Source organism: Triticum aestivum, chromosome 1D (assembly GCF_018294505.1).
Source record: "Triticum aestivum cultivar Chinese Spring chromosome 1D, IWGSC CS RefSeq v2.1, whole genome shotgun sequence".
NCBI classification, from domain to species: domain Eukaryota; kingdom Viridiplantae; phylum Streptophyta; class Magnoliopsida; order Poales; family Poaceae; genus Triticum; species Triticum aestivum.
In genome coordinates this window covers 205,657,872-205,729,960 of record NC_057796.1, presented here as the reverse complement: position 1 = coordinate 205,729,960, position 72,089 = coordinate 205,657,872, and the positions used below count along the sequence as shown (strand labels likewise).

The window sequence follows — 72,089 nt, the reverse complement described above, 5'->3', positions numbered from 1 at the left end:
AATGCCACAGTTAAAAGCAAATTACATGTTTAACGAATTTTATTGTTAATATAATCTCTATGTTAATATTAATCAATGCCACCGTTTGAGAAATGCTACTGTCTTGCTTTCTTTCCCATTTAGATAAGGTAGATGCTTCTTTTTGTTGGCTTCTGTGTCATCCACCGTTATTGACCACTAATTGTTTCCTTTGCACCTCTGTGTAAACAGGGTTATCTACTTCACCTCGTTGCCATTGTGACCTTTTGTTGCACTGCACAAAACACTTTTGTTTTAAGAGTGTTTTGTGCAGTTCAACCAAAATGTCACACCGACAACGTTGCTTGATTGCTTGATCTTAGTGGAACTGCACAAGAGGAGATCTTACTTCCTATCCGTTAAGGCGAATTTGGTTCAGATCTTCTTCTTGTGAGTTGTTTGAATTCCGCATCATGAGAGGTCAGTACTAGCCTTCTTTCACATGATTCTGCAGTGTGCTTTCATATGTTGTGCTACTTGTACGATAATGTTGCTTGATTTTAGTGAACTGCACAAATGGAGACAAGACTTCCAATCTGTATGTGCACCGTAATATCCCATTGAGGTAAGATAAGGATATTTCACAACTGCTGGCCTGTATTTTGCCACTTTCATCAGAAAATTAAGTTTAGTACTATACTTGTGCTCCCTAATTGACATGCCAAATCTTACATTGAAGGCGAAGCTTGTCTGTTATTGAACCAAGTGATGAAGGGGAAGAACAAGCGGAAGAAAAACAAAAATCAACTCCCGGTGCTGTAATGAAGCACTGGAACTGTGATGACACAAGTAATGATATAGTTTTGCATCTTAATTTATTGCTATGGCTGGAACGAGCAATTGTTTTGCCACTGATTTGATGCCACTCTTAATGTAATATGTAATTATCTCTACTTGTGCAAACAGGGATCTTCTTTGAAGATACCATATATTTTAGTGGAACTGCACAAGAAGATGTTGGAAACATTAAACTAATCGAGGAGTATATAGTAAGCATGGCCACCACCGTAGATAGCAACAGATGGTTCCGGAGAAGTGCTTCATCTGTATGCTCTACACAATAAGCCTCCTGACAAAGGTTGGTACTCGCCCACTGATTTCATCCATATGATTGAGCTTTGTCATCTCTATTGGTGTTGTGCTACTGTTTAGATACTGTCATGAAAAAGTGGTATTGTCCTTGAGAAGTGCTTCATCTGTGCTGTTTTAAATATTTCCTTTCCTTTTTTTCGAGCAAACAGGGATGCTAGCATTTAGTAGTCCTCTTGTCTTTGCACAACAGGATCATCTTCCTCTGAAGAAGAATATGGAGTACGTGAAGTGACTAGTTCCGATTATGCCAGGATGAAGAAGCCCTGTCTATCTTCTCATCAGAAGGAGCAGTTGAAGGATGGTTACATTACTCCCCACAAGACCAAACTAACTTCAGCTCAGAAGGACTGACAAATCTCCATTTTTTTGCTGTGATGCGCGAGTACAATGTTGTTCTAGGATTCTTTCTGGTGAGTTCCATTTTTCTAAAAGTGTGCTCTACATGGACCATGTATGTGCCTGTTGAAACTGTCAATTCATAGTACAGTTTGCTTTATACTAATCACTTTTTTGTATTTGTGCAAACAGGGGTGCTCAGCTTGATTTCAATGGGAACTGCACAAAATGTTCATGAATACATCGAATCATTCATTTCCACCACAAGAAAGGAGGTGCCGATAAGTTCAAGGCGTTGCAACATATAAGGGCGAAATCATACAAGCTACGCGCGAATTTGGTTGATTTTGGTGGAACTGCACAAAAAGAACAGCTGGTTTATTTAGCACGAGGTGCCATGTCAATGTCCGAACTGATGGCAAACCCTGCCCATTCCACAATCGTAGGCATTTGATATTTTGGAATGGGACAACCTTGTCAAATTTTGCTCATTGATTTTAGCAAGACATGCGTTTGATATTTTCGAATGGGACGCCCTTTGCTGTCAGCAGCGTCGATCAATTTTTTCTTTATTCTTTAGTTGTGAAGTAAATATTGCCTCTGACATGTGAGTCGCTGAGATGCATAATCATCGATTGTTTTGAATGTTCTCTATGAATTGCCAGGCCTGTGTGTTTGATTGCAATGTACAGAAACGCTAAAAAGCTGCTCAAACTCTTTGTACTCCTTCTGTTCCTTTTTACTTCGCACATTGTGAAAGTGCATACTTTTTTGTATAAGATTGGTCAAAGTAGAGATACTTTGACTGCAGACAAAACTTGTATGCACGACTAGAAAGGACCGGAGGGAGTACATGTGAAACTGCTGCAAACGAGGTGATCACCCTGGGAATAATGCTAGTACGTATTGTTTTGCATGTTCATCCAATGCCAGTGATACAGGAATTCGAACTAATCGAAATAAATTCATTCATACACGGTCGGATTTCATATAAACATGCCGGATTTCATTACATTTCATACATTCTTCAACTAAAAAGGGGTGCGCTGGAGGTATAATTAATTAACCGAAGCTACCCACCTGTGTCCCGCTGAGCCGAACAGAAGCTTCAGTGACTTAACTGCAGGTGCAGTTGCGTAACTGACATGTGGCCTGTTGGGCCCACGTGTCAGTCAGCCAACTGCACCAGCAGTTAAGTAGAAGCAGCGTTCTTCTCCAGCGCAGCTCTCCGACTCCACGTCGCCGCCAAGAAGCTAACCGGCCGTCAATGGTCAACCCGCCTAGCTTGGCTTCAACCGGAGGGTAGCAGCGGTGGCCTTACTTGGACCCGAGCGGCGGCGACCTACCGTGTTCTACTCTTCCTCGTTTTCTGTGTGGCGCGGCCTCGTTGGCAGCGGGGCGGGGCCTCGGCGGAGCCGGCGATGTCCTCTGTCTCGTTGCCGGCGGGCGGCGCCTCAGCGGAGCGGTGGAAATCCTCCCCCACGTTGCCGGCAGGGTGGGGCCTCACTGAGCCGGCGATGTCCTCTGCCTCGTTGTTGGCGGGGCGGGGCCTCGGCGGAGCCGGCGGTGTCCTCTGCCTCGTTGTTGGCGCCGCAGGGCCTCGGCGGAGCAGGGCCTCGTCGACGCCAGCGGAGCGGGGACTCGTCGGAGCCGGCATTGTCCTCTGCCTCATCCTCGGTCTCGCCAAACAGCGCCTCGCCCGCTTCATCGCCCTCTTTGCTAGCCTCTTTGTAGGCGGCCGCAGCCTCCGCCACCCCGCATGCGGTACCGCCAGCGCTCTAGGCGGCCCTTGCGGGCGGAGCGGTACAAGTCGAGCAGCGCCTCCTGCTCCGCCCGCTCCGCGGCGATCTGCTCCTCCGCCTGCAGGTGCTCCTGGAGGAGATGGTGGTTGTAGGCGGCGTCGGCCTGCGCCTCCCGGAACTGCTCCTCACGCATCTGCCTCACCCTGTCCATATATTGGGCACGGGCCTCGCCGATGGTCATGGTGCAATGCACCGGCGAGGATGGCGCGGAGGAGGGGGTTGGCGCCGGATCATCGACTACCATGTTCTCCATTGGGACGCCGTCGTCCTCCGGCTGCCTGCCAGCCAGCCGGTCGGCAGCAATGGCTGCCATCTCCTTGTGGTCCGTCGTCCGCCCGTCCCGAAGAGCGCTGGAGCGCGAGGAAGCCATGGTGGGCAGTAGTGGTGTGGACAGGAGAAAGGGAACGGATGCGGATGACTGCGGCTATGGCCGGCGCAGCAGTTTATATAGCAATGGTGGGCGGGCGGAGGGACGGACGTGTGGCGCCGGAGTAGCCGCCTCGGCAACCGCGTATCATTAATGTGGACGGCAGATGGACGGACGGACGACACTTGTGTCGTTTGAAGGCGGAGCAATCGCCTGCACCGGGAAGCGGGGCGGGCGGCGCTGACTGTTTCGGGCGGAAAGCGCGCGCGGGCGAGGAGATGACTTTACTTGGAGAGGATGACAATGGGGACCCACCAGGTCCATAGCCTCACGTACGCAAGTGCCTCCTTATTATATATATATATAACTATAATTTATTTTGCTTCCTCCTGGTTTCCTGACATCACGGTCCCACACCATTGTCAACCTATGTAGTAGTCAATAAACGAGAGAATTGCACAAGAAGCGGCCGACAGCTGGGACCAAGCAGCTCGAGCAGTATTTGTGTTTTTGAGGTGTGAGCACTGCAGAGTTTTTTGATGTTTAGCCCAGATATTAATTTTTCTCCTCTGAACAACAACGAAAACATCGCTGCAGGTATTAACTGGGCGGGCTGTGGCCCGTCTAGCCCAGGCCAGATATCCAGCCCAGATATTAATTTTTTTCAAGCTGAAAATGGCTAGCCCAGCTATACTTTTTTTAGGAATACCCAGGCAAGGTCAAGTTGTTATTCTCCGCCCCGCTGGGCTGCAAATCTTTCCTAGGAGGGATGCATTAGGCTTAACAAGAAAATGGGCTTTAAGAAATAATAAATGGGATGTAATTATAAAAACTGGGCAGTAACTATAAAAAAATGCACCAAACACGTGATTACTTTATAAAATATTATTTTTGGATATTGAAAATTTTAATTTCATTAATTGTTGCGAGCGCAATGTTTCGTTGGATTTTTACGTAATATAAATTTATATTGAAATTGTATTTAATCTGACTAGAAATTTCGGGATAAAAATATTTCGGATCCCATCAAAATGTGGGAAATTTTATTGAATTCTGTTTTGAACGGTTGGTTGAAATGGGCTGTACTTTTAACAAACTGTAAATGGGCTGTAGTAAATTCCATTAGAATTCAAAAATGGGCTACACATTCTTACAAATCTCAAATGGGCTATAAGTTCTCTGCCACACACTTCTGGCCTTACTAAGTTGACGCGTCCCCTAAAAAAACAGAGTTGACGCGTATGCAAGGCTTTGTCAACTTATAGTCAACACACGGTTCTAGCAGCAGTGGCCGTTGGATGTCCATCCAACGGATGCCGTGCTTCTTCTTCAATCTCGGATATTCTAGCTTCACCCGCCCAAAAAATGATTCCTCCCCCTGACATTTGGGGCGCACCATTTCGGAAGCTGACCTGTGGGCCTACTAAGTTGACGTACCAAGGGCTTTGTCAACTTAGTCAATATAAACGATTCTAGCTGCAGTGACCGTACGATGTCCATCCAACGGCCGTCGTGCTTCTTCAACCTCTAGTCTTCTTGCTCCAGCCGCCCAAAGCAGCGCCGGTCGTGCCGCCTGCTCCTGCCTCCCGTGGCTGGCTGTGCTGCCGCGGAGGCCTCACCGCCCCCTACTACTCCCACCGCTGGCCAGGCCATCCCTCCACTCACCCGCACCCCCTGTTATTCTGCGGCGACGGCAGCGCAGCCGAACCAATGAACCCTCGTACTCCTCTTCGCGTGTGCATCCACTGCCGCGTCTTCCCCGGCTCCGCGTCATCCCCTTCCTAGGCCTCGCCATCGTCCACCGCCCTGGTGCTCTCGGCGCGGCGTGGTCAACGTGGTCAAGGAACGACTTCCATCGGACGTGGACTGTACGTGGAGAGGCTGACAGCTGGGTCCATGGCAGCCGCAAGGAAGTGCCTCCTTATTACGCGCAAAATAATTATTCCTCCACCTGACAGCGGGGACCCACCGGACAGGCCACCGTATTTCATGAAAAAATGATTCGCCCCCTAACTGCTGGGACCCACGAGCTACATCTTCGCACGCAAGGAAGTGCGTCCGAAAAAAACGATTCGCCCCCCTGACTGCTGGGACCCACCAGCTACATCTTCACACGCAAGGAAGTGCGTCCGAAGAAAAAACGATTCGCCCCCCGACTGCTGGGACCCACCAGCTACACCTTCGCACGCAAGGAAGTGCGTCCGGGCAAAAAAACGATTCGCCCCCCTGACTGCTGGGACCCAGCAGCTACACCTTCGCACGCAAGGAAGTGCGTCCGGGCAAAAAAAACAAAACGATTCACCCCCATGACTGTTGGGACCCACCAGCTACATCTTCGCAGGCAAGGAAGTGCCTGACAGTCGGGACCCACCTGGTCGAAGCGTACGTAGCATTGTCATTCTGGTCGCGAACGTGTACGTACATACTGGTCGATGTAGAGGCGCGCACGTGTCATAGTAGAGGCGCGCACGTGTCGTACTAGAGGCGCGCACGTAGCATGTACACGTACGTACAGCGGCCAGGGTGCAAGAAAGAAAATACGGCCACGTATGTGTACATACGGGCAGGGTCTCGAACGCCTACTCGCGCATACGTACGGCCAGGGCTCGTGTACATGGCTGGGTCGGAACGGAGAAACAGCGTCGTCGTCGTGTTCATGGGGAGGCAACGGAATGCGTCGTGTTCATGGGGAGGCAACGGAATGCGTCGTGTTCATGGGGAGGCAACGGAATGCGTCGTGTTCATCGGGAGGCAACAGAATGCGTCGTGTTCATCGGGAGGCAACGGAATGCGTCGTGTTCATCGGGAGGCAACGGAACGCGTGGGAGCCAACCGGCTGGGTCGGAACGGAATGCGTGGTCGTGTTCATCGGGAGGGCTTGGACGGAACAGGCGATGGAAAGGAGGCCTGGCGTACCGCAGAACGGAGGAAACGGACCTCCTACGTTCGGAACGGGGTCCTGTTGATCGGGAGGGGTGTGGCGTACCGCAAAACGGAGGAAACGAACCTCCTACGGTCGAAACGGGGGTCCTGTTGATCGGGAGGGGTGTGGTGTACCGCAAAACAGACAAAACGGACCTCCTACGGTCGAAACGGGGGTCCTGTTGATCGGGAGGGGTGTGGCGTACCGCAAAACGGACGAAACGGACCTCCTACGGTCGAAACGGGGGTCCTGTTGATCGGGAGGGGTGTGGCATACCGCAAAACGGACGAAACAGACCTCCTACGGTCGAAACGGGGTCCTGTTGATCGGGAGGGGTGTGGCGTACCGCAAAACGGACGAAACGGACCTCCTACGGTCAAAACGGGGGTCCTGTTGATCGGGAGGGGTGTGGCGAACCACAAAACGGACGAAACGGACCTCCTACGGTCGAAACGGGGGTCCTGTTCATTGGGAGGGGTGTGGCGTACCGTAAAACGGGACTCCACGGGATACTGTTCATCTCCACCGTCGACCTCCTCCAGCCTCCACGAGCTACCGTCGACCTCCTCTAGCCTCCACGGGCTCCTGTTCATCCAGCCTCCACCGCGCGCTACTCCACCGGCTACTGTTCAACCACCCCTCCACGGGCACCCCTCCACCGTCTACTGTTCATCCAACCCTCCACACCACGGGGTCCTGTTCAACCACCCCTCCACGGGCACCCCTCCACCGTCTACTTTTCATCCAGCCCTCCACCACACCATGGGGTCCTGTTCATCCAGAGGCAACGCCGCCGCTCACTGTTCATCCACCCCCCCCCCCCCGCAACAGTCACTGTTCATCCAATCGATCGGCTTCAGTTAGAGCCCAACGCCTCGCTCGGGTTCAGTTAGATCCAACGCCTCGCACACACGCGCGTACGTGTATGAGAGAAACCCTGCATCGCTCGGCCCCCGACCTCCCACCGTAACTGGGAACTCCCCGAAATTTTCCTCCCCCTCGCTTCTACCATGGTTTTTTCCGCCATGGACGGCCCAAAGAATGTCATGCAGCTGCGTCTCCGGCCCGCCCAGGACGAAAAGCCCATTTTCTGTCATGATTTTTTGTCATAGAAGTAGGATCCCACCACATCTATGATGATACCGGGTTTTGTCACAATTATCGTCGTAGAAGTGTCATATGTATGACAGAAAAAAAATTTCGTTCGGCCCAAAATGTCACGAATGTGTCTTTTTTTTTGTAGTGCATCAACGATATGTTTAGTAAAAGCTTTATTTTGACTATAAGCATGAGGAGAATTTAGCACGGATTGCAACAAGGAAATACAATCTATTAAAGAGCAATTATCATTATTAAATTCCTTGAAATCCAAAATAGTGGGTTCATTAATATCTAGAGTTTTGATCTCTTCAATCCCACTTTTACCAATTTTTGCATCAAGATCTAAAAACTCCGAATTTTTGGAACACCTTCTAGGTAAAGGTGGATCATATTCAGTCCCATCATTATCAAGATTCATATTGCAAAACAAAGATTTAATAGGGGACACATTAATAACTTTTAGATCTTCATCTTTATTTTCATATGAACTAGAAGAACACGCTCTTACAAAGCAATCTTTCTTAGCACGCATCCTAGCGGTTCTTTCTTTGCACTCATCAATGGAAATTCTCATGGCTTTGAGAGACTCATTGATATCATGATTAGGTGGAATAGATCTAAGTTTCAAAGAATCAACATCAAGAGAAATTCTATCAACGTTCCTAGCCAATTCGTCAACCTTGAGCAATTTTTCTTCAAGCAAAGCATTGAAATTCTTTTGCGAATTCATAAACTACTTAACACTAGTCTCAAATTCAGAGGGCATCTTATTAAAATTTCCATAAGAATTGTTATAGTAATTACCATGATTATTAGAGGAATTACTAGGATAAGGCCTAGAATTAAAGTTTCCTCTATACGCGTTGTTACCAAAATTATTCCTACCAACGAAATTCACATCCATAGATTCATTATTATTCTCAATCAAGGTAGACAAAGGCATATCATTGGGATTAGAAGAAACACTCTTATTAGCAAATAATTTCATAAGTTCATCCATCTTAACACTCAAAACATTAATTTCTTCTATCGCATGCACTTTTTTATTAGTAGATCTTTCAGTGTGCCATTGAGAATAATTAACCATAATATTATCTAGGAGTTTAGTAGCTTCTCCTAAAGTGATTTCCATCAAAGTGCCTCCCGCGGCCGAATCTAAAAGATTTCTAGAAGCAAAATTTAATCCGGCATAAATTTTTTCTATAATCATCCACAAATTCAAACCATGCGTAGGGCAATTACGTATCATTAATTTCATCCTCTCCCAAGCTTGTGCAACATGTTCATGATCAAGTTGTTTAAAATTCATAATATCGTTTCTAAGAGAGATGATCTTAGCGGGAGGAAAATACTTAGAGATAAAAGCATCTTTGCACTTATTCCAAGAATCAATACTATTTTTAGGCAAAGACGAAAACCAAGCTTTAGCACGATCTCTAAGCGAAAAAGGAAATAGCTTCAATTTAACAATATCATTATCCACATCTTTCTTCTTTTTCATATCACACAAATCAACGAAGCTATTTAGATGGGTAGCGGCATCTTCACTAGGAAGGCCGGCGAATTGATCTTTCATGACAAGATTCAACAAAGCAGCATTGATTTCACAAGATTCAGTATCGGTAAGAGGAGCAATCGCAGTGCTAAGGAAATCATTATTGTTGGTATTGGTAAAGTCACACAATTTGGTGTTATCTTGAACCATCTTGACAAACAAGCAATCCAACACACGAGCAAACAAGAGACGGGCAAAAAGAGGCAAACGGAAAAGAGAGAGGGCGAATAAAACGGCAAGGGTGAAGTGGGGGAGAGGAAAACGAGAGGCAAATGGCAAATAATGTAACGCGGGAGATAAGGGTTTGTGATGGGTACTTGGTATGTTGACTTTTGCGTAGACTCCCCGGCAACGGCGCCAGAAATCCTTCTTGCTACCTCTTGAGCACTGCGTTGGTTTTCCCTTGAAGAGGAAAGGGTGATGCAGCAACGTAGCGTAAGTATTTTCCTCAGTTTTTGAGAACCAAGGTATCAATCCAGTAGGAGGCCACGCACGAGTCCCTCGCACCTACACAAACAAATAAATCCTCGCAACCAACGCGATAAGGGGTTGTCAATCCCTACACGGTCACTTACGAGAGTGAGATCTGATAGATATGATAAGATAATATTTTTGGTATTTTTATGATAAAGATGCAAAGTAAAGAAAGTAAAATAAAAACGACGCCAGAAATAGCTTGTTGTCGGGAGATTAATATGATGGAAAATAGACCCCGGGGCCATAGGTTTCACTAGTGGCTTCTCTCAAGAGCATAAGTATTTACGGTGGGTGAACAAATTACTGTTGAGCAATTGACAGAATTGAGCATAGTTATGAGAATATCTAGGTATGATCATGCATCTAGAGTATTAAGTTCATAAGAATAGAGTAACGCTTTAAGCAAGATGACATGATGTAGAGGGATAAACTCATGCAATATGATATAAACCCCATCTTGTTATCCTCGATGGCAACAATACAATATGTGCCTTGCTGCCCCTACTGTCACTGGGAAAGGACACCGCAAGATTGAACCCAAAGCTAAGCACTTCTCCCATTGCAAGAAAGATCAATCTAGTAGGCCAAACCAAACTGATAATTCGAAGAGACTTGCAAAGATAACCAATCATACATAAAAGAATTCAGAGAAGATTCAAATACTGTTCATAGATAAACTTGATCATAAACCCACAATTAATCGGTCTCAACAAACACACCGCAAAAGAAGATTACATCGAATAGATCTCCACGAGAGAGGGGGAGAACATTGTATTGAGATCCAAAAAGAGAGAAGAAGCCATCTAGCTAATAACTATGGACCCGAAGGTGTGAGGTAAACTACTCACACATCATCGGAGAGGCTATGGTGTTGATGTAGAAGCCCTCCGTGATCGATGCCCCCTCCGGCGGAGCTCCGGAACAGGCCCCAAGATGGGATCTCACGGGTACAGAAGGTTGCGGCGGTGGAATTAGGTTTTTGGCTCCGTATCTGGTAGTTTGGGGGTACGTAGGTATATATAGGAGGAAGAAGTACGTCGGTGGAGCAACAGGGGCCCCACGAGGGTGGAGGGCGCGCCCCCCTACCTCGTGCCCTCCTGGTTGATGTCTTGACGTAGGGTCCAAGTCCTCTGGATCACATTCGTTCCGAAAATCACGTTCCCGAAGGTTTCATTCCGTTTGGACTCCGTTTGATATTCTTTTTCTGCGAAACTCTGAAATAGGCAAAAAACAGCAATTCTGGGCTAGGCCTCCGGTTAATAGGTTAGTCCCAAAAATAATATAAAAGTGTATAATAAAGCCCAATAATGTCCGAAACAGAATATAATATAGCATGGAACAATAAAAAATTATAGATACGTTGGAGACGTATCAGTATGATAGCATTGTTTGCTATCATATCAGTGGGTAATGACAGTTTTGCCACTGTGGTGACCCCTTAATCTATAAAAGGAGGCCCATGGCATTCGTAGGAGGGGGTTAGAGGGTTGGAAACTTGACAAACCCAAGCCACCATACGTATGTGTGCCATTGAAGCCCCGAGGCAGGCCTTGCCGGGCAAGTGTACCATGCACCACCACATTCATTTCCACCATCAATCCACCAAAGCAGGAGTAGGGTCTTACGCCTCGCGGTGGCCCGAACCTGGGTAAATTGCTTGTGTGCTCTCTGCCGTGCTGCCACGCGTTGGTCTGCTCTTTGTGCAACGCGATGTCCCCCGCCGAACCAGCAAGGGGCCGCCCGGTCCCATAGGTGGCCGCGGATATCTCGCGACAACTTGCACGACCGAACGATGTGAAAATAATAATAGTGCAAGAGTGTCGTGGACTAAGCTGGAATCTGCAAACATTTTATTCAACAGGAGAAGACAAGGTAAAATGGGCTCTTTGTTAGATTAACATTTATTCATATGAGAGCCACTCAACATTTTCATCGTGGTCTTCTCCTCGGTAAGACTTGAATAAAAAGAAAAACAAATTCAGAGAAACACACTAAAATATTTTTGGAGTTTTTGGTTTTCTTGAACAAGCAAATAAAAGGGAAAAGCAAAAACGAGAAAAACTATTTACACGGGAAAGCTCCCAAGAAGCAAAAGAAGAACGATGAAATCTTTTTGGGTTTTCTTTCAAGTATTACAACTAAGCATGCATAGAAAGTAAACTAACTACAACTATTTTTTTTGTTTTTCTAAGGTTTTTCAAACACACAAGAAGAAAGCAAGAAAATAAATCTAAGCATGGTTGATACAATGAAAAAGTGTGAACACCGACAAATGGAATAAGTGGACATGAATGTAATGTCGGTAAGAAACACGTACTCCCCCAAGCTTAGGCTTTTAGCCTAACTTGGTAATCTATCAGTAGCCTGGATAGTTGTTGGGGTACTGAGGAGCGGGCATCCACTCGTCCCACTGTTGAGGCTCCTCTTCTGCCTCTGCAGCAGCCTGAGCGTTCCGGTAGGCGATGATGTCCGCAGTCACAATCCTATATCCGCCCCTGGCAACAGAATCAAACAAAGCAGGAGCAGGCAATGGAATAATATCACGAGTTTCAATGCTAAAAAAAGGTTATAAGGGATAGGAATGCCAGGAGAATTGTTATCAGTGAAATGGTGGTGATCCATGGCTGTGCGGTCTAGGTAAACCTTGGTCAGGGGGTAGTCATGAGGGCGTATCTCAACATTAAAGTGAGCTGCCAAACGAGTAGCGAAAATCCCACCATGTATTTTACCCTTGGACTTATTAATGTGGAGGTGACGAGCCACAATAGCTCCCAAGCTATAAGTGTTGTCGCCCTCTAGTACACGACGTAAAACAACAAGGTCTGGTGAACTGAGTGCACCCACCTTCTCTCTAGCAAGCAAGCATTTTGCAATGAAAAGAGCAAAGTAATGAAAAACAGGAAAATGCAAGCCAGCGGCAGTGATAGCCGACACCCCTCTCTCGTCTCCCACTATCAAGGTGCGATAAAAGGCCTCAAACTCAGCCGGCCTAGGCTCTGCTAAACTCCCGTCATAAGGGATCATGCATATGTTACAAAATTCAGTAAGTGGTATCTGATGGGTTTCAGCATATAAATCAAACTGCACCTCAAGGGGATTATTCCTAGGAAAGAAAGTAAAACTTTGAACAAAGATGTTTGTGAGGATTTGATGTTGTTCACATTCATCTGCGATGAAGTTGATGAGGCCGGCATTAGCGGCATATTATGTGAACTCATGAAGGATTCCAACCTCTTCCATGAACTGGGTATGCGGCCATTCGCACGGCCGTACCTCCACCAACCTCTGAGGATGGAGATCACTGTCAGAAGACTCCCCAATAACACCCTTGGAGTTCTTCTTAGAAGCAAACTTCCTAAAGATATTCATCTTTTTCCTATGAACAAAAATTCTGAAATTTTAGTCCACAAACTTTTTCTCAACGAAACTTCACAAAATTGATAGCAACTACTCATAGGGATACATAGAGGCCATAGCAAGCATTCAAACTACTTAGAACTCTAAGGATTCAACACGCAAGCTCATCTACAGCAGCACCAATAGTAGCTAATTATTCAAAATATAAACCACTAAAACAAAAACTAATTGGACAAACGGTGGAGTCACAGACCAAGCAACAATCCTCCAAAACAGTTTCGAAAACGGAGCTTCGAGCAAAGAGATCGAAATCCGCGGGTTTGAGAGCAAGAACACGGGACAGAGAGCAATGGAGAATTTTTCTGGAGGTAAGTGATGATGTAGTGTGAAGAGATAAGTGAGGGGGCCCACGTGAGGACCACAACCCACCAGGGTGCGCCTGGGGGTCCAGGCGCGCCCAGGTGAGTTGTGCCCACCCGGTGCACCTCCCTCTGATATTATTTGCACTAGAAATTCTTAAATATTCAGAAAAAATCGTATTAAATTTTCAGAGCATTCTGAGAACTTTTATTTTTGGGTCATTTTTTTATTGCACGGGAAATTCAGAAAACAGACAAAACATGGCATTTTATTTTATTTAACTAATAAGAACATAAAACAAAAAGTAGGGACAGAAGGTAGTGCTTACTAAATTCATCAACTTCATACCTCTCAAAAATGATTCATTAATATGGTTGACCAGGTCTTATTAACAACCACTTTCGATTAGCATGAAACCGAAGAACTTTCGTAAATCACTAAGTTACCTCAATGGGGATATGAATGTCCCCAACAATAAGCATTTCATATTTCTTTTGGACAGTAGGTAGAGGTATTTGAAAACTTCCAATAGTGATTGTCGGAGATTTTTCAATAACATTAATACCATTCACTTGGAATTGATTCTTCGGAAAGTGCACCGTATGCTCATTACCATTGATATGAAAAGTGACCTTGCTTTTATTGCAATCAATAATAGCCCCTGCAGTATTCAAGAAGGGTCTACCAAGGATAGTCGACATGTTGTCGTCCTCGGGCATCTCAAGTATAACAAAGTCAGTCAAAATAGTAACATTAGCAACAACAACGGGCACATCCTCACAGATACCACTAGGTATGGCAATTGATTTGTCAGCCATTTGCAAAGATATTTCAGTAGGTGTGAGTTTATTCAAGTCAAGTCTTTTATATAAAGAGAAAGGCATAACACTAACACCAGCTCCTAAATCACAGAAAGCAGTATTCACATAATTCTTTTTGATAGAGCAAGGTATAGTTGGTATTCCCGGATCTCCAAGTTTTTTAGGTACTCCGTCTTTGAAAGTATAATTAGCAAGCATAGTGGAGATTTCAGCTTCCGGTATTTTTCTCTTATTAGTGATGATGTATTTCATATACTTTGCATAAGGAGGCATTTTCAAGATATCAGTCAAGCGAGTACGCAAAAAGACTGGCCTCAACATTTCAGCAAAGCGTTCAAATTCTTCATCATCTTTCTTTTTAGTTGACTTAGGTGGAAAAGGCATAGGTTTTTGAACCCATGGTTCTCTTTCTTTACCGTGTTTTCTAGCAATGAAGTCTCTTTTGTCATACCTTTTATTATTAGGTTGTGGGTTATCAAGATCAACAGGTGGTTCTATCTCAACCTCATTGTCTGTTCCTTATTATTTGTTTGAGTGTCTTCATGAACCTCACCATTATCTTTTTCATTATCACTAGGTGAGTGTTCATTACCAGACTGAGTTTCAGCATCAGAGATAGAAGTTTCATTATCATTATCAGGAGGTTTTTCTATTTTAGGTTCACTAGAAGCATGCAAAGTCCTATCATTTTTCTTCTTCTTTTTCTTTCTAGAACGACTAAGTGCATCAGTATTAACTCTTTGTGAACCTTGTTCAATTCTTTTTGGGTGTCCCTCAGGATAAAGTGGTTCCTGAGTCATTTTACCTCCTCTTGTTGCAACTCTAACAACAAAGTCATGTATATTATTATTCATTTCATCAAGAATTCTCTTTGAGATTTAGCAACTTGTTCTAATTGAGTTTGAACCATAGAAGCATGCTTTCCAACACCTCTAACATAATTTGAGATTCTAAATAACAAGTCACTCAAGCGAGCAATCATATCAGAATTGTATTTCAATTGTCTCATAACATTTGCATTGAAGTGATCTTGTTTTCTAATGTAGTTTTCAAACTCATAAAGGCATTGACTAGGGTGCATATTGTGAGGATTGTCATTATCATTGAACTTCATTAGAGAATTTACCCCTATCACCTTAGGCAGTGGTGGTGTATTAAGCCCATGTATTTCTTCTATAGGAGGTAAATTTTTGACATCCTCAGCTTTAATACCTTTTTCCTTCATAGATTTTTTTGCCTCTTGCATATCTTCAGAACTGAGATATAATATGCCCCTCTTCTTCGGAGTGGGTTTAGGATGTGGTTCAGGAAGAGTCCAAACATCATAATTTTTCAAGATGTTATTCAGTAATTCTTCAGCTTGTCCAACAGTTCGTTCCCTCAAAACACAACCAACACAACTATCTAGGGAGTCCCTAGAAGCATCGGTTAGTCCATTATAGAAGATATCAAGTATTTCATTTTTCTTAAGAGGATGATCAGACAAAGCATTAAGTAATTGGCAAAGCCTCCCCCAAGCTTGTGGGAGACTCTCTTCTTTAGTTTGCACAAAGTTAAATATTTCCTGTAAGGCAGCTTGTTTCTTATGAGCAGGGAAATATTTTTCAGAGAAGTAATAGATCATATCCTGGGGACTACGCACACAACCAGGAGCAAGAGTATTGTACCAAGCTTTAGCATCACCCTTTAATGAGAAAGGAAATAATTTGAGAATAAAGTAGTAGCGAGTCTTCTCATCATGAGTAAAAAGGGTGGCTATGTCATTCAACTTAGTAAGATGTGCCACAACAGTTTCAGTTTCATAACCATGGAAAGGATCAGATTCAACCAAAGTAATTAACTCTGGGTCGACAGAGAATTCATAAGCCTTATCATCAATAAAGATAGGTGAAGTAGAAAACTTAGGATCATATTTCATTCTAGCATTCAGAAATTTTTCTTTATACTTGCATAATAATTTCTCTAGATCATCTCTATCCTTACAAGCAACAATATCTCTAGTTGTCTCCTCATTCATAACATAATCTTCAGGTACCTTAGGAAATTCATATCTAGGAAGGCTAGTTCTAGCAGGTGTTTCAGGAGTTTCAGTTTCAAGCTCATCATCGGATTCAACAACATCATGTTATATTACTCTAGCAATTTGTTCATCAAGAAATTCACCAAGTGGCACATCATCATTATCAAGCAAGGTACTAGCATCATCATAAGCATTATCCATAGCAGAAGTAGCATCATCAATAACTTGCGACATATTAGAATTGATAACATGTGCTGGTGTTGCAAGTTTACTTATAACAGAAGGTGAATCTAAAGCAGAATTGGATGGCAGTTCCTTACCTCCCCTCGTCTTTGAGGGAAATATCTTAGTCTTAGCATCCTTCAGATTCTTCATAGTGATAAATTGATAATAATCCCAAGTGACTCAACAAATATAGCTATGCTCCCCGGCAACGGCGCCAGAAAAAGGTCTTGATAACCCACAAGTATAGGGGATCGCAACAGTTTTCGAGGGTAGAGTATTCAACCCAAATTTATAGATTCGACACAAGGGGAGCCAAAGAATATTTGAAGGTATTAGCAGCTGAGTTGTCAATTCCACCACACCTAGAGATTAATCATCTATAGCAAAGTGATCAGTAGCAAAGTAGTATGATAGTTTTGATAATAGTGGCAACAGCAATAGTAACGGTAACAGTGATAGCAGTAATTTTGTAGCAAGTGCGATAGTAACGATAGCGGTAGTAACTTAGCACAAACAATATAAGATAAATTCGTAGGCATTGGATCGGTGACTTGTTGGATGATATTAATCATGAGACAGTTATAACCTAGGGCGATACGCCACTAGCTCCAGTTCGTCAATATAATGTAGGCATGTATTCCGTAAATAGTCATACGTGCTTATGGAAAGAACTTGCATGTCATCTTTTTCCCTACCCCCCCCCCCCCCCGTGGCAGCGGGGTCCATATTGGAAACTAAGGGATATTAAGGCCTCCTTTTAATAGAGAACCGGAACAAAGCATTAACACATAGTGAACACATGAACTCCTTAAACTACGGTCATCACCGGGAGTGGTCCCGACTATTGTCACTCCGGGGTTGCCGGATCATAACACGTAGTAGGTGACTATAACTTGCAAGATCGGATCTAGACATGGATATAATTATGATAACATAAACGGTCAGATCTGAGTTCATGGCACCCGGGCCCAAAGTGACAAGCATTAAGCATGGCAAAGTCATAGCAACATCAATCTTAGAACATAGTGGATACTAGGGATCAAGCCCTAACAAAACTAACTTGATTACATGATGAATATCATCCAACTCCTCACCGGCCAGCGAGCCTACGAAGGAATTACTCACTCCCGGTGGGGAGCATCATGGAATTGGCGATGGAGAAGGGTTGGTGATGATGAAGAATGAATATCCCCCTCTCCGGAGCCCCAAACGGACTCCAGATCTGGCCTCCCGACAAAGAACAGGAGGTGACGGCGGCTCCGTCTCGTGGATCGTGATAATTCTTTCTCCCTGATTTTTTTCTGGAAAAATAGGATTTTATAGCATCGGTTTCAGGGTCTGCGGGGCCACCAGGTGGGGCGCGCCGGGAGGGGGGCACGCCCTGGTGGGTTGTGCCCACCCAGGTGCCCCCCTCTGGTGGGTCTTGGCTCCAGAAATTCTCTTTATTGATATAAAAATTCCTCGCAAAGTTTTGTTCCATTCCGAGAACTTTTATTTCTGCCAAAAACAACACCATGGTAGTTCAGCTGAAAACAGCGTCAGTCCGGGGTTAGTTTCATTCAAATCATGCAAATTAGAGTTCAAAACAAGAGGAAATGCGTTAGGAAAAGTAGATACGTTGGTGACGTATCAATTTGCGAGAATACTCTATGTGCTTCACTTAAATCTTTTGAGCTAGGTAGTTGCTCTAGTACTTCACTTATATCTTTTTGAGCACGACGGTGGTTATATTTTAAAGAAATATGCTCTCATGCTTCACTTATATTATTTTGAGAGTTGAATTTTTTTGAAGAAACATTATGTTCTTGTGCTTCACTTAGATCTTTTTGAGAGTTAAGAATAGTAATGGTAATTTGCACAAGATATGAATTTGGTCTCAAAGTGATAGATATTCAAGAGGGATATAATCAAAACTTTCATGAAGATCATTGGATATTATAAAACTTGATTCCTTGCAATAGTTTTGCGATATGGAGATAATGATATGTGAGTCATGTTGGTGAGTAATTATGCTTTAGTAAGAATATTGGTGTTAAGGTTTGTGATTCCCTATGCATGCGCGAAAAGTCAATAGTTATGCAATGAAATTATATCCTACTTGTGCTGCATTATTCAGTGTTAATTATGTCCAATGCTCGTTTATGACCGTTTTCGTTTTTTGGTTGGTCGCTTCTCAATCTATTTGCTAGCCTTCACTTGTACTAAGCGGAAACACTGCTTGTGCATCCAACTCCCTAAACCAAAGTTGTGACAAATGAGTCCACCATACCTACCTATGTGAGGTATTTCCATGTCGTTCCAAGTATATTTGTATGTGCCAACTCTAATTTTCAAAATGAATTTCCGCTTTTTGTGCTCGTACCGCTCATGAGGCAGCACAGGGTGGCCAATATTTTCCATGCTAGGTATATTATTCTCAAGATGAGTGTTTATTCACTTGCCATTGCACGAAAGTCTGGCCGGTAATAGGGATGCCCAGTCCCGAAAAAAAAATTACCATGATAATAAATTCCTTGAAAACTGTTGGTATGGAAGGCACTCGTGGATACAGCTAACCATGGATTGTGAAAGAATGGTGGAAATGAAATAAACTTTGCTTTCTGTTTGGGAACCGCTTATGATTTATCTAGCATGGAAGATAGTGGGAATTCTCGGTCGTTTTCATTGACAGGAAAAGCATGGTAGGATGAGATTTCAGACCTAGCTATTTGGGGGCATGCAATCGTAGCTAGGATTCCCTTACCGCCGACACGAAGTGGGGTTAGTAGGGGGTGGCTGACTAGCAATACTCTACTTTTGTGCGACAGGTGCCACATCAAAATTGTGCATTGGGTATTTGAACATCAAACCACCCTTTTCATACATATATTTGGTCAACATGCAAGTGTGTTCGTGTTCTGACCCTTTCCCGCATTATTCTTTTTGCCAAATTTATAAACAGCACACGAGTTGGATGCAGAAACCGTCTGCGATTGGGGACGCAACAGACACGGTTCGGTCAGACTACCCGTGTGCCACGCCCGTGCCCCTGCAGTCACTCACATCAGCACAGTAGATTGGGCTCCACGAGGCTTACCTCCCGCTCTCAAAAATATCTACTGCCTCGTAATCTCCAAAATATCTACCGCCTGGAAGGTTTTTATGTTTGATAGCACACGATTAGTATGTGCGGACCGTGTGTCATGTCTATTACTCCCTCTCTGCTCCAAGAGACGGTGTCCGGAGAATCGGGCACCACTGGCGGGAGGATTGCCCACAATCTAGCCCACTCTACAATTTCCTCCAGCTCAAACATGCGACGGAACAAGATGTTCCACTGCCCATTCTGGGAGGCCGCAGAAACCAGGATCCTCGGGTCAACGCAGATAGCAAACGGACTAGGGAAACCGACTCTAAGAGTCTCGCCACCAACCAAAGGATCCAACCAAAACTGGGTACCTTCCCCATTACCTATGGAGAAGGAAAGCCCAAGACGAATATCCTCCTTAATCTACTGGATGGATTTTCAAAATTAGGAACCACTCAAACGAGAGCATGTCATGAGAGGCTAGCCACGAAGTATTTTGCCTGGATGTGCTGCAGCCAGTGTCCACCTTCTCCCTCGCCCCGTAATCTTAAGTAGGTGTAGCAAAGCTCATTTGAAAGCTGAAATTTTTTGGTGCGAAAATGCTACATCTACGTAAAGCTTCTAACGTAACCTACGTAATTACCTTCCGCACTAACTAAACTATCCCCTCTGATTTCAAGGATGGGCCCGTGCCCCAATTACTAAGGGCTTTGCTACACCTACGAAGGGATTATTACGTTCTTTACATAATTGCTGATCTGACAACTTTTTATTTGTCATTTGTGGGCCGCACAGGCCCACCCTAGAATAGGGAGTGGTTTGATTGGTGTTTTGAAGAATTACTTAGGGTACGTAGCACCTCTTCGTAGGTGTAGCATTTTCGAATTACTAACCAATATTTTTTCGATAAAGAATTACTAACCAATATAAGAGTGCCAGATCAGAATATACGCAAGATGCGTAAGAACCATTACCTAGGCGTAGCTTTACCGTTTTCAGTGTCATTTCTCAAAATTGACAAAAATAAAAAATGACATTTATGCAATTAAGCAAAAGGAAAAAGCTGTCTCGGTACAAATCCTAGCATTATCCAAATCATCACACCTGCAGAATTGTAAGGTCGCCGATGCTGATGGCAGCGAATGGCTTATCCAAGGTAGACCGCCGTTGAGCAGAGAGCTCCTGTGCGACGGTGCGCATGGTCGGCCGGGCATCAGGGTTCGTTCGAACGCACGACAAGGCCACAACAAAGAGGAAGACCAGCTGCCCAGCCAATTTCCCGGCAGGAAGGTCCAGCCTCTGGTCCACCACGTCCTTGAGCAGCAGGAGCGCCGACTCGCCCACACCACGCGCCTCGTCCAAGCTGTACAAGGAGCTTATGAGCTCGCCCGGGAACTTGCCCATCAGGATCTCCATGGCCACGACGCCGAAGCTGTACACGTCGCATTTGGTCGTCACCCTCAAGTACGCGAGCTCTGCGGCAAGAAACACGACGACGACTGTGAGATTGCGGGCAGCGATCAATGGCGTCATATGTGTATGGTACGTACCTGGTGCCATGTAGCCGTAGGAGCCGGCCATGCTGGTGCAGTTGGAGCGCCCGGGCGCGAGGAATCTGGCCGTGCCGAAGTCCGACAGCCGGGTCTCATACTCGGCGTCAAGCAGGACGTTGTTGATGGACACGTCGCGGTGGATCATCGGCGGCGAGCAGTCGTGGTGCAGGTAGGCCAGCGCGTGCGCCAGTCCCCGGATGGCGCGTACCCTTGCCGGCCAGTCGAACCTTTCGCAGCTGCCTCCGTAGAGCACCTTGGTGAGGCTGCCCCTCTCGACGCGCTCATAGACCAGGTACATGCACCCGCTGGAGGCGCAGAACCCGTGGAGCTTGACGATGTTCCGGTGGCGGACGTGCGTCAGGGCCCTCACCTCGTTCTCGAAGCTCTTCTCACTGATGCCCCTAAACGCGTCGTCTGTCTCCGACGCATCCAGCTTCTTCACGGCGAGGCAGTGGCCGCCTGGAAGGTCGGCCTGGTACACGCTCCCGAAGCTGCCTTTGCCTATGCAGTAGGCCTCGTCGAACTGCTCCGTCGCTGCCAGGATGTCACCGAAGGAGATCTCCACATCCTTGCCCCATATTGAAGCCTGCAGAGCCATTGCGCTGCCTCTCGCCGTCGCCGTTCTCTCGGTCTCTGGCGTATCTTCGCCCTCGCCGGTTCGTCTCTTCCTGCGGACCACCACGCATGCCACGGCAGCGACGGAGGCCAGCAGCGCAGCGGCAACAGCCAGCAGTATGACAAGGTTCAGCCTTGCCTTGTGCCGCCGAGAACCACCGCTGTCAGAATTCAAGTGGCAGGAATTCAGGCCAGCTACGTCGCCGCATAGACCCGGGTTGCCACTGAGGTCCAACGTCTCCAGCGTGCTCATCTTGCCGAGCAGAGCTGGAACCTCGCCGGCGAGACTGTTGCCGCTCAGGTTCAGGTACCAAATGGAGCTTAACATTGTCAGCTCCGCCGGTACGCCTCCGTGAAGATCATTCTCGGACAGGTCCAGCAGTAGCATCGTGGCGATGTTCCCTAGTGTCACAGGGATTCGGCCAGACAACATGTTGTGACCAAGATTCAGCTTGAGCAGTGCTAATTTTCCGAGCTCGGGCGGGATCGTGCCGGTGAGACGGTTGGATGCCAGGCTCAGATCTCGCAATGCAGCCATGGCACCGTAACCGGGAGGAATTGTTCCGCCGATTTTGTTGCCATCCAAGTGCAGGTATGAGAGGCTCCTGAACTGAGGCCAGTGCTCCGGGAGCTCGCCTTCAAACAGGTTCCAGGACAGGTCAATGTAGTACAGGTCCGGCAGCTGCGACCCGAGGATCCCTGACAAATTTCCGGCCAGTCGGTTGCCTGCCATGCGGAAGCGCTCAAGCTTCTCAAAGTTGCTGTAGCAGGCGGGCACGTCGCCGGTGAGGTGGTTGTTGTCCAACGCGAGAAACCGGAGGCGCGGCGCGCTCTTGCACAGCCCCGGTGGCAGCCCACCGGAGAACCTGTTGTCTGACATGCTGACCATGGACAACAAGCCGTTCCCGCCAAGACCCGGCGGTATGGCGCCGGAGAAGAGGTTTTCGAAGGCGATCAGGCCGCGGATGTTTGGCAAGCCGGCGAGCTCGGCCGGAATCTCGCCCTCAAGCATATTGGTGCTTATGGACAGCCTCTGGAGCGCCGTCATGTTCCCGAACTCGGCCGGCAACCGGCCGGTGAGCTTGTTGTCATACAGCCGAAGAACCTCTAATCTGGTGAGGTTGCCCATGGTCCGTGGGATCGTACCGGAGAGTTCATTCTCGGAGAGGTCCAATAGCTTCAGGTCTGTCAGCCTTCCGATGACCGACGGGATCGGGCCGGAGAGGTTGTTGGTTGCCAGGGAGAGGAACTCCAGCCTCAACGCCATCCCGATCTCTGTGGGGATCTCGCCGTTGAAACGGTTTCTGTCCGCCTGAAACACCATGAGATGTGTCCAGGCCGTGAAGTAGTCCGGCAAGATCGTCCCGGTGAGCATGTTCTTTGACACGTTGAACTCCTGTATTTTCGTCAGCTTGGCCAACGACACCGGCAGCTTCCCAGAGAGCTTGTTCCCGGCGAGGCCGACGACGGTAAGGTTGGTGCAGCCGCTGAGCTCCCTCGGAATGGTTGAGTCCAGCAGAGCGAGGCTGACATTGATGCGCTCCAGCGAACGGAGGTTGCCGAGAGAGGCGGGGATGGCGCCGCCCAGCGGGTTGCTGTGCAGCTCGAGCGCTCTTAGCCCTGAGATGGAACCGAGCACCGGCGGTATTCCGCCGGAAAGACTGTTGGAGCCGAGAATAAGGCTCTGAAGTTTGGTCAACTTGGCGAGGGACGCCGGTATCTCCCCCACGAACTGGTTTGACGAAAGGTTGAGGTGCTCAAGGTTGGGCATGTACACCGGCAGCATCGTCGGGATCGGACCCGAGAAGCTGTTGTTGGACAAATCTACAGACCTGAGGCCGAGGAGTGGCGCGGACACGTTCGACGGGAACGATCCCGTCAGCGAGTTGAAGCTGAGGTTGAGGCTGCCGAGGCTGGGCAGCGATGAGAGGTCCAGGGCGTCGAGCGTGCCCGCGAGGCCGGCGCCGGACACGTCGACGCTCACGACCCGGCCGAGGACGTCGCACGACACGCCGTGCCACGAGCACGCTGCGGAGGTGGAGTTGGCGGCGGCCTCCCGGTCCCACGAGGCGAGAGCGGCGAGACGCGGCAGGCTGCTCTTCCATTCCACGAGCGCCTCGGCTTCGCCCGGCGCGGAGCTCGCGCCGCGCAGCTGTGAGGACGACATGAGCAGGAAGAGAAGGAGCGCGCCCCACCATGCGGCGGCGCGCCCGGACGCTTGTCCTTGCTGGGCACGGCGCTCCATCGCTAAGCAGCTTCGGATGAGTTGGATCGCGGATGCCAAGCTAAATTGCGCGCGCATCCTTTGAATTCAGCACCAGGACCTCCTGCTGGAATCACACAACACGTGTTGATCCATCCAGAGTGCAGCTGCCGTCATGGCGACCATTACCACGCACGAACGAGTCGATACAGCTTGGAATTTGGAAGCTGGCCGGGCTGGTGGTTGGAGAGGCCTTTTTCGACCTTCGATTCCTCCCCTCGTCATCCGGGCTCTACCCTCGTCATAGGGCTGGACCGCTCCCAGTTGCGGTCCATTGCTCGTCTCGCGCCCGTGGCTGCGCGCCCGGCAGCAGGACCGAGCTCGTCTCGCGCCCGGCAGCAGGACCGAGCTTGTCTTGCACCCGGTGCAGCAGGACGGGTGATGGAGACTATTTTTGGGCCGGCCCTTTGGGTCTCAGCGCCGGGGGCCGTCCAGGGGTGTGTAAAGGAGCGACCTTTCCACTCGTCTTTTTGGTTGGGGTAGCAACGGGTCTCGGGTGCGGTGGTGTCATGGGCATAGCCCGTGGCTTGGTGCTACCCGGTGACCATGGCCGTGTGGGCCGCATGGTGGCAGGGGTGTGGCGTTCGGTGACGGTGAGTGTTTGTTGGGGTGAAAACCTGTTCTATCCTCGGACGGACCGGCGGCGGCGTAGCGCGTTACCTTCTCGAAGGCGTCGTCGCGGCTCTCACCGGTCATCGTGTCGCTCCAGGGGAAACTCTGACCCCGGGTCAGGCGGTGGCGGCGCGCGGCGCGCTAGCGTCGTAACCTTTTTGGAGGCGCCGCCTTGGAGCTCACGGTTCGTCATATGCGACTTCATCTTTTTGCGGTGGCGTGTTCACGGTGGAGGTCCCCGATTGCTCTTGTAGTGTTAGGGGTGGTGTTGCTGCGCTCAGCGCCTATGTATTCCGCCTTGGGTGTGTGCGTGTGTTGTCGTGGGGTGTGTTTGTACTTGGGCTGTGGTTGATTTGTGCTTTATATATAAAGTGGGGCGAAAGCCTTTTCCGATAATGTACCATTTTTGCACAAAATATCATGGATGTCATTTCTTCTCGAAACTTCACAAGTGAGTAGAGCACTCGACCATATTTGTTAAAGAAAAATAGAACTGTTTGACTTCTTTTACAGTTTTTGTTATTTTACTGTTCGCATTAGGTGTGTGTGAACCCATGTTTCAGTATTCTGCCTCCGACGTGTGCTTCCTTAACTAGCACTGAGAGTTGTGTTCTGTCCTTCTCCTGGCAGTTGGCGCAAAGTGATCAAGTATATACACAGAAAACATTTGCATTAGGTCAGCCTGTTTGTCAACGAGTTTTATCATTTTTCTTTCGATCCTGCTGGCTGGAGTGCACTACGCTTATTCTTTTTTGCGTTTTGCCGAATATGGTCGTGATCTTCATTACCAAGGCCGTTTCAACGACAAAACGTGGTCAATCAAGGTTGAGCTGCAGAGACAGAAACTACGGGATTTTGTCCATGATAGGATAGCCGGAAAATTCCACCAAAAAATAATCTCAGAAATGCTAGTCTTAACAATTGGGTTTTCGCTGGCGCAGGAGAGTTTAACTGTTTGATCATATATGTTCACAGGTAAAGCTACACCTATGTAATGGTTCTTATCAATCTTACGTATAGTCTAATTTGGCAGTCTTATATTGGTTAGTAATTGGGTCACGGGCCCACCCTTGAAATAGAGGGAGGGGGGATAGTTTACTTAGTGGGAAAGGTAATTACGTAGGTTACGTTAGAAACTTTTCATAGATGTAGCATTTTTGGGGGGGGGGGGGGGGTTTCCCAACCGTGCCCCCCACCCAACAGTTAAACGAAAAGAGAGATCTCTTAAAAAAAGAAAAAAGAAAAGAGACGAAGGAGCCAACGAGCAGGCGCAGGCGAGCTGGAGGCATCACGTGGGCCTGGGAGGAAAAGGAGATGAGAGAGACAGGAGAGAGGGAGTGGGAGACTGACTGAGAGCCTCTTTTTTGGAAATGGAGGCGTATACCCCCGGCCTCTGCATCATAATGATGCATGTAGCCATCTTATTAAAAAGTCTCGAAATAGCACAAAGTCATAAAAAATGACGACGATAACTGCCACACGTGTGGGCGTTAAGGGAGTCTGCCCACACGTTTTGTGTGGTGTCTAAGAAGACCAACTCACATGCCTATGTGTGGGCAAAACAATTAGCGCTCACACGCCTCTTTTTTCCTTGCGGTCCCTCTCACATGCCTACGTGTGGGCAAAATGCATAACGCCCACACGCCCTCTCTCAACCACCTACCTCACGGTCCCGCACGCCCCGCGTGACAGTCACCACACGTCCCCGCAATTGCCATGGTCCGGACCCTCTTCAATGTCCGTTTTACTGCAGTTGCCATGGTTGCTCAACTGCAGTTGCCATCTCAGGTCAAGTGCTAAATGCCATTTTGGACAATTGCAGCTGTTGCCATGTATGGTCTGGTTTACTATAGTTGGCATGATTTGAAAACTTTAGAAGTTGCCACCTACTAACACTAAGCAGTTGTCATTTATGATCTGGTTTACTACAGTTGCCATAATTTGAAAACCTTAGCTCTGTTTGGATGTAGACATTCAAGACCTGGATATTGCATTGGCTCCAATGCCTAATATCCCAAGGCATTGGTATTGAGCTGCAATGCCACACTTTGTGTTTGGATGTTCTTGTATTGGGCACTTGGAATTCAAGGGACGGAGCAATGCCAAATCTTGTTTGGATGCGCATAGTGTAGAATTGGGCATTGTGAAATGCATGAACAATATAATAATTTCTTGTACAAGTTTGGAAATTAAATCTGATCATCATGCCATATATTTGAGAGATTATGTATTATAATACAATAAAATTACATGCAAATAATTTAAAAATTGGCACAGAGAACATCAATTGTCCAAAATACATGAAAAAATGGCTGAAAAGTGTACATGGGCAACATGAGCATATTATCATGCACTGGACAAGATCAACTCCTCAAAAACATGAAAATAGGCTGAAAACTGTACATTACAGTAGTATACAATAGCATATTATGATGAACTTGATAACACTATCAACTATTCAAAAACATGAAAAATTAGGCTGAAAACTATATGTAACAACCACATATCATGATGAACTTGAGAACATCAATTTGTCCAAAAAATATCAACAGCAACATATAATGATAACCTTGCCAACAACATTACATATTATATGTCTCACACCATCCAGAACACATAACAAGTCTTGTGCATAACAATGCAACTTTAGGACAAGTTTAGAAGTCTCTCACAAACTAGGAGAACTAAAAGTAGCAACATATATACATATTATCCATCAAGAGCCATTCTACTAATTCAACATCAACAGGCATTCCTTCCTGAAGTTCATGGGAAGCTCAAGAAGCGCTTGGTACAAGCGTTCGCTAAGGATCAATTTACCATAAGATCGCAATATGTCACCACAAGCTAGATCAGGGATCATCTCAAGTGTCGCAATGATTTCAGCAGGAGGTGTAACTTGGGGCAGAGGTAAAGGCTCGAGTGACTTCAAAGCAACATGAAATGAGCCTTTCATATCCCCAAGAAGGCACAGGATGGCATCACCGGTTCGCTGTTTTTTTGTGGCACTTCAGGAGAGGCTTCATTGGGTTCCGTAGTTGGTTCTACAATAGTTTCAGCACCAGTGACATCAACTTCACCATTTGCATGATCTTTTGAGTATATGGTGGTGATAGCATCCCAATTCTTAATGACCCTGTTCTTATAAAATCCTACTTTCTTGTTAGCCTGCACACACACAGACACACAAAGAGAGAGAATTGTCAAACAAAGGTAGATCTTACATATGTACAATACAATCAAAATGTGGAAAGGATAAATTTCTTACCGCGACATATTTAAGCCACACATCTTCACTATCAATTGACAGTTTGTTATTGATCCAATCCCACCCAAATCCACTTTGAGAAAGCATCTTGCTAATGGCCTCGTAGTGATTTTCAAAGGTTTTGCACCTTGAACTGATGTTTTCCTTTGTGATGGTCACAGAGCACTTCTCATGCACATTACCTATAACAACACTGTAGACATGGGACTTCCATCCATTCTGGGCATGATCGCCATTGGTCAAAACTATCCGTCTCCTCTTTCTTCTTTTGTTCTCCTCGTTTATGTAAGCAACCAAGTCCATGTCAGACATGGTGCAGCTACATTACATTTCACGAATTAGACATTCATGCCTCATTCAATCACACAAGTAAATATACAAAGACATGGTACAACAAGCATTTCAAAATTTATGCTATGGCTAGCTATTAAGGACAAGTCATCAATCAGCCATATGACATAAGCAAGCAAGATACCAATCAGGCATATAAGACAAGCTATCAGAAATTGTTGTACTAATTTATGCTACAACAAGCTATCAAAATTTCAGCAAGCATTCAGTCATTTAAGACAGGCACAACAAGCATTCACTATATACTCAAATGCTGATTCTAGTTCTCTTCACCACATGAATCCATGGCCAAACAAAACTTATTTTTTCCTTACTGATAGCATAAATTATCTCTGAACATACCATCAGTTGGTCTACAGGGATGTGCCAATCCAAGACAAATAACCTGCAGCAGAGTTAATTTAAGAAAGATTAGTATCTTAGTATGCAAACATATTGGGGAAGAGGGACGAACTGTGATGGGGAAGAGGGGGAGCGGCCATCAGATCTGAATGGGAGGGAGGGAAGGTCATGGGATTAGGGTTGAGTAGGGGAGAAGGAGGAGGCGGAGCGGGACATGGAGGAGACCTGCCGGAGATGGGAAAGGAGGAGGACGGCGGCTGTGTTCTCTGTTTGTTCTCTGTTTTCGGGCGCGCGGGGGGGGGGGGGGGGACGGGGGAGGGTTGAAGAGGTAAGCGAGCCAGACTTGGCAAATTTCAGCCGAAAACAGAGCGGGGAGGCAAGGTATTCGCGCGGGCACTCGCTAGTCTTGGCGAGCTGTGTCCAATATCAGGCTACGATGCCACGACCGAATACCCAGGACATCCAAACGCTGGCATTCGGGAGTTACAAATGCCAGATGCCAATATTACCTCCCAATCCATACATCCAAACAGAGCGTAGGAGTTGCCACCTACTAACACTAGGCAGTTGCCGTGTAGAGCTACAAAGAGACATGGCAAAACAACATGTTTGGGTAAAAGAGAGAGTTGCCATCTGCTTACAAGCACACTAGGGCAGTTGTCGTGTACCCTGCAAAACACACGGCAACTGACATGTTCGGGTAAAAAAAAAGAGAGTTGTCATCTGCTACACTAGGCCAGTTGCCATGTACACTGCAAAACGCATGACAACTGACAGCTTGGGTGTGGGAGAGGAGCGTGGGCGAGATGGCAAATGCCCACACACCAGCCCTTGTTCGTGAGCGAAAACTGGCGTGTGGGCGAACTTCTAAACGCCCACACACCGGCCCCTCCGTGTGGTGAAACGGACGTGTGGGCGACCGGATGAATGCCCACACACCAGCCTAGTCCTACGTGGCACCACAATCATGCCAAGATTCGTGCATCCACAAACGGACGCGGATCCACGCGTGTGGGCGAGATGCAAACGCCCACACGTGTGGGCGTTAGTGTTTTCGTAAAAGTATTACAGCTCGCAAGCATAGCGAATTAAAAAAATAAAAGTACATGCTCAAAATCGCAACCGGTAAGGCAATGTAAAGGATAATCTTCCTAGACTCCTATCCTGTCATGCGACCGCCATCCGAACCGGTTGAAAATAGCCCGTGCTACCATCTCCCACTGGTTGCACCCAGTAATCAAAGGCTCCCTGGAGTCCATAGGAGTGAGTAAGGACCACGTACGGATCCATGCGATAGCTCTGAAGATGACCAGCAAGAAAGTTAAAGTGTGTTGTCTGCAAGATGACAGTGAGCCTGTTGTGTGTAAATAATAGCACCGGCGCCCCCGGCTCCGTGGATTTGGGTTGAGATCGCTGGATGTAATTTTGGCCGAATCCGGGGGAAAACGAGATGTTAGGGGCGCGACTGGGGCAAGTTTTCACTGCCGACGCAAAAAAAAGCCTCTGGGAGGGGGCGTCCTGGGGCTGGATGGAGATGCTCTTAACAATTGCGTTTTCACTAGAGCAGGAGAGTTTAACTGTACGATCATATATATTCACGGGTAAAGCTACACCTATATAATGGTTCTTACCAATGTTACGTATAGTCTGATTTGGTAGTCTTATCTCTATTCCTAATGTCTTAGTTGGTAGTCTCCGTTCCAGGTTTATTTTCGTTCCACCACTTTCGTCCGGGTTTTTTTCGTCTCCCCTCCCCCCACCCCACGCATGCAGCCCAAAAAAAGACGCTGCAAAAAAAATCAAAGCCTATCAATCCCCTTGAGGACACAGCGCCGCCCTCGTGCGATCTCAGAGATCACAGCGCCGCCTCCCCTCTATCGCCAACTCCGACGTACGATCTTGCCGCCGCCGACCCAGAGGAGACGTCGCCCGCGGACGTCCGGGATCGCCGCCGCGGACTTAAGGGATCAACGTCGCCGACCTCCCAGAGGAGACGCCGCCGCCGCCGACCTCTGAGGGGAGACGCCGCCGCCACCTCCGCTAAACCCTAGGCATCCACCACCGTGCTCCCGCCGTCGGGTTCCGCCTGCGTTCGCCACCATGCGATCGCCTTCCTCCCTCAGGTTCATCTTCCCTCTTTTCTCTGTTTGGATCAAGACGGAGAGAATCAGATCTGAGGCGGAGAGAATCAGACCAGGATAGAGAGACGGAGATGAGGATTGAGGCCATGGGATCCCTTGCTAAAATTGAGAGGGAGGGAGGGAGGGAAAGGGTATCCTTGTGCAGGGCTGTGCGGACCTCGTTCAGTTCATGATGCATTGCCTCGTTCAGTTTCTGCTATGTTCTTAAACCGTTCTTCTTTTCATGTACTAATGTATGTCCTGCTAGGAGTAGTACCACTGTAGTCTTCTTTCTCTGTACTCCAAATTCTGAAAGAGGATGTCAATTATGTGATCGGAAAGATACCACCTATATAAAAAGAAAAGTAACCAATCGTCATCACTACAAGGTATTCAAGTAAGGAAGCATGCGTTTGTTGAGTTATGCAAGGCCATGCTTCCGTGTTTTGTGTGGATGCTGGAACGCACAGGCATCTTATCTTCTTGCTCCTTTATACCAAATTTTGGTATTTTATCTTTTTAACTGACAGAACCACTCTATATTTGTCGGCATGGAAATTGGAATAGACATTGTAGATCCAGTGTGAGAATATCATAGCTGCGCTAAGTAAATGTACTATTGTTTAGAATGATAGTCCCGCTATTTTTTTTAAAGTTAGGATGGTTTGCCTTACTAATTGTACAGTTTTAATTTTTTTGTTGTTGTTCAATTTGCTCTCTGCCATATTATTCTATTTTTGAGAGTTCATGAAGTCATTCTGAAATGTTATTTTTCATGTTGCTCAGCTTCTTTTCTCTACGCTCTGTCAGGCTGCAACAGCCTAAGTTTCTATTTTCTATCTGGGCTCCACTGGCAGTAGTAGGATGCTCATTGGCAACCCAAGGTGTGTATGCCCCTACTTCCCCAAGGTACTCAAGCCCCATGCCTGGGGCGACTTCAGCCACTGGACAATAGTTCCGCCTTAATTTGTTCCATATATGTGTTGCAGTATCAATGCATTTTCCATTCAACTTTCTAAAGATTTCTGTTCACAGATGTGTGCTGCTGTGAGGCATGTAGCACCACTTCTCCTGTGGTTCATGTTTTCTGTACCTCTTGATATTTGACTTTGTGAAACTAACCGAATTGTACTAAAGATAGGCGTCATGGTCTCATGGAATGGACATCATGGGGCTTATTAGGAACTCTGAGTTCAGCGGGCACCATGCCGAAAGGTGAAGCAACTTTTGGTATTTTGTTATAGCACAATTTGTTCTTCTGTTTCCTAAACTTGATCGCTCACTTGCTTTCTTTCACATGGTAAAGAGGTCAATCTCTTCCAATACACAATTGCTGAGGTATGTATCAATGCCTAAAGGTTAAAAAAGACCCAGGTTACACCATATGGTTTAGGTTGCTCACCTTGGTGGCTGACTAGGCGTTCAAAAATCTTAGTGAGAGTATAAAGGACATTGTTGATGGTGCAATAATGGAACACAACAAGTTGTGTGTGTGTGTGTGTGTGTCGCACGACTTGGGAGTCTACATCTAAGAGTTCCTTTCAGTTTTCTATCATAAACATTTCTTTATAAAAGTTATGTTGGACACTTATCTTCTCTTTACTTATCGTTTCGTGGGACTACGAAAAAGTTCATCTGTGTGTAACTACAAGGTTCTCGAAGTCCGCCCTCTCATTGACAGGGTGAAAGTTGTGGAATTTTTGCTTTAACTGTCTGGAGTAAGATGACAGGACATACAAAGATGCATTCAAGGTAAGCTCAAGTGAAATTAGGTGTTCATAAGACAATTCTTTCAAGTTGCGACCTACATTGTGGTGTCTCCGTTCATCAAGTTCTGAGCACCAGCTCCAGTGAAATTAGATGTTCATCCAGCCATACTCCTAGGTGGATTTCTTTGGTGTGCTTATTATTGTGTAGTTAGTGGTTATGCACATGCCTCATCATCTGATATTTCTGCAGTAGTTACTGAAAGCAATCTGAGGACAAAGCTTTGATTGTTGTTGTAGTTGAAGATTCAGAGTTGCAAGGCAGGCACAGTTAACAGGGATAAGAAACTATAGAAGATTTATCAAACCAGATATATGGGCTTGGTTATGCACTGAATAATTGTGGAGGATCTCAGGTAATTAGGCCATACAACAAAATTAAATTTTACTTGCTTTTAAATGTTTAGGGGGCAGATGATGTTTCATATGCTAGACTGAAGTACGCACCTTTTAAGAGTATCACTGATACTCCAGTCACCCATAAAAATGGAAGTACTAAAAATTAGTTTGCAAGGAAAATAACTAAATAGTGAGTCCGAGCAAACCTACTGCCTAGATTACATGAGATCATTTTAGCTCTAAGAGTTTCTTTTATCTTTTTTTACATTCTGGTAAACATGTGGGTGAATAACTGTTAGAAATTGTTCTGTATGTACACGTGCATTCTACTAGAACTGGTGCTTGAAAGAATAAAAAGTTCTATAATATTTGTAAGCCAAGCGGTGGAAAAGCTCACTCCTCACAGTAGATTACCATCGTCTACGTATCTGCTTTGTTGAAACAGAGTCCACAGGTTTACTCATGTCATCTGTTTTTTGTTGTTTGAGGGAAGGTTTGTTAGGAGCCCATCTCTTCTGCAGCAAGCCCTGCAGAAAGAGAGCTAGATATAATGGTACTTGCTAGCCTTTTAATGGACACTTCCTTTTGGCCTTTTTTAGTTTCTCTAATTAGGTAAGATACTTCAATGAGTGAGAATTTTTTGTTCCCTCCCTTTTTCATTGTCTCTTGAGTTTTGCTTTGTGGTGAGAGGAGGATAGAGAGATACCCAATTGCCGTGGGGATCAGAGATTAGGTGAGGTCACATTGTTTGTCTCGGCTTTACAGTGTGAGGTAAAGGAAGAAAATAAAGTAATGGTAGAATATTACAATCATATATCTAGACATATCTCTACTCCTAATGGAGCAGTTGGAAAATAAAAGCCGGGAGAAGTATGTCCCCTCCGTCCTCCTCCCGCGACGCGCGTCACGGGAGAAACCCTTGTGCCGCCGCCGCCGGGACCCCCTCCTCATCCCCTTCTCCCCTCCCCTGCCGCCGCCTGCGAGCAAGGCTGGCGAAGCCCGGTCGGCTCCGGCGGTGTGTGTGTGTGGGGGGGGGGGGGTCTTCCCTTCACCGTGTGGCCGCATGTGGCGCAGGATGGCGTGGCCGGCGAAGGTGCCGTGCGAGTAGGGGGGACGACGACGTGGCATCTGAGTGTGGGGCGGCGACGCCTGGCCAGGTGCTCGTACGGGTGGCTCTACGGCGGGGGGTGGCTGCGATGTTGCCGGCGGCTGTGTTTGTGCGCGCCCAGATCTAGTAGCGGCTGCGCCCGCGGGTTGCGCTGGCTCAGCTGTGGCCTGGGTGGCTCGGCACGCGCGGGAGCTCGGCGGGCGGCGGCTTGGGTCGCCGCTGCACCTCGTCGTCCGGCTGTGTGGTCACTGGTGGTGGATAGCGGCCGCTGGTGAGATTCATCTTGTCCAGCCACGGCGCAGGTCTGAGTGCGGCTCCAATCCAGCCCCTGCTGAGCTTGCACATGTCGCGACATAGGGCTGGACCTTTCCCAGCGATGGCCACAGTTGAGGGATGGATCCGACGCCGGGAGGGCCACGGAACCATCCTTGCCTCCTGTCAGGTGGCGCACCGGGGAGCTCGTCCTTGCACGGCCTGGCAGGACGGGGCGGTGGCGGCCGAGTGCGGCCGTCCCGGGGGTGGGCCTCGGACCTGGGGACCTGTTGGAGCACGTAGCAGAAATTCAAAATTTTCTACGCATCACCAAGATCAATCTATGGAGTAATCTAGCAACGAGGGAAAGGGGAGTGCATCTACATACCATTGTAGATCGCGATGCGGAAGCGTTGCAAGAACGGGGATGAAGGAGTCGTACTCGTAGCGATTCAGATCGCGGTTGATTCCGATCTAAGCGCCGAACCACAGCGCCTCCGCGTTCAACACACGTGCAGCCCGATGACGTCTCCCACGCCTTGATCCAGCAAGGAGAGAGGGAGAGGTTGGGGAAGACTCCGTCCAACAGCAGCACGACGGCGTGGTGGTGGTGGAGGAGCGTGGCACTCCAGCAGAGCTTCGCCAAGCACCGCAAGAGACGAGGAGGGAGAGGGGTAGGGCTGCGCTATGAGGGAGATGTTCTCATGTGTATGGCAGCCCCAAAACCCCCACTATATATAGGGGAGGGGGAGGTGCTGCACCCCCCTCTAGGGTTTCTCCCCCAAGGGGTGCGGCCAGACCTAGATCCATCTAGGGGGGCGGCCAAGGGGGGAGAGAGGGGGGGCGCACCACTAGGTGGGCCTTAGGCCCATCTGAGCCTAGGGTTTCCCCCTTCCCCCTTCCTGCGCCCTGGGCCCTTTGTGGGAGGCGCACCAGCCCACCTAGGGGCTGGTCCCTTCCCACACTTGGCCCACACAGCCCTCTGGGGCCGGTGGCCCCACCTGGTGGACCCCCGGGACCCTCCCGGTGGTCCCGGTACGTTACCGATAGCACCCGAAACTTTTCCGGTGACCAAAACAGGACTTCACATATACAAATCTTTACCTCCGGACCATTCCGGAACTCCTCGTGACGTCCGGGATCTCATCCGGGACTCCGAACAACATTCGGTAACCACGTATATCTATTCCCTATAACCCTAGCGTCATCGAACCTTAAGTGTGTAGACCCTACGGGTTCGGGAACCATGCAGACATGACCGAGACGTTCTCCGGTCAATAACCAACAGCGGGATCTGGATACCCATGTTGGCTCCCACATGTTCCACGATGATCTCATCGGATGAACCACGATGTCGGGGATTCAATCAATCCCGTATACAATTCCCTTTGTCAATCGGTATGTTACTTGCCCGAGATTCGATCGTCGGTATCCCGATACCTTGTTCAATCTTGTTACCGGCAAGTCTCTTTACTCGTTCCGTAACACATCATCCCGTGATCAACTCCTTGGTCACATTGTGCACATTATGATGATGTCCTACCGAGTGGGCCCAGAGATACCTCTCCGTTTACACGGAGTGACAAATCCCAGTCTCGATTCGTGCCAACCCAACAGACACTTTCGGAGATACCTGTAATGCACCTTTAAAGCCACCCAGTTACGTTGTGACGTTTGGTACACCCAAAGCATTCCTACGGTATCCGGGAGTTGCACAATCTCATGGTCTAAGGAAATGATACTTGACATTAGAAAAGCTCTTAGCAAACGAACTACACGATCTTGTGCTAGGCTTAGGATTGGGTCTTGTCCATCACATCATTCTCCTAATGATGTGATCCCGTTATCAACGACATCCAATGTCCATGGTCAGGAAACCATAACCATCTATTGATCAACGAGCTAGTCAACTAGAGGCTTACTAGGGACATGGGGCTATCTATATATCCACACATGTATCTGAGTTTCCTATCAATACAATTCTAGCATGGATAATAAACGATTATCATGAACAAGGAAATATAATAATAATCAATTTATTATTGCCTCTAGGGCATATTTCCAACAGGACCGTCCAAGGGCAGGGAAGGAGGTGCCTTCCCGCCCGTCTCTTTGCCTGTCATGGCTGCAAGCTTCGGTAGGGGATGGTGTCGGGACCATGGGTGTTGGGGCGGCGGCCCTGGAGGTGGGAGGCGTGGGCTCATGGGCGGAGCTCGCGGCTCGGGTGTGAGCTAGCTACTGTGACCGTGCGGGGGGTGTGGTGGTCAGGGTGCGACAACCGGAGGGGTAGGTCCGGCGGGCCTGGTTTGTTGTGCCTCGCCTCGGGGGCTGTGAGGACTTCCCGGGGTGAAAACCTGCTTTGGCTCTGCCAAGCCGACGGCGACGTCGCCTATGGGCGGTGCCTCCTTCTTGAAGGCGTCGTCGCGGCTCCTATACATGCTCCGATTGCTTTGAAGGAAACCTTGATCTTGGGATCGGGCGGTGGTGATACTCCTGTGTCGTGCCCTTCTTGAAGGCACCGCCTTGGAGTGTTCGGCTTGTCGTGCACAGCTCTCTCTCTCTTCACGGTGACTCGCTCACGGTTGAGGTCTGCGGAGACTACAAGTGGTGCTATCCCTGCCTACATGTAGTTGCTTGGAGTGGATGGGGGTGATCTACCAGTTCATATACACCCTTGTATCTTGCCTTGTGTGTGTGTTGTGGGGTGAGTTGTATGTGTTGGTATGTATGGTGATCGTTGCTTTATGTATAAAGCGGGGCACGAGCCTTTTCGGTAATGAAGCATTTGGTTGTCTCCGTTCCGGGTTTTTTTTGTCCCACCTCCCACCTTCGTCTGGTTTTAGGTTGAATTCTTGTTCTCTAGATCCACCTTCACCGACAGCACGCGCTTGTCTGTGACCTCCCACTAGCAGCGCCTTGAGGTCACCCACAAAAGCGACCAAGCAATTCCATGCTGTCACCCTCTACTACTTCGCCAACGACATCGAGGAGGTCGTGGGTGAGAGCTACTGTCCTCCTTGGAGAACATGCTCGTGCCCCATGCGTACGAAGAAGAGCTAAGACACTCGCATGGGTGCTCAAGGAAATACACCACATTGAGCGAGGTTAGATTAAAGTTTCTTCATTCTTCACTAGCTTTTCTTGTGCCTTTAGGTATTTCAGATAAGTATCGTATGCTGCCTACAACATGTAAGGGAAGCCAAAAATGATTACAAAATATTTATGCTTCTTCATAGTTGTCCATTTGGTTCTAAACTTAGTTGAGTGGCAGACATATTTTACATTAATTAATAAATAATGTTGCTGCACACGTGAGTTGGTTTGCAATGAAGTGGGCAGGTAGACATGTTTTTGTTGAATAAATATTTTTCATAAATACGGGGGCATGAAGATAATCTATTCTTTCTTTACTCCATTGACAATGGGACAATGTTCTTTTTGTGTTTCAAAGTAAAAAAACAGACTCTAATCTGAATCTGACGAGTAAAAAAATATCGTTGTGTTTCAGAGTGTTACACAATTTATCAACAAGAGCAAAGACTCTAATCTGATGATGTAGGACAGCTTTAATGTGACAGAGGATCATGGTGGTCGATGGATTGTGCACCCGGTAGTAGACTAAGAAAGGAACATTATTTATGGAACACAATGATATTCAGAGCAGCCCTGCACTATGTGAGATTTAGAAGGTATTCAAATTAGTGTTTGTTGATAACTGCAAATTCTGTGTGTCCGAGTTTCATATTTTTCTATCCCTGTCAACGTACTAATCCGTTGTTCTTTGATGTGCAGTTGGTACTGCCGGCGGATGCATCCATCTGCTAATCTCCTGGCACCGCGTAGACGGAGCCAAACGAGTTGGGGCCTCCAGCCGGCTGGTAGTGGACAACAACACCGGGTTTGTTAATTACTCAACAAGTCACAGATTGATCTCTTTTTTGATTGGTTTGGTGTGGATTATCAGGCCTGCCGCGCAATCATAGATTTATCTTTTGCTTTATGTGGGTGGACAGAAACACCCTTTCTAAAGTTTTGTAGGTATTGTAATGAAGCACAGTAACACACTCCAGCATTCATTCTTTGCTTGATATTAGCAAACAATGTAAAATAACCAAGCTCACAACATTCTAAAGCGGTCTATTAGCTACTTCAGCAGACAACAGACAGAAAGAAGTAAGCAGTATTTGATTTGCTCATACCCGTGGAGGCATCGAATTCTGCCCAAAGTTTGTCGCAGCACTTGTGGTCAGCGGCGAGGATGAGCACCCACACCCGCTCCTTGTTGCCGGCCTCTGCATCCTCCTCCCTCGAAGCGGGTCTATGCGGGGAGTTGATCTAGAATATCCTATTGTTAGATATAACAAATAGGTGACAAGAAATAAACAAGAACTATGTAGTACAATATATGTGTCACACAGTATACTTTGAAAATGTGTAATTTGAGATTCTGATATAGATGTGGGCCTGTAACACACCTTGAACATGCACTAAAAATTGTTGTTTACAGTCTGATTTCTAAACCTGATGAAAACCCCTATTTAAAAAAGGATTTAATAGAATTTGTAGTGATTCTTTTGTCAGATTGATAATATATTGCAAATTATGCTTGATGGTTAATTTCTTGGCATAAAAGGTGCTTATTTGAAATTTGGTTACTACTGAAATTTTGTCAAGATACTTGGACTTTCATTGTTCAGTCAGGTCCCAATCAAGAGTTAACCTGAGACAATAGAAAGTACTGTCTGCGTAATTATTGATGGTTCTGGAATAAGGATTAAACCAAATCAACCAAACAAATCCTCGAGGATGCCTTTTTTGGTAGCTAGCCAGGTTAAACTTTTCAATCCGTGCTCAGCCCTGTACTCATAGGTCCATTGTTTCAATATTTATGAAGCACCACATTTCCAATACATTTATTAAGCACCCTACCAATGTCAAATTTTCAGATCTTGCGTACTTTCTTGTGGTACATGCCTACAATTTTTTGTAAAGTCTATAAAAAAATGACGACTGTCCGGTCTAATCATAAACGTAGCCTAATCATAAAAAATGAAGTACACAAAAAACTTCATAAACATAGTTGTTACAGTTTTTTATTAACCTTTTTTTTACAATCTTTCAGATTATTCAGAAAACGAGTTACACAATTTTTTATTTAGAGAAAGAGTTACCACCATTTTTTTAGAAACAACTTTCATGTTCTTCTTTAGAAACATTTTTTACCACTATTATGAAAATATCTCCAGATTAAAGATTACAGCTGCAAAAAATATAACAGCTGCATGATGGTTAATCAAATCAAGGATGGTCAAGAACTTGCAGATGCTACGTTTTTTATTTTGAAGTTAAGACTCAACTTGGAGCATTGGAGCATTTGAGAAATCTCACCGCCAAGTCGACATCCAGCAATGGCATCTAGAGCACAAAGGTCTAAAATTGAAAAGTACACAATCTGTCGAAATGCTCTCACCATCTCATGAAATTGATGTGCTCGATGAGGCAGAGAACGATGGTGTAGTGCTGCCGAAGCTCGGTACTTCCTTCGCTGCAATGTGCTTGCTCTTCTAGGTGTCATCCAACGTTGCCCTTGCGCGCATCCGCATCAGTCTCCAACCTTGTTACAATTAATATATTAACGCCCATAGCTTCAAAGGGATATATATGAAAAGACAACAGAATAGAAAACCATAGAAACATGGTGGAAATGACTAAACAGAATTAATATATGCACATCTTTGTAGAGAAGGTAAGAAAAAAAGAAATTTCTTCCTCTGCTCCAAGTGTGACACCTCTGAATCTTTCAGTTGTAGAAGAAGACAGAATGGAGATTAGACTAATCTGCGTTCTCGTTTTGAAGATCACAACAACATTTACTACATCACAATGCACAAGAACCTAACGGTTACGTCAAACAGAGTTTGGAAATCAACAATCATGAGTTGTGAGATAACAAAATAATCATATCTGACTTGGTCACTGAAAAGAACTTATGCAGGTGAGAACCCTTACTGTGCTACTGCTAACGCCATAATTTATTTGATTCAAGTGGAGAGCTTTTTTATTCCTACAAAAAGCCCAAAATATATAGCATTTTTCAGAGAAAGGTAACAGCCTCAACAGATTCTAGATAAGAAAAGGTCACAGAAGTGCATGAAGCTGGATTTGAGAGTGAGACTGAGAAGAAAACACTACGGGGTAATCAAAGTACAACAGGTGATTCAAATAGAATGTTTAGGATACATATGTTTACAGTTGAGTTTCAGTTCGTAGAAATATAAAGTTTGGTACATCTGGACTGAAACAAAGCTCAAAAAAATGGTACCTTCGCTGTGTGATTTTCCTGTCAAATACCGATCATACTATCAGTAGGCTGTGTAGCAGGCCAACAGGCAGCAAGCCAGCAACTCAGCCTGGGTTGGCCAGACCGACGGCACGGCTCAGCTTGAGGTAGAAATCCTCAAGTCGCCCCTCGGCTCCGGAAATCGCCCTGGGATGGCTAGATCCACGGTGCGGCTCGCCGACGGCCGGATCCGGCTGCTCACCGCGACACCTGGTCTCACCACTGCTCACTGGACCCGGCCGAAACAGATAACCGTGGCGGGGACCGAGGAGTGGAGGGGATGGGAGGCGGCAGGGTGTGCCAAGGTGGGGAGTTGTGGCGGCTGGGATGGCGTGGCGGAGAGGGTTGGCGGCGGCGACGATGTGGCGGAGAGAACGAGCGAGAGGGGTGAGAGAGTGTGATCTTGCAGAGGGGTGCCATGGGGTGAGAGAGTGAGAGGGTGGTTGCCGCGAGGATAAGTCAGGATAGGTGGAAAACTAATTTGGTTTGTCTCTTTTGTTTTACATGTTTACGTGATTAACAACTTGGTTCTTTCTTAGACCACATTACACAGTACACGTGGAGCCTGGCACTACATCCAGCACCCAACATGTAACAAAGCACGATCTAGATAGTGAGTTCGGTTTAAATTAGCATAAATTAACAAGCAAGCATGACATTATTTATACAAAGATCCACAGCAATGTTAAACTCCTAGACTATGCTCGGCGCGGCTTGGCAGGGAGAGGAGGATGTGGGTGACGCGAGAGGTTGTCGGGCAGAGGAGGAGGTCAGCAACGACGTGGCGGAGAGAGGATGATGTACGTGACACCATCGAGGGATTAGAGGGAAAGGAGACATGACAACTGGCGTGGAGAGGAGGTGTCGAACGACGCCATGGAAGGAAGAGGAGGATGAGGACCATCGAAGTTGTGGAGGAAGGAGGAGGGGGCGGCTGACATCGTGGAAGGGATAGGAGAGGTCAGGAGACGGCATGGAGCGAAGAAGAGGCGCCACTCCTACGAATGAAGTGACGACCACATTCCTGATATTGTGCATGAATATCATAAGCGCATCAAGCTAATCTTAATTTGTAATAGGTTATTAGTTGAATCATCGCTCTCTATGTATACATCGTCAAATTACTTTTTTACCATCTTACATTGCAAGTGAAGGGATTTCAATTATTACTCGATTGCACTCGTGCTGTATTTTCTATACGTGTGAAATTTAACAGGCATTATGTTTATATATAACTTTAACAAAATATTCCAAAAGCCTGTGGCAACGCACGGCCGTTCTACCTCTCTTAAGATAAAAATAAAAATAAATGCCAATAAAATTCTAACAATAATAAATGTTATCAAAGATTGATATATCTACCTATCACAAGAGAGGTAGGAGTAGTATGTTCTAGAAGATGTGTTTTTCTGTAGTGTTTCTAAATGGTAAATTGTATGGTTTCAACCACCTAAGAAAAACGTCCTACACTGGTTTGATCTGTTCGCTCGCTCCCCCCACCCCTCGCGGGCGACATGTGAATCCCCGACCCCCCCCCCCTCTCCTCCAATCCCTCCCCGTCTTTCCCCCCTGCCGCCACCGGCGTGGTCCGCCAGGTTATTCCCACGCGGTGCTGGCAGAGGCGGGCCGTTCTTTCCCCGCTCGCGCGTTGGGGGTGGGGGCGGGGGCTGATGGCGGTGGTGCTCCTCGGGCGAAGGCAGGCCGTTCTTTCCCCACTCACGCGTTGCGGGCCGTGGGTGCCCCTGATGCGGCGGCGCGGCCGTTGGCTGCAAGGCGCGTGGTGGTGCGGCTGGCTGGTGGCGTCCACTCCGCCCAGATCTGGGCCCTTTTGGGCCCCATCTGGGTTGGGGCGAACCGGCGGTCCGATGTGCGGTGGTGTGGCTCCCTGGTGGTGGTGGTGAGGCATCGGGGGGTGCGGGTGGTGGCGGCTTTGTCGGCCGACGTGCTGTAGTGTGGCAACAGGGGCTGCCCTGACCCATTTGGGCTCGGTCGGGCCAGTAGGGGCCTGGTAGGCCCCTGTCGTCACGTCTAGTCGTCTTCGCGGCAGCGGCGAAGGTTGTCCCCTCTCATCGGCTGAGTTGCGGATGCCCCTGAGCCCCTTGGCTCTTCTTCTCTCCTCCAGATCTCGTGTCGGTGGCCTCAGGAGATGACGAAGTTGGTTCAGTGAACGTGGTGGCAAAAGCTGGTGGGCGGCAGGTTGGTTGGTAGACTTCAGATCGTCCAGGGTGGTGGTGGTTGTGTCTGGGTTGGTGAAATCCCTGGCAGCTCGTCCGACATCGACGTGGTGCCGCCTGCAGGCGCCGCCGGACCTCCCTAAAGGTCGTCGGGTATACGCCTTCCCCACTGTCCTCTACGTACCGAGCGAAACCCTAGGACTTGTCCGGGCAGCGGTGGCGTCGTCGTCGCATTCCTTCTTGAAGGTGTTGCTCGGTACGCGACGCTTCGGGTGCTAGGAGCGCGGTGGTACTTCACCGGAGGGTGCAGCGGTTACCGGTCATCTTTGTTTCGTTGATCTACCGGTGTCGGCATTTGTTTCTCTTTCTTTTTCTCTCGTTTTTATTTTGGGCTTGTTTGTGTTACGGCCCAAGTGAGCTGGTTGTATCGGATGGTTGCTTTATAATATAAAGCGGGGGAAACCCTTTATCGTCAAGCTCCTAAATCCATATTATGTAATAGTTTGTCAGCCAATTGCATATTGCAATGAAGTTTCTGGTTGTAACATTTGTATAAAAGGAAAAAAAAATCCTTCATGTGTTGTTTTTAATTAATGGATAATAACAATGCACATGCTTTCATGAGAAAATCGATTTTAAGAATTAAAAAAGACATTCAAGTGTTATTATCATTTGCAATGCAATGCAGAATAAAGAGGTCAATGTTTGTGTACCACCTTCTTTATTTTATGCATCAGGTGTATAGGGTCGAATTACATTTTTTTATCAAAGTACGCTGCAAGTGAATTATTCCAATTATTTTTCTGTTTATTATTGCCTATCTTTCTATCTACTCCCTCCTTCCATCTATAGGGCCTAATGCATTTTTTGAGGCTAACTTTGACCAAATGTTAGAGCAATAATATATGACATGCAACTTACAGCAAGCATATCATTAAATTCGTATGTGAAAGGAGCTTCCAATGACATATTTTTCACATTATATATCCCATATACTATTAATCTTGTCAATAGTCAAAGATGGTCTTGAAAAACGTACTAGGCCCTATATAGATGGAAGGAGGGAGTATGTAAAATTTGACATGCAACAAATACAAATTTTCAAAAGCCCGTGGCAACGCACGGGCAGTCTACTAGTATTGGTTAGTAATTGGGTCACGGGCCCACCCTTGAAATAGGTGGGGGGTAGTTTAGTTAGTGGGAAAGGTAATTACGTAGGTTAAGTTAGAAGCTTTTCATAGATGTAGCATCCTCTCCACGGAGCTGAGAGGGACAACTCATCTGCTCATGAACATCTTACTATAAACACCCTGTAACTATACTATTTCGTCAATGACAACATTGTTTCACAAAAGTATCTTTGAGACATATTTTCATGAAACTTTGTTAATGTTCTTAGTGAAGTATGTATTCTCAATTTTTTTGGAATGTCTCGTATAAGTCCGACGAATCTTTGAACATAGTTTAGATGGTTTCACTATTTTCCATATGAAATAATTTAATTTCACCTGGCTTTTGCAGAATCTTGAACATTTATGATATTTTTTAATATGCACATTTTGTCCAGGTTTCATATATCACTGCTAAAGAATAAGCATCATTGATGGAATGATGAGGAGCCCCTACTACAAATACACAATCCCGAGTCTGCTAAACCAGCGTGTCCGGGCCATATGCGCCATAGGCCCGCTACATGAGCATCTTGGCCGATCTACTAGGCCAAATCAGTGAGTAACACAGGCTTATAAGTGGTCTTGGCCGTTTCTGCAAAATGCTAGCATGACATGATGGGGCGCTCTCACCCTTATAAGTCGTGCTATACCTCCTCCCACAATCGATTCGGGACTAAACCTAATGAATCTTCCCTCACATATCTATTATCATGGACCGCTAACACCAACGCTAGAATCCACCAACCATGACCTGTCACCTATGAGTCATCGTGATCTATATTCGTGCGTCCCAGCTCTCGTACCACTTTCTTTGCAATCTCAGATCCACCAAACAACATATGTGACCCACATTAGTCATGGCCGCTACACGAGTGTCTTGTCTCACCAACCAAGACTCAGTAGGAGAGCAACACAAGCTTATAAGAGGTCTTGGGACCTCTCTCCCAAAAGACTGGCCAGATAGGAAAGGATAACCTCAGCCATACAAGACGTTCCCTACCTCCTCTCACAACACGTTCAATTTTTGGAAATACAAGGAGTAGTCACTAGATGTCGCGCACATCAACTGAACTATCAGGTACTAACTTTTCTAGGAACTACTTCTCATGTTAATGAGAACACAACACCACTTAAACCAGTTGTGTTGTATTATCGTCGAATAATGGACCACATGGATGAGAGGAACAAACGACAGAGCATGACCATCATGGAGATGGACTCAAACACACAAGGAATGAAGATGTAGCTTCAAGTGGAGATTTAGGTACTCCAAAGCCACCGCAATGATGTACACAAACGTGGACGAAATATACAATTTTATTTAGTTTAGTGATTGCTATGGTAAATCATAGGTAAAAGGTGTAGTCTTGTCGTCAAAGTTGTCTCCACCAAAATCGATGGATTGTTTCTTTTTTTAAGGATCAGGACACACATAGTGCTTTCACGGAACAACGCAAAATGGGCAAGATTTTTTATTTGCAAATTGCATTGGACCCCATCATAGAATGGTCATTATGGTTGTTTGTAATAGGCATAGGGGGCAACTTCAAATGTGTGATCAATTCAAATTCATGAATTTCCATTTGTGATGAATCATCACAAATGTTGGAATACCTCAAATGGGTGGCTAGCCTACACCAATCTAAGAAGACTCCACAAACGCCTTTAACTTTTGACCGACATGTCACGACTCTACCACCTTTATAAAGGGTAAACCTAACCCTTATTTATGTCTCAGTCCCTTGTTATTTACCAAACCAATCTCATAAATCTTGGTGCCATTGTTGGACGCGTCTAGATCCAAATTGTGTGTCCAGTTCGCTAGAGGGCGAGAGTGGGGAGAGAACATGTGTCCTTGTTGCTGCCCTCCTAGAGAAGGAGAGGCCTTCCCTCCTAATTTTGCTTGCCTTTGGGTGCAACACTATCATCATGCAATTCAACCAATGGTCCACATACGTGCTTAGGGATATTACATATTTTAGTCAAGTGGTTTAAGGTCCGGAGATATTTGGAAATCCCCTACTATCTTGTAGCTCTTTCATAGCATTGGCATTCATGTTTGGAGGCTAACCCAGGAATCCATCACTCTCCTCCCCAGATGAACTCATTTCCATTAATTCATGTCAACCCCAATGGCTCACTGATAGTGTTGTAGGGTACAACAAGACACATTGACCAATAATTGACTATCTGCATTGGCACAAAACTTTAATTGATGGTTGATCATTTCTACTTTCTAAACTTCCTCGTTTTCATGTCGGTATTGTTGTTCTAACAAGTGCAAGGGTATGTGGATGCAACAAGTTTCCTTTTAGTGATTGACCTAACGAAATTAGTCCATGGGAGCTAATGAGCAATTTGTTCCCCGTTGTTAAACAATACAAAAATAATAGTGTCCCGAACATTCCTATTCACAACATTTATAAGATAATGATATTAAAAGTGGTTCTTTACATATAATTTGACTGAATACAAGGAAGATCGACCAATTTTTAATATATGTCATCAGATTTTCATGCAACAACCATTGTTTTCCTCTCGACAATGTGTTTTGGTTGAACTGAGAGTGGTGTACTCATGGGTTAGGCCCCAATTCATGAGTCTACTACAAATCTCAAGAAATGTGGATAAAACATGCTAGCAAAAGAAACAAGAAAAATAAAAAAAATGTTACTATATATGGTAGACATAATTCGTTGAATAATATTAGCCCGATGGAAAAATAAAACAAAATGAAACAAATATATATAGTATATAGATATAAAACCAAAATGTTAGAGCAGACACAATTCATGGACTCATATCATCCCAAAGGAAAAAATATAATACCAAAATGTTATTATAGTGGATATAATTCGTGGAATAATATGACCATGCTAAAAAATGAAATATAAAAATATGGAGCCATAATAAAGAAAAAACCAAATTGCACATAAGTTACACAAAACTTGGAACATTCCATGATCTGCGAGAACACTTCTAATTTAATGCAACTTTAAGAATAACTATGAGCTAAGTAGACCAAGGTGATGAGCCATGTAACATGATCTTTAGGTCCCTATCTCGCTGCTTTTTTATCACGCGTATGTTAAACTTAGCCTCTCTCTCTCTCCCCCTGTCACTGTGAAAACCCTAGCATGATAACCAAAAATGACTTCTTCATTTATTTTAGAATGAGTGAATGAACATCATCATATAGTTGATGCATCACACAATTCCTGGATGGATTATTGAGAAAATTAGATGGCCAAACAACTGGTTGAGAAAAAAATAAAGAACTACCAAAAGTATCTGAAGTGAGGAACAAAAATAAAACAGAGTTTAATTATTATAGATAGGATTTGAGTTTGAGTTATCAGGATAGAAAATATAATAGTGAACCCGTGCGAAGCAAAAGAACTAGAAAGACCCACATTGAAAAAATCCACACATATTGCATGGAACTTGTAATGTTTCATAATGTGCAAGGACCAGCGAAAACCAATGCAACTCTAAGAGATCAATATGATTTATGTGTATTTGTTAGTCTAGACACAACTGACACTTGGCACTAGGTTAATAGGTTAATCCTAGAAAATGATATATAATTGCATATAAAACATCCAAGATTGATACTATAATAGCATAGAACAATAAAAAAATATAGATATGTTGGAGACGTATAATGAGCTTGTCACGCTTTATGCTTCTTTCACAGATTGAATCTTCTTGCTTTTTCCGGGCCAGCCAGGCATCCTCAATGGTGCAAATTTTGACACCATATCAGATAGCTCAGAGAACGTTTAGCCGCAGTGGCGGGTGAGGTCGTTTGAGACGCCTTTGTCTTTGCAACCATGCTGAAATGAGGCTATTTTGTTTGAGTTCCAGTAGTCCGATATATTGTTCATGACGAACAAGAACCTGGCCTAGAATTGTGTGATCGATTCGCCAGGTAGCTGTTGCACTTAGACTAAATCCCAGACATCGGAGCGGCCCGAATTATCCGGGCAGTACTTGATGTGGGGGTGGGTGGGAGAGAAAATTAGATCCCCTTTGACCGCGGGCTCAAGGCTCCGACGTCTTTATCCTGAGAAGGGTGTGTCGCTGCGGGATCAGCCGAGCTGATTTTAGGATATGATTCCTCGGCTGCTTCCGCCTGGGTGTTGTCGGGGTCATTCTCCAAGTAATACCTCAGCCCTTCACCCTTTACGGGAGGTTTCTCGGCCGGGGCGGATGGAGAGGTGAAAGGTTCCTGTGCCGCTTCTTTTGGTCATCAGGGAGAAGGCGCGATCCGACGACGGAGGGTTCCGGCGTGGAACGGTGCCCTAAAGATTAAGTTCATTGACCGACGATCCCATCGATCCTTGTTTTGTTCACGCAACGTAACTCTCAATGAAAGCACCAGTGTCGATACTAAAACCGGCAGACCTCGGGGTAGGGGGTCTCGAGCTGTGGGCCTCGGATCGGTGGGTAACAAGGGACGAAGGAAACAATATTTATCCAGGTCCGGGCCCTCTCAAAGAGAGAATACCCTACGTCCTCTTTTGATTGTATTGATGATTGTGTATCGAGTACAAGCTTGATCTCCTCGAGATCGTAAGTAGTGTTCTAACCCTAGGGCTAGGTGGATGTGATTATGATCGGATCCCTTCTACAGGCTAAACCCCTCGGCTTATATACACCACAGGGGGGTACCTAGGGTTACATGGTCGGTTGCTGATCTACAGATGCACATGGAGGCGACCGAAGCTGTCCTTGGAGTACACGTCAAGTCTTCGGCAGGGTCCATCTTGATCATGTCGAGGGACGATGCTTCCCGAGTCCTTCCTTTGAGAATGATGGCCCATACAGGTCGACCCAAGGACTGTGGCCCAACTAGGTTGGTGCCCCCTAGTCCAGGACACCGTCAACCGGGTTATGCCGTGGCGCGGTAGATACAACCCGTCTGCTGGGAAGGTTTGCCTTACTAATGTGTGTCTCTCCTCTCTTCCCATGTTCACCACGGGCTTCTATCGGTTATCTCAGGGGACTCATGATAGTTTTGACAAACATAGAGGCGCCTTCTACTGGAATGCTGCGGATAACAAACGTAAATATAGATTTGTCAAATGGAAAATTATTTTAAGGCCCAAAATCCTTGGGGGTTGGGCATCTTGAACTCTGTAGTTATGAATAAATGTTTGATCATCAAGTGGCGGTGGAGGATTATGTCGGCTACTCCTGGTACCCTTTGGTTTGATCTTCTTAAAGCTAAATACTTCCTTCTGGTAGTCCCATGTTTGCCTCAGCTAGGGGCTCCCGGTTCTGGAAAGATTTGATCAAAGCTCGCGATGTGTTACGTGATCATGTTAAGTTCATTGTTGGGAACGGTGCTTCCACTCGCTTTTGGTTAGGCTAGTAGTCCGGTGATGGTCTGTTAGCTGCTTCCTTTCCTGTGTTGTCTTCGTATTGCTGTAATCATGAGATCTCAATCTTTGAGCTCTCTAGTAATAATTTGGACTTGGGGCTCAGGAGATCCCTCTCTCTTGTAGAGTTTGAAGACTGGCACCGGCTTATTGCCTTGTTTCCTATGCTCTCGGAGGAGGAGGACACTACGGTTTGGCCTGAGGTTGCTTCTGGGAAGTTTACTGTTAAGTCCCTTTATTCTCGTCTTATCTCCGGGACCCCCACTTCTAAATTCAAGCCTGTTGGGTAGCCAAAGTTTCCCCCAAGAACAAAGTCCTTCTTTGGTAGGCTACCAGGGGGCGGTTACCCTCGGCTGATCAAATTCGGAAATGGAATGGGCTGGGTTCTGATCGATGTGCTTTGTGTTCTAATTTGGAAGATACCAACCACATCTTTTTTGGGTGTGTGTTGGCACAGTTGGCTTGGTGTTGTGTGCGGTCGTGGCTAGAGGTTACCTGGGCCCCCAATTCTTTCGATGAGCTCCGTTTGCTTTCCTCTGGGCTCTAGGGTGTTTCTAAACGTTTGTCCTGGGTTGGCTTTGGTGCCCTTTGCTGGGAGGAACAAATTCACCATTGCGGGTGTCTTTCCTAACAAGCATGTTGATGTCTTGTTTAAAATGTTTATCTTTTTGCGGCAGTGGAATTTATTGACTAAACTGGCAGATCAGGGCACCTTGGAGATGTTGCTTTCCAGAGTTCGGGCTTCTGCCATCCTTCTATCATCTCCAACTGGTGCTGCCCCTGCTTAACCACGTCGTCTGGCGAGCCTTTTACCTATAGGTTGTTGGCCTGCGTGCCTGTCCTGATTTTGTGTAGTGGGCCTGCGTGACTGTGAACTCTGGCCTGCGCGCCCTTGGATGTAGGTTGTTGGCATGATACTCTCTTATGTCCTGTGTTGGTGGACCTTATATGTTATGTTTCGGTACTCTGCCGTGTGGTTTATTTATAAAATCGGGCATATGCCTTTTCCCTAAAAAAAGTAGTTGAATACTCTAATGCCATGAGAGTAGGCTAATCGTTTTGAGGTGAGTTAAAGCTTTTGCATTCTTTCAAGAAAAAAAAGACTGGCATGAGCTATTTTTTCAGGTGACCGAAGATTAGCAAACCATATATTAAAAATTATTTTTGTATTTTTGAAGAATAGCTAAATGCCAAAACTAAATGGATTCACTCATACTCCCTCTGTTCGTAAATATAAGTCTTTGTAGAGATTTTACTATGGACTACATACGAAGTAAAATAAGTGAATCTACATTCTAAAATGCATCTATATACATTCGTATGTGATCTATAGTGGAATTGCTACAAAGACTTATATTTAGGAACGGAGGGAGGGAGTACATCGCACAGTAAACAATCCCTTCTCACCGCCTCAGACTAGCTGTTTATTTTGGTTCACGTTGAAACAGCATGGGTACCGAAGAGGCGGCACGACTAAATGCAAGGAAGCGCGTCCTTGCCGATAAAATACCGTAAAGTGCACTTCAGCCAGAATCTATCACGCTGACCTTTGTATAAATAATACTATGACAGAGATACAAATACTAGTAGCTACACAAACTGGCTGACCTAGTTCAATGCTTTATATACACACGTATGAATCGGTGTAACTACCGGTGCCAGCACATTGACAGCAGCTCATCGATGAATTCTCAACTAATAAGACATAAGTACGTACAATGGGATTATCTTACTAATTAGGGAATCAAACAACTGTCTTCTATCAGTCCAATAAAAAATAAAAATGTTCTAGTCCCTTGATGGAAGACTGCGTCCCCGGATAAACCAAACATAAGGCAGGCAAGGGTACTTTCAAGGCGGACCCATACTCCAGCCAAATGTTGGGATCATTTGGCCTCTAACACAGGCACGCACGCACGCACAGTTTGAGCCGGATGCATTGGAACATCTGAAATTTCTCGGTCCGACTCTAAATCTAAGGGTGGAATAGAGGAGTGCGGACGTCATCCACTTCCTAATTCAACCCGGATCAACCCCCTCCCCCCTCCTGATTCCTATGTTGGACGCTTCGCCTCCCAGCATTCATGGCGTGCTGACCAATGCACCGCTCGAGGAGCCTGGCCAATGACCTGCAAACCCTAGCCACCCAGCCGCGCCGCCGTCACCCAGAACTGAGCTCACCTTCAACCCCGCCATGCTCCCACACAATCGCCTCCCTCATCCTCCCCCCCCCCCCCCCCCCCGAGTCCGCCATTTGCCATCGTTGTCGTGCGCAAACACATGACGTGGTATGCACAGCTCATCGCCGAGGAGCGTGAATATCACACACATGGTGGTCGGCGAAGACCCGAGCTCGGAGAAGGACGACGACCCCATGGATCCCGCGGAGGAGCTCGTGGCCATTGGCCTCGAGGTTGTTGCCGTGGGAAGAGACACCATCGGTGACGGTACAATGTACCAGAGTTGTACCACCAGACACCTTAGACATGTCAGAAGAAATCAAGTTAGCTTGCTCTAGGGTCATACTTGACAACAACACGTATACAATGTTGAGTTAGTTGGCGTGGCAGCTATTAGCTCTTTACACATGTCAATTAAAGCCTCGAATGTTGACTCCTGCATGAGTGTTAAAGGAAGTAGGAGTACTTCTAGAAATCAAGATTTGTTTGTGGTTATCATTAAAGAAAATTATTCTTACTAATTGAGCTTTAGGGCATATCCAACGATGACCCGCAAACTGGACACCACATCCGTCTGTGGATAGGGGTCCAGTCTATAGACACGGATGTGGGAACCGGTTATCCAATGATGTCCGCCTATAAAAGCCAATTTGAAATTCAAATATGTCTGATCTATAGCGCACGTCGGATCACACCAGCGCCAGATCATGTAATCGGCTGATTACAACCAAAAGGAGGCAAGTTTGCTTAGTTTTTACATGCCCAATCACAAAAGAATATCGGTCCGACAGTTCGTGAAATCCGACACGCTCAATCTTCCGTCGCCGCCGTGTTGGCCGCCTCCACCTCCTTGTCTGCCGGCTCAATCTCCTCCTCCTCCACCCTCTCCAGCTCATCCTTCTGCTGCTACAACATCTTGAAACAGACGGCTTGCACAATCAATCTTGCGTCGTCATCCAACTCCGCCAGCTTAGGTGAGCATCTTCGTGTCCTCCGAAGTGGTTGTGATCTCCACCTTCTTCTCCTTGAGCATCACCTTCTTCTCCTCGGTCATGGACCTCTTCTCTTCGAGCTTGAGCTTCTTCTCGGTCGCCTTCATCAATAAGTCAAACCTCTCCCCATTTTTTCCTCCTTGATGTCGGAGCGCTTGATGTATGCCTCCTCCTTCTTCGTCAAAATGTCCTCGGACCTCTCTGTCAGCTTGGTCGCTGCACCTTCTCGCTTCGCCCTCTCCTCATCCCACTTCTTCCCCCGTAAAAATCTTCAAACCTTCTTCGGCGGTTCTTGGGTTGGGTCGCTAAGGTCACCGGTTTCTTTCTCGGTGGCTTGGGCGGCGGTCTTGGCTATGAAAAGGTAACACTTTAATTTTCCATTAAAGATGTCCTTGGTCATGAGTTGTAATCCTTTGGGAGAGACTATGGTGGTGGCGTGTGTGGCACGAAGTCTACCTCGAGTAGAACGTGTACTGTACCCGGCTTCGCCCAGCATAATTGTCAACAGTGGCTCAAGTATCCATTCCATACTATGCTTATGCATAGGTGCGCTAGAAACATACCAATGGGGATTCCAGACTCCGTGAAAACGCCTTTCCCTTCTTCTGTTTCATCAATCACTTTAATCATCGCTCTTTATTTACTTTTATGTTATTTTGTTACAAAGTCACTACATTACTCAATATCAATTTATATCCTCCCTCACTTTGCTTTAAGTCTATAACTATCTGCAGGCACAAAAATATATAATTCACTACAAGAGGCAAAAGTCTGATTCATGTGCTCCCTGTGGGATCGATAATCTTACTTCGGAAAGGCTACAACTAAACCCTGTGTAGTTGCAGGCCATCAGTAGCCAACCATGAATATGGATGACGACGTCCGTCAACACCAACGCCTTAAAGAAGGGAGCGATGCTCATTCGCCGCCGTCACTGGATCCAACCAGTCAAGGCCAGAATCTAGGTTTTCACCCTGAAGAAATAGTATGAGCATATCTGAGAAATGCCTTCAACAAGGTAAGGACGTATAAACATCGCCATTGCCAGGCATAACCGACTCGGTTCAAACCTAGGCTTTCACCCCAGAGCCCGAAACCGGGTACCGAGAAGCACCACCATGGAAATCGTTCATGTGTTGTCGCCACCACTTCTCCACGATCTCGTCAGCTACATGTGATGCGATCGCCGCCGCTGTAGAACCATCCCTCTGCATCAAGTCGGCGTCCATAGTTTGCATCTCATAGCCGAGTCAACCATCGGATCTGGAAAGATGAACTCTGATCTTTCGATGGCCATTGCCGCCGTGGAGCCGCGGGAGGTCGCTACATCACCACACAGTCACCAACTCGCTGGAGGAGACGTACCTCTCGGGTCGCCTCCCCCGCGGGCGACTCGGGAGGGCTCCGCCGCCGTCGCCTAGTCCCTCCAGCGCCCTTCTCCTCCTCCGCCGCTGCCGATAGTCGGTGCCGGGCAAAGCTCGTGCATGGGACGTCGGTGGCGGAGGGTCTCTCCTCCCGTTCCCGGATCCACGGCGGCGCGGGCGTCTTGATCCACGGGGTGCGGCCCTCCCGACTGTGTGGCGGATCCCGGAGGCGGCGAACTCGCGGCGGAGCACGGGTGCCCAGATCCATGGGTGTGGGACTCCCAGCAGCGTGCGGGTTCCCGGCGGCGGCGGGATCGGTCGACAGCGCGCTTGGGCGATGGCGTCGGCCGCGCGGTGCCGGATCTCGTCGCTCGCGGCGGATCTCGCCACCTCGACCTTCGCAGAGGAACCTGGACCAGGGGCGGCGGCCCCGTTAGGCATGGCGACGGCGTCCTCGGCTGGCGACGTTCACGGGGGGTGGATGGACGGCGTCTTGACCGCGTGGGCGGTGAGTCGCCGGTGGATCTTCTCCGCGCTGCAGGCTCTCTCCCGCTGCACTTGGTGGCTTACGATCGCGGTCGTCGGCCTCGGTGCGTTCGCGGGGGCTGGTAGAGGTGACATCGGACCGGAGGAAACTCTGGATGACTCGTTCATCCCGACGGTGGTGATGACCAAGGTCGCCGTTCTCCTACTTGCAGGCGCCGTCGAGGTCCCTGACCTCCACCACGACCCCATGCCCGGGTGAAAACCCTAAATCTCCTTAGATTGGGCGGCGGCGGCACTGCGTGTGGTAGCAGGTGGGTGTTTTGTGTCGGAGGAGCGGCGTGGCATCTGGCACGTCGACAACGGCGGGTCTCAGCGGCATGGAGCAACGGGGTCTCGCCGGTGGGCGTGTGATGATGGACGAGCGCAGGATGGTGGCGTTGTCTGGCGTCGTGGTGGCGTCGACGGCAGCTAGACCAGGCAAGGTAGATGCAGCAGTACAGCACTGGAGATGGATTGGTGGCAGGTGGCTGCGGCGGCCTCATACCCGGCAGGCGTCCTGGTTGAGGAATGCGCCGGACTGGTGGGTGCCCCATACCCGGCAGGCGTGCTGGTTGGGTCCTCAGGTCTTAGATGTTAGGTTTGGCTGCGAGGTCTGTTTGGTATTAGGCCCAGACTATCAGCATCCCTACATCAACTGGATAGGAGTAGCGATAGATGTTGCCTAGACGGTGGCTTTAGTCTTACTGTTGTATGACTTTGTAAGGTTTTGTATAAATAATTAATAAAGTGGCTGCATGCATCGTCCAGATGCAGAGGCCGGGGGTCCTCCTCCATTTCTAAAAAAACATCACCACACAGTCTGCAGCCACCATCAGTAGGCCGACCAAGATCTAGATCACCAACACTGCCTGATGTACACACGCCGACAAGGGAGGCCAAGCCGACATCCAGCAAGGCCCAATCCAAGAGCGGCTGGAGGACGTAGGCACCCGCTGGAACCAGTCCACGGCCGTCACGCGGCACCACCCTATCCCGTGCCCGCCGAAAGGCCCGTCGCTCTGTTGAAGGATGCACGCACCCGCTGGAACATGTCCAGGCCTAGCTGCGGCACTACCCCAACCCGCGCCCGCCCAACCATGCACACACACCGCCACCATCGCCGTATGAGACCAGCTGCTAGGGACCGTGACACCACCACCACCCAGCAACTGAGCCCCGCCATCGACCACTAGGACCTCGTGTCCCAGCGCGCGCCGCCGCGCCGCCCACCTCTGTGGCCACCAGATCCGGGTGCCACCAAGAGAGGAAGCCCCGCCACCGCCATCGGTCACACAGGCTTTGCTCGGCGGCATCCTCCGGCGGCGGTGCGGCAGGAGGAGGAGGGGAAAGGGGTGGGAGCTCTAGGGTTTGTGGAGGCTCATCTGAGCCGCCCTAGGCAAGACGACGCGGATGGTAATATGTAGATACATGCATATATGTGTTCTTCTAAATGCAGATAATGGAGTCAACGAGTTCAACTGAAGTAGTATGCACGCATTCTTGAATGTATTACCGAGCAGATGTCCGAGGGGTGTGCTTTGGGTTCTCTAATATTGTTGACGATAAATTAACCTTTGAAGCTAATCAGGGTTTACCCGTTTACCCAAATGTTTTATGGTCATTTAAGTCCTTCATATATATGATGTTTAACTACCAGAAATCGCTGCTATGGTTGAACTGTCCAGATCTCTTAATTTCCACATGTTAAAAATATTGAACTAAATGAGAGTTTGGCTCTTGAGACATGCTTTGAACAGAGAATTAAATTTTGTTTCAAAAAAGATGACTAATAGTTGCTTTGAGTTTGCCTTAATGAAGGGGATGGTCACACATCTCTAAATAAGTTGTCAAACCGGCATGGTTGGACTGTCCAAATCTCTAATTTCACATGTTAAAGCTATCGAACAAAATGAGGGTTTGTCTTTTGAGACATGCTTTGTACCAAGTATTAATTTTTTCTAAAAATATATGACCAACAGTTGTTGTGAGTTTGCCTTAATGAAGGAAGGAGTCACACGTTGTTAAATAAGTTGTCGAACTTGACTATTATTTATTCCTGCAATTGTTCATGTTATTCAACTGATATGTACCTTAGATAACTGCATCATTCAACTCATACGTAACTTCAATAATTGCATCCTTCTATCGGACTTTCAGGAAGAAGATTTTTTATTTTTTGAGATGTTGCCTTCTCAACTTATGCACAGTGTCGCTACCTCATGGTAAAGCGATGACTACAACAACCTATACATTCTCATTCTTTCAACAACATTCTATGGCAAACTTGGAATTTACTTTGTTGTTCTTTTGATTTTTTTCATCATGATTTAATTTATTCATTTGCTTTGCTTCTTCGGCATGTTATATTTTACAATATATTGCTTGAAGTGCCTAGGATGACATATGGAGAAGTATGCAAAAAAATGTAGTGACATTTAAAAAAAAACCAAAAGTTTCATTGTCATACCTCGAATTGACCCCTTTATCGGAAAAAATACCTCGAATTGACAAAAATTACGATATGTAGCATCTATCAAATTAACCCTAACAAGTATGTTTGTCTTTCTTATGGCTGAGTTTACATATGCATTTCTTTGTTTACATCGTTTGATAGTTTGCTACAACTGTTAGAAAGAGAGGCTTGTGATGCATTGTGGCTGAAGGCACCGCTCGGCCCCAGCTGTAAGTGTGTGACCCATTTGCGGAGGGCTGTTGAGCTCAACCGCAATGTATGTGTGGTGTGTGTATAGTCTTGTCTGTTTGACGTGTCGGTGTTCTATATTATGGGCTACTAGGCGTAGTCAATTGCCTCTGTAATTACGTAAAACTGTCTAAGTAGGTGTAGCACTACTGTTCATGTTTGTGCGCTCGCGTGTGCATCTTTCCCCTCTCGTCTAAATCATGTATTTAATAAATTAAACAATTGCACCATCGTAAAGAAAAATACCGAACCCAGCATAATTAAACCTTGTGACTTACCGACCAACAATGACACAACAACAAAACAAAATCATAAACGAAGAACAACACAGCAAAGCGCGCGAGACCTTCTAGTCAATGTTCTAAAATGCAAAATTATAAAAGGAGAACTCCTTCAACCTGCTCCTTCTCAACCTCTTTTTATCTTTTTGTCTTTCGGGGTGACTCCTTCAACCTTTCAAGGAAACGAGCAGACAGGCAGGGGAAAAACAAACCAACACATTTCACAAGTTACAGTCGTACCCCGAATGGCTGCAAGCATCAACTCTTCTACCACCGGTCAGCGCTCCCATATCAAATGTCCACTGCCTGTAGAAGAGCTCGGACCACAGGCAATGCCGGCGATGGCTGCGGCTGCACTCCAATTGGATCACGTACTCCTATGACATGGTTGACAAACGAACAAACGATCCTCATCTACTGCTGATTCTCCGAGAGAGATCGAGATGAGGCGCCATGATCACCGTCAAGCAAGAGCGTCCAGCCGAGACACTCTCCTGCTCGCGCTTCTTCTCTTCCTGCTCCTGTCGTCCTCGCAGCTGCGCGGCGCGAGCTCTGCGCCCGGCGAGGCAGAGGCGCTCCTGGAATGGAAGGATAGCCTGCCGCTGACCGCGGCCGCCGCGGGCGCTCTGGCCTCGTGGGACCGGGCGGCCGCCGCCAACTCCAGCTTCGCGGTGTGCTCGTGGCACGGCATGACGTGCGACGTCTTCGGCCGGGTCGTTGGCGTCGACGTGTCCGGCGCCGGCATCGACGGCACCCTCGACGCTCTGGACCTCTCGTCCCTGCCCAGCCTCGGCAGCCTCAACCTCAGCTACAACGCGTTGGTCGGGCCGTTCCCGTCGAACGTGTCCGCGCCGCTGCTTAACATCACGTCGGTGGATTTGTCCAACAACAATTTGTCGGGCCCAATCCCGCCGGCCTTGCCTGCGTACATGCCGAACCTCGAGCACCTCAACCTTTCTTCCAATCAGTTCGCCGGCGAAATACCGCCGTCGGTCTCCAACTTGACCAGGCTTCAGAGCCTCGTTCTTGGCAAGAACAGTTTTTCCGGCGGCATACCGCCGGCGCTCGGCTCCATCTCGAGGTTACGAGTGCTCGAGCTGCACAGCAACCCGCTGGGCGGCGCGATCCCCGCCTCTCTCGGCAAGCTCCGGTCGCTCGAGCGCATCAATGTCAGCATCGCCCAGCTGGAGTCCACCCTTCCGACGGAGCTCAGCCACTGCACCAACCTCAGCGTCATCGGCCTCGCGGTCAACAAGCTCTCCGGGAAGCTGCCTGTGTCGTGGGCCAAGCTGAGGAGAGTACGAGAATTCAACGTCTCCAAGAACATGCTCACCGGGGAGATCTTGCCGGACTACTTCACGGCGTGGACACGTCTCACGGTGTTTCAGGCGGACAAGAACCGTTTCATCGGCGTGATCCCCGCAGAGGTCGGCATGGCGTCGGGGCTGGAGTTCCTCTCCTTCGCGACCAACAACCTCTCCGGTGAGATCCCGGCGATCATCGGAAGTCTGATGAATCTGAAGCTGCTGGACCTCGCGGAGAACGAATTCTCTGGTACTATCCCACGGACCATCGGCAACCTCACAAGATTAGAGACTCTTCGGCTGTACAACAACAAGCTCACCGGCCGGTTGCCTGACGAGTTGGGGAACATGAGGGCGCTGCAGAAGATATCCGTGAGCACCAACATGCTCGATGGGGAGCTGCCGGCCGGGCTTGTCCGGTTGCCAAACCTCGTCTACATCGTCGCCTTCGACAACTTCTTCTCCGGGACAATCCCGCCGATTTCCAGCCGCCAGCTGACCGTGGTAAGCATGGCAAACAACAACTTCTCCGGCGAGCTGCCCCCAGGGCTGTGCTTGAGCGCCTCCCGCCTCATGTACCTTGGCCTGGACAGCAACCAGTTCACCGGCACCGTGCCTGCTTGCTACCGCAACTTGACCAAGCTGGTACGCATCAGGATGTCACGTAACCGGCTTACCGGCGACGTGTCACAGGTCTTGGGATTGCATCCTAACCTTTACTACATCGATCTCTCCGGGAATGCCTTCGGCGGCGAGCTCCCAGAGCACTGGGCTCAGTTCCAGAGCCTCTTGTATCTGAACCTGGACCGCAACAAGATTACTGGGACAATTCCTCCCGGTTTCGGTGACATGGCCGCACTTAAAGATTTGAGCCTCGCTGCGAATCACCTCGCCGGCGCGATCCCTCCAGAGCTCGGCAAATTACAGTTGCTGAATGTGAACCTGAGGCACAACATGTTGTCAGGCCCGATCCCTTCCACACTGGGGAACGTCACGACCATGCTGCTGCTGGACCTGTCCGGGAATGAGCTCGACGGCGGCGTGCCCGTGGAGCTCACGAAACTGGACCGCATGTGGTACCTGAACCTGAGCAGCAACAACCTCACCGGAGCGGTGCCGGCTCTGCTGGGAAAGATGAGCTCGCTGAGCGACCTGGATCTCAGTGGCAACCCGGGCCTGTGCGGCGACGTAGCCGGCCTGAAATCCTGCAGCTTGGTTTCCACCGGAGCCGGAGTTGGCTCACGGCGACACAACATCAGGCTGGTCCTTGCTGTCGCCCTTTCTGTTGTCGGCGCGCTGATGTTCTTCGTCGCTGCAGTGGCTCTCCTGCTCGTCCGCAAGAAGAGGCGAACCGACGAGGACACGGAAGAGACAACGGCGAGCGGCAGCGGCACGACGGATCTGCAGGCGTCCATATGGAGCAAGGATGTGGAGTTCTCCTTCGGCGAGATTCTGGCGGCGACGGAGCACTTCAACGAGGCCTACTGCATCGGCAAAGGCAGCTTCGGGAGCGTGTACCACGCCAAAGTGCCGGGCGGCCACTCCCTCGCCGTGAAAAAGCTCGACGTGTCGGAGACAGGGGACGCGTGCTGGGGCATCAGCGAGAAGAGCTTCGAGAACGAGGTGAGGGCCCTGACGCACGTCCGGCACCGGAACATCGTCAAGCTCCACGGGTTCTGCGCCACCGGCGGGTACATGTACCTGGTCTACGAGCGCGTCGAGAGGGGCAGCCTCGGGAAGGTGCTGTACATGGGCGGCGAGCGCAGCGGCGAGAGGTTCGACTGGCCGGCCAGGATGCGGGCGATCAGGGGCCTGGCGAGCGCGCTGGCCTACCTGCACCACGACTGCTCGCCGCCGATGATCCACCGCGACGTCTCGGTCAACAACGTCCTTCTGGACGCCGAGTACGAGACGCGGCTGTCAGACTTCGGCACGGCGAGGTTCCTCGCCCCCGGACGCTCCAACTGCACCAGCGTCGCCGGCTCCTACGGATACATGGCACCAGGTACGCACACCCTACGCACCCCGAGTTGTCCTCCATTACTGCTTTTCTTGCAAGCTCACATTTGTCGTCGCGTTTCTTGCTGCAGAGCTCGCCTACTTGAGGGTGACGACCAAGTGCGACGTGTACAGCTTCGGCGTGGTGGCCATGGAGATCCTGACCGGCAAGTTCCCGGGTGGGCTCATCAGCTCATTGTACAGCCTCGACGAGGCGCAGGCCGGTGTCGGCAAGTCGGCGGCGCTCCTGCTGGTTAGGGACCTGGTGGACCAGAGGCTGGACGGTCCCGCCGAGCAGATGGCGGCGCAGGTGGTGTTCATCTTCGTCGTGGCACTATCCTGTGTCCGCACCAACCCCGACGCTCGCCCGGATATGCGCACCGTGGCTCAGGAGCTCTCCGCTCGCCGGAGGTCCACCTTGGACAAGCCGTTCGCGGGGATCATGATCGGCGACCTCGTTAGTTCGCGGGTATGATATGTGCTGGTTAGTAGTACCATTTGTACAGGTTTGTATTGGTTTTGGCGGTGGTTCTGTATTGTTCATTCCATTCGTTTGTTTCGTGTAAACATCGGTACTATGCCTGACCTATTAGTTTCCGCAGAAGAACGCCTCTGCGTGATTATTCTGGGACGTGTCTGGTAGGTGGTGATCGTTTGCATTGTATTTAAATAAGGTTGTGTGTCTAGAGCTCATCTATATGTGACATCAACATTTAAGTTGATGCCATCAATTTTTTTTTTGAGTACTTGATGTCATCAATTGATTGTTGTGCATTTTATTTGTTTGTCTCCTTTTTTAAGAGAATACCATCATGACTACTTTATTGAGTTGGTAATATAGTTACATCGTTTGCAATGGCATTCACCAAGAAATCAGGGGGTTCATCGACCCACTTACAAGAACTATCACTATCGTATGCAAATTTAGCTAAAAAAAAATGCACTTTAGCTATATATCAGTCAGCTGAAAATTTCTTTTTGGGTCAATTGGGCCGTCCGATTCTGCTTTGAGATGTGTGCTTTTTTCCGTATCATTTGGGTTGACAGTTGGGCTGTGTGGAATCGATTGACCCCTATTTAGGGCAATCGAATTGCTTCTTGGGCTCGTTTTTGCTCTTCTGGGTCGCGTTTTTCTTTTTTTTCCCTTTTCCTTTCCTTTATTGGTTATTTTTTGTTTTTGTGGTTTATGGATGAGTGTAATTATCTACATACAAATACTATATAATTTGTGCCAAAATTTCATGATTATTATTTTCATATTACGATAAAGTGCGATTTTGGTGCAAAGTTGTGTGCAGGTTTTTTTTCTAATTGTCTCTCTTCTTAAAGGAAATACCAACGCCACTAATTCATTCTTTTTCAGGAAAATAGTCTTTACTTCATTTTCAATCTACTTTGAGGTTAATACCAATTCCACTATTCAATTGTTCTTAGATTTTGTTTTTGCAAAAGTTCCACTTTTATATGCTTATTCTCGCATATTTTTTAAAAGCGTAATTTTGTGTATATTTCGTGCAAATTTTTTCAGTACTTAATCTTGCATATTTAAAAAAAGCATAAATGGTAATATCAATGCCACTAATTCATTCTTTCTTAGAAAAATTAATTGTTTCTTTTATGGGTATTTTTGCCTTTTTATTTCTATTTTATGTTTCTATGCGTTTTTATTTTTCCTTTTTTCTTTCCTTTATTGGTTAGTTTTTATTTTTGTTGGTTTTTGGCTGAGTGTAATTATATATAAACAAATACTATATAATATTTGCCAAAAATTCATGATTATATGATTGTTTTTTTCATATTATGATAAAATGCAATTTTTGGTGCAAAGTTGTGCGGAAGTTTTTTCTTTCTTCCTAAAGGAAAATAAATCTACACTATGTGTATATTGTAATAGAATGCGAAAAATGCACTATTATATGCTTACTCTTTGCATATTTAAAAAAATGCAATTTTCAGTGCTAATTGTGTGCAGGTTTTTAAAGTTTTTCTTTTTTATTTTCTTTCTTCTCAAAAGGGCTTCATTCTTTCTTAGAAAATTTCATTATTTTGATTATGTTTATTTTTTCTGAAAGGGTAATACCAATGCCACGAGTTCATTCTTACATAGAAAACATCATTTTTTATTTTTTTAATTCTTTATTTAATTTTTGATTTTTTAGTGTCCATTTCTTTTATTTTGTAAGGGTAATACCGATGTCGCTAATCCATTACTTTTCAGAACACACTTCTTTTGCAGAAATCTCACTATAATATACCCAGTTAATTTTTCTATTTCTTTTTTCTGTTTCTATGTGTTTTTCTTTTTTTGCTTTATTGGTTATTTTTTGTTTTTGTGGGTATTTGGCTGAGTGTGATTATATACAAACAAATACTATATAATATGTGCCGAAATTTCATGATTATATGATTATTTTTGCATATTACGATAAAGTGCAATTTCGGTGCAAAATTGTGCACAAGTTGTTTTTAATTTTCTTTCTTCTTAAAGGCAATACATTATTTCATTTACACTATGTGTAAACTATAGTATGCGGAAAATGCACTATTATATTATTCTTTGCATATTTCAGAAAGTCAATTTCATTGCAAATTGTGTGCAACTTTTGAAAGCTTTTTCTTTTTCAGTGCACATATAGTCACCAATGATTGCATATAACACATTGGGTTCCCATTCGGATAATGGCTGTGATGGCTGGTTTTTCTTGTGATTAATTAATGACCGGTGCTTAATGAACAAAATATTGCTCATGAGATTGTGTGGTTGTGTGCATGCATGCATCACATGGAAGTGAACCCATCTCCGCGCGAGCCACACCTGAGCAGCACTACAGATCATGCATGGATGGACTCTCAAGATCGACCCATACAGCGCTCTGTCCCTCAATTCTCACTTGGAGCAAATCGACTGAACAAATTTGCGTTAGTTGACTGACCCAAATTTCGTTTTCAGTTGGTTGATCTCTAACTGGTCCCAAACAATGCGTTGTTTCATTCGTCTCCCGAACATAGTGCATGAATTGAACAGAACCTATCATTCCCGCTGGAATGAAGCAATCTGGAATGAAGCAATCAACGTAGATAGCCGCTCATTGACTCCAGATTCTATCTTCTTCAGAACATGCGTTGATCACCTCAAGAGAATTTAATTCAATATGAATCGAGCGGAGTCCCATCTTATCAGCGAGGAAAAGTCCCTGGTACACCGCCATTGCCTGGCAGAATGTGCATCAGTAACATGTTGTAATGGCCTCCAAGCCGCTGCCAGAAACACCCTGTTATTATCTCTAATTATTTCTTCCGTTGCACCCTTATTCTCATCAGCATAGAATGAAGCGTCAACATTTACTTTGACTGTTCCTTGAATTGTCTTCTCCCATTTCTTCCCAGTTTGGATTACCTGAGACCTTGTAGATGATGCACTCTGAAAGTTTAGGCATATTGCACTAACCGCCAGTGCACTTCTGTTTGTCTGGGGTTGTTAGCGATGTTTGTTTTCATATGTTTTTTTCTACGACTTCTCTCCTCAGCCCACTGGACAAACATGCACCCCCTCCCTATGGTTTGTTGTTGTTGTTGTTGTTGTTGTTGTTGTTGTTGTTATTTATATAACCTAAGCAGTAATAGTTCGCTACTTATGTAAACAACTCGGTGTACAACTTTGTCAGTAAGACCATGTTACTATTGTTGATGACATTCCGGTAACCATCGATGGACGAGAACTTTACCTATTGGCCCGCCTCGTTTGAACACGCAAGAAACTGGTTCTATTTGTCCCTCGCCATTGGTACTGACGTTGTTGCCAACAAAGCTGACAAACTGTTCTCTGACGAACCTTGTATCGTGATCACACAAGATGCCACCACCCCTCTTATTCATCATGGTGGTATGTATGTTAATCACTTCAATTTTGATCATCCTAATGAATCAGAAATGCTCTAGTACTCAAATACATACTAGTGCAGTATGCCTTTCTGTAGCACTTGCGACTGCATATTCCAATTGCCCATGTGATCAATTATCATTCTACCTCGAGCCTGCCATTCCTTTGAATTCCTTACGGAAACTCTCTCATTAGTTGTGAAGTCTCATGTCACTACTGCAGGATGCTGCTAACGCGACACTACGATCAGAGACCCTTCGAGAAACTATGTGCGATGCCATAATCGCAAACGGTGGTGTATGAAAACCGTCAGAAATGTGTAAAATGTTTGCGATGGAGGATGCATCAAACACGGTTCAAATTTTAGTTGCGTGTGCGATGTAGGGCATACGGTTAACCCGTTCAAACTGTTTGCGATGAGGCAGAACAACAGAAACGGGCAGCCACATCAATGTGTGTGCGAAATACGGCATACAGTTCGCTCTGATGAACCGTTTGCTATTAGGGAGTGCAACATAAACGGTTAGCCAGATCAAGATGTATGTGATATAGGGCATATGGTTCACTCGGACGAACTGCTTTCGATTAGAGAACGCAACAGAAAAGGTTCAACTTAATAAGATGTGTGTGATATGTGGCAAACAGCCGACTCAGATGAACTGTTTGCGATGAGAAATTACAACACAGACGGTTAATACAGTTAGTTCGTGTGCGATTCTGTGTGTACAAAAAACTTTGAAAAATGCAAACTAGTTGCTTGCGGTGGCTAGGAGTATCGCACACGATGCATCTGCGAGTGCTCGTGTGCGATGATTAGTAAGTTACACATACGTTTTTTTTATGTTAACACTTGTGTGATAAATAACACGTGGCACCGGATACGGTATTCAGGTTGTTGAAGGAAATATGCCCTAGAGGCAATAATAAAGTTATTATTTATTTCCTTATATCATGATAAATGTTTATTATTCATGCTAGAATTGTATTAACCGGAAACATAATACTTGCGTGAATACATAGACAAACAGAGTGTCACTAGTATGCCTCTACTTGACTAGCTCGTTGATCAAAGATGGTTATGTTTCCTAGCCATGGACATGAGTTGTCATTTGATTAACGGGATCATATCATTAGGAGAATGATGTGATTGACTTGACCCATTCCGTTAGCTTAGCACTCGATCGTTTAGTATGTTGCTATTGCTTTCTTCATGACTTATACATGTTCCTATGACTATGAGATTATGCAACTCCCGTTTACTGGAGGAACACTTTGTGTGCTACCAAACGTCACAATGTAACTGGGTGATTATAAAGGTGCTCTACAGGTGTCTCCAAAGGTACTTGTTGGGTTGGCGTATTTCAAGATTAGGATTTGTCACTCCGATTGTCGGAGAGGTATCTCTGGGCCCACTAAGTAATACACATCACTGTAAGCCTTGCAAGCATTGTAACTAATGAGTTAGTTGCGGGATGATGTATTACGGAACGAGTAAAGAGACTTGCCGGTAACGAGATTGAACTAGGTATCGAGATACCGACGATCAAATCTCGGGCAAGTAACATACCGATGACAAAGGGAACAACGTATGTTGTTATGCGGTCTGACCGATAAAGATCTTCGTAGAATATGTGGGAGCCAATATGAGCATCCAGGTTCCGCTATTGGTTATTGACCGGAGAGGTGTCTCGGTCATGTCTACATAGTTCTCGAACCCGTAGGGTCCGCACGCTTAACGTTACGATGACGGTTATATTATGAGTTTATGTGTTTTGATGTACCGAAGGAGTTCGGAGTCCCGGATGAGATCGGGGACATGACGAGGAGTCTCGAAATGGCCGAGACGTAAAGATCGATATATTGGACGACTATATTCGGACTTCGGAAAGGTTCCGAGTGATTCGGGTATTTTTTGGAGTACCGGAGAGTTACGGGAATTCGTATTGGGCCTTAATGGGCCATACGGGAAAGGAGAGAAAGGCCCCAAAGGGTGGCCGCACCCCTCCCCATGGACTAGTCCGAATTGGATTAGGGAGGGGGGGCGCCCCCTTCCTTCTTTCTCCTTCTCCCTTCCCTTCTCCTATTCCAACAAGGAAAGGAGGAGTCCTACTCCCGGTGGGAGTAGGACTCCCCCCTTGGCGCGCCCTCCTCCTAGGCCGGCCGCCTTCCCCCTTGCTCCTTTATATACGGGGGCAGGGGGCACCCCATAGACACAACAATTGATCATTGATCTCTTAGCCGTGTGCGGTGCCCCCCTCCACCATATTACACCTCGATAATATCGTAGCGATGCTTAGGCGAAGCCCTGCGTCGGTAGAACATCATCATTGTCACCACGCCGTCGTGCTGACAAAACTCTCCCTCAACACTCGGCTGGATCGGAGTTCGAGGGACGTCATCGAGCTGAACGTGTGCTGAACTCGGAGGTGCCGTACGTTCGGTACTTGATCGGTCGGATCGTGAAGACGTACGACTACATCAACCGCGTTGTGTTAACGCTTCCGCTTTCGGTCTACGAGGTACGTGGACAACACTCTCCCCTCTCGTTGCTATGCATCACCATGATCTTGCGTGTGCGTAGGAATTTTTTTGAAATTACTACGTTTCCCAACAGTGCCATCCGAGCCAGGTTTTATGCGTTGATGTTATATGCACGAGTAGAACACAAGTGAGTTGTGGGCGATATAAGTCATACTGCTTACCAGCATGTCATATTTTGGTTCAGCGGTATTGTGAGATGAAGCGGCCCGGACCGACATTACGCGTACGCTTACGCGAGACTGGTTTCACCGTTGCGAGCACTCGTTGCTTAAAGGTGACTGGCGGGTGTCTGTCTCTCTCACTTTAGTTGAACCGAGTGTGGCTACGCCCGGTCCTTGCGAAGGTTAAAACAGCACCAACTTGACAAACTATCGTTGTGGTTTTGATGCGTAGGTAAGAACGGTTCTTGCTAAGCCCGTAGCAGCCACGTAAAACTTGCAACAACAAAGTAGAGGACGTCTAACTTGTTTTTGCAGGGCATCTTGTGATGTGATATGGTCAAGACATGATGCTGAATTTTATTGTATGAGATGATCATGTTTTGTAACCGAGTTATCGGCAACTGGCAGGAGCCATATGGTTGTCGCTTTATTGTATGCAATGCAATCGCCATGTAATTGTTTTACTTTATCACTAAGTGGTAGCGATAGTCGTAGAAGCAATAATTGGCGAGACGACAACGATGCTACGATGGAGATCAAGGTGTCGTGCCGGTGATGATGGTGATCATGACGATGCTTCGGAGATGGAGATCACAAGCACAAGATGATGATGGCCATATCAAATCACTTATATTGATTGCATGTGATGTTTATCTTTTATGCATCTTATCTTGCTTCGATTGACGGTAGCATTATAAGATGATCTCTCACTAAATTTCAAGATAAAAGTGTTCTCCCTGAGTATGCACCGTTGCCAAAGTTCGTCGTGCCCAGACACCACGTGATGATCGGGTGTGATAAGCTCTACGTCCATCTACAACGGGTGCAAGCCAGTTTTGCACACGCAGAATACTCAGGTTAAACTTGACGAGCCTAGCATATGCAGATATGGCCTCGGAACACTGAGACCGAAAGGTCGAGCGTGAATCATATAGTAGATATGATCAACATAGTGATGTTCACCATTGAAAACTACTCCATTTCACGTGATGATCGGTTATGGTTTAGTTGATTTGGATCACGTGATCACTTAGATGATTAGAGGGATGTCTATCTAAGTGGGAGTTCTTAAGTAATATGATTAATTGAACTTAAATTTATCATGAACTTAGTCCTGATAGTATTAGCATATTGATGTTGTAGATCAATAGCTCGCGTTTAGCTCCCCTGTTTTCTTTTTGATATGTTCCTAGAGAAAATAATGTTGAAAGATGTTAGTAGCAAAGATGCGGATTGGATCCGTGATCTGAGGATTATCCTCATTGCTGCACAGAAGAATTATGTCCTTGATGCACCGCTAGGTGACAGACCTATTGCAGGAGCAGATGCAGACGTTATGAACGTTTGGCTAGCTCAATATGATGACTACTTGATAGTTTAGTGCACCATGCTTAACGGCTTAGAATCGGGACTTCAAAGACGTTTTGAACGTCATGGACCATATGAGATGTTCTAGGAGTTGAATTTAATATTTCAAGCAAATACCCGAGTTGAGAGATATGAAGTCTCCAACAAGTTCTATAGCTAAAAGATAAAGGAGAATAGCTCAAGCAGTGAGCATGTGCTCAGATTGTCTGGGTACTACAATCGCTTGAATCAAGTGGGAGTTAATCTTCCAGATAAAATAGTGATTGACAAAATTCTCTAGTCACCATCGCCAAGTTTGTAAAACTTCGTGATGAACTATAGTATGCAAGGGATGACGAAAGTAATTCCCGAGCTCTTCGCGATGCTGAAATCGACGAAGGTAGAAATCAAAGAAAGAGCATCAAGTGTTGATGGTTAACAAGACCACTAGTTTCAAGAAAAGGGCAAAGGGATAGAAGGGGAACTTCAAGAAGAACGGCAAGCAAGTTGCTGCTCAAGTGAAGAAACCCAAGTCTGGACCTAAGCCTGAGACTAAGTGCTTCTACTGCAAAGGGACTGGTCACTGGAAGCAGAACTGCCCCAAGTATTTGGTGGATAAGAAGGATGGCAAAGTGAACAAAGGTATATTTGATATACAGATTATTCATGTGTATTTTACTAGTGTTCATAGCAACCCCTCGGTATTTGATACTGGTTCAGTTGCTAAAGAGTAGTAACTCGAAATGGGAGTTGCATAATGAACAAAAACTAGTTAAGGATGAAGTGACGATGTGTATTGGAAGTGGTTCCAAGATTGATATGATCATCATCGCACACTCCCTATACTTTCGGGATTAGTGTTGAACCTAAATAAGTGTTATTTGGTGTTTGCGTTGAGCATGAATATGATTTGATCATGTTTATTGCAATACGATTATTCATTTTAAGTTAGAGAATAATTGTTGTTCTGTTTACATGAATGAAACCTTATACGGTTACACACCCAATGAAAATGGTCCGTTGGATCTCGATCGTAGTGATACACATATTCATAATATTGAAGCCAAAAGATACAAAGTTAATAATGATAGTGCAACTTATTTGTGGCACTGCCGTTTAGGTCATATCGGTGTAAAGCGCATGAAGAAACTCCATAATGATGGACTTTTGGAATCACTTGATTATGAATCACTTGGTACTTGCGAACCGTGTCTCATGGGCAAGATGACTAAAACACCGTTCTCCGGAACTATGGAGAGAGCAACTAATTTGTTGGAAATCATACATACAGATGTATGTGGTCCGATGAATATTGAGGCTCGTGGCGGATATTGTTATTTTTCTGACCTTCACAGATGATTTGAGCAGATATGGGTATATCTACTTGATGAAACATAAGTCTGAAACATTTGAAAAGTTCAAAGAATTTCAGAGTGAAGTGGAAAATCATCGTGACAAGAAAATAAAGTTTCTACGATCTGATCGCGGAGACAAATATTTGAGTTACGAGTTTGGTCTTCAATTAAAACAATGTGGAATAGTTTCACAAACTCATGCCTCCTGGAACACCACAGCATAATGGTGTGTCCGAACATCATAACCGTACTTTATTGGATATAGTGCAATCTATGATGTTTCTTACCGATTTACCACTATAGTTTCGGGGTTATGCATTAGAGATAGCTGCATTCACGTTAAAACTACACCATCTAAATCCGTTGAGACGACACCATATGAACTGTGGTTTGGCAAGAAACCAAAGTTGTCGTTTCTTAAAGTTTGGGGTTGTGATGCTTATATGAAAAGTTTCATCCTGATAAGCTCAAACCCAAATCGGAGAAATATGTCTTCATAGGATACCCAAAGGAGACTGTTGGGTACACCTTCTATCACAGATCCGAAGGCAAGACATTCGTTGCTAAGAATGTATCCTTTCTAGAGAAGGAGTTTCTCTTGAAAGAAGTGAGTGGGAGGAAAGTAGAGCTTGATGAGGTAATTGTACCTGCTCCCTTATTGGAAAGTAGTTCATCACTGAAATCAGTTCTAGTGATGCTTACACCAATTAGTGAGGAAGTTAATGATAATGATCATGAAACATCAGATCAAGTTATTACTGAACCTCGTAGGTCAACCAGATCAAGATCCGCACCAGAGTGGTACGGTAATCCTGTTCTGGAGGTTATGTTACTAGACCATGACGAACCTACGAACTATGAAGAAGCGATGGTGAGCCCAGATTCCGCAAAATGGCTTGAGGCCATGAAATCCGAGATGGGATCCATGTATGAGAACAAAGTATGGACTTTGGTTGACTTGCCCGATGATCGACAAGCCATTGAAAATAAATGGATCTTCAAGAAGAAGGCTGACGCTGACGGTAATGTTACTGTTTATAAAGCTCGACTTGTTGCGAAAGATTTTCGACAAGTTCAAGGGATTGACTACAATGAGACCTTCTCACCCGTAGCGATGCTCAAGTCTGTCCGAATCATGTTAGCAATTGCCGCATTTTATGATTATGAAATTTGGCAAATGGATGTCAAAATTGCATTCCTGAATGGATTTCTAGAAGAAGAGTTGTATATGATGCAACCGGAAGGTTTTGTCGATCCAAAGGGAGCTAACAAAGTGTGCAAGCTCCAGCGATCCATTTATGGACTGGTGCAAGCCTCTCGGAGTTGGAATAAACGCTTTGATAGTGTGATCAAAGCATTTGGTTTTATACAGACTTGCGGTGAAGCCTGTATTTACAAGAAAGTGAGTGGGAGCACTACAGCATTTCTGATAAGTATATGTGAATGACATATTGTTGATCGGAAATAATATAGAATTATTCTGCAAAGCATAAAGGAGTGTTTGAAAGGAGTTTTTCAAAGAAAGACCACGGTGAAGCTGCTTACATATTGAGCATCAAGATCTATAGAGATAGATCAAGACGCTTGATAAGTTTTTTCAATGAGTACATACCTTAACAAGATTTTGAAGTGGTTCAAAATGGAACAGTCAAAGAAAGAGTTTCTTGCCTGTGTACAAGGTGTGAAATTGAGTAAGACTCAAAACCCGACCACGGCAGAAGATAGAAAAAGAATGAAAGTCATTCCCTATGCCTCGGCCATATGTTCTATAAAGTATGTCATGCTGTGTACCAGATCTATTGTATACCCTACACTGATTTTGGCAAGGGAGTACAATAGTGATCTAGGAGTAGATCACTGGACAGCGGTCAAAATTATCCTTACTGGAATAAGGATATGTTTCTCGATTATGGAAGTGACAAAAGGCTCGTCGTAAAGGGTTACGTCGATGCAAATTTTGACACTAATCTAGATGACTCTAAGTCTCGGTCTAGATACATATTGAAAGTGGGAGCAATTAGCTAGAGTAGCTCCATGCAGAGCATTGTAGACATAGAAATTTGCAAAATACTTACGGATCTGAATGTGACAGACCCGTTGACTAAAATTATCTCACAAGCAAAACATGATCACACCTTAGTACTCTTTGGGTGTTAATCACATAGCGATGTGAACTAGATTACTGACTCTAGTAAACCCTTTAGGTGTTGGTCACATGACGATGTGAACTATGGGTGTTAATCACATGGTGATGTGAACTATTGATGTTAAATCACATGG

The 72,089-nt window shown here is 46.5% G+C and overlaps 1 protein-coding gene, 1 long non-coding RNA gene and 1 pseudogene across 25 annotated transcripts; 2 read left to right on the top strand and 1 right to left on the bottom strand.

The window, feature by feature from the left end:
- Nucleotides 1-20,619: 20,619 nt before the first annotated feature.
- On the bottom strand, nt 20,620-23,662 carry LOC123158431 (MDIS1-interacting receptor like kinase 2). The gene is made up of 2 exons (XM_044576427.1): nt 21,072-23,662; nt 20,620-20,996 (listed from the first exon to the last, which is right to left on the bottom strand). Exons 1-2 carry the CDS (start codon nt 23,473-23,475, stop codon nt 20,620-20,622), a joined length of 2,781 nt encoding a protein of 926 aa, XP_044432362.1. The 5' UTR covers nt 23,476-23,662.
- A 6,631-nt stretch (nt 23,663-30,293) lies between these two features.
- Nucleotides 30,294-38,641, top strand: LOC123180993 (uncharacterized). 24 transcript variants are annotated; one of them, XR_006491433.1, is made up of 7 exons: nt 30,294-30,648; nt 31,432-31,529; nt 31,787-31,860; nt 31,952-31,983; nt 32,276-32,767; nt 37,619-37,799; nt 37,903-38,641. It is a non-coding gene; the product is annotated as an uncharacterized lncRNA (long non-coding RNA). The 24 variants fall into 24 exon arrangements; XR_006491429.1 differs by having other exon boundaries at nt 31,432-31,554; nt 31,783-31,860; XR_006491422.1 differs by having other exon boundaries at nt 31,952-32,767.
- An 18,932-nt stretch (nt 38,642-57,573) lies between these two features.
- Nucleotides 57,574-61,116, top strand: LOC123167427 (LRR receptor-like serine/threonine-protein kinase GSO1; annotated as a pseudogene).
- Nucleotides 61,117-72,089: the final 10,973 nt, after the last annotated feature.

What these genes read in the sequence shown, in the direction of transcription:
- LOC123158431 (XM_044576427.1), bottom strand. Translation starts at nt 23,475, where the DNA reads ATGCTGCCGGTGTACATGCCCAACCTTGAGCACCTCAACCTTTCGTCA. An exon ending in CTACGGCTACATGGCACCAG is followed by an intron (nt 20,997 to 21,071) that starts GTACGTACCATA and finishes TTCTTGCCGCAG; the next exon opens with AGCTCGCGTACTTGAGGGTG.